Source organism: Sebastes umbrosus, chromosome 14, assembly GCF_015220745.1.
Source record: "Sebastes umbrosus isolate fSebUmb1 chromosome 14, fSebUmb1.pri, whole genome shotgun sequence".
NCBI classification, from domain to species: domain Eukaryota; kingdom Metazoa; phylum Chordata; class Actinopteri; order Perciformes; family Sebastidae; genus Sebastes; species Sebastes umbrosus.
Genome location: NC_051282.1, coordinates 1,475,161 through 1,547,249, shown reverse-complemented (window position 1 = coordinate 1,547,249; position 72,089 = coordinate 1,475,161). Strand labels below are relative to the sequence as shown.

The 72,089-nt window shown below is 42.6% G+C and overlaps 1 protein-coding gene and 1 long non-coding RNA gene across 3 annotated transcripts; one reads left to right on the top strand and one right to left on the bottom strand.

The window, feature by feature from the left end:
* Nucleotides 1-28,314: 28,314 nt before the first annotated feature.
* Nucleotides 28,315-56,089, bottom strand: gng13b (guanine nucleotide binding protein (G protein), gamma 13b). Of its 2 annotated transcripts, none has more exons than XM_037791270.1 (3): nt 55,591-56,089; nt 35,429-35,556; nt 28,315-31,855 (listed from the first exon to the last, which is right to left on the bottom strand). In XM_037791270.1, the coding sequence occupies exons 2-3, from the start codon at nt 35,524-35,526 to the stop codon at nt 31,750-31,752; spliced, it is 204 nt and encodes a 67-aa protein (XP_037647198.1). In that variant the 5' UTR covers nt 35,527-35,556; nt 55,591-56,089; the 3' UTR covers nt 28,315-31,749. The 2 variants fall into 2 exon arrangements, with proteins under 2 accessions (XP_037647198.1, XP_037647199.1); XM_037791271.1 differs by lacking the exon at nt 55,591-56,089 and adding an exon at nt 38,610-38,771.
* Nucleotides 43,536-65,359, top strand: LOC119501135. The gene is made up of 3 exons (XR_005209766.1): nt 43,536-43,616; nt 61,220-61,225; nt 65,348-65,359. It is a non-coding gene; the product is annotated as an uncharacterized LOC119501135 (long non-coding RNA).
* Nucleotides 65,360-72,089: the final 6,730 nt, after the last annotated feature.

Genomic DNA, 72,089 nt, shown 5'->3' with positions numbered 1-72,089 from the left:
CAGCTCATGTTAACCACAGACCTTATTTCAGGCATCTAACTAAAAACCCATTCAAAGAACCCATTGACTTCCAGACGAGAGAACCGGAAGTGCTAAAACTCATTTCTGGGTTTTAGAACTTCCTGTAGCACTCTATAGCGCATGTGTTGGGGACTATTTTAGATGTAGATTAATACACATTTTGTGTACTGGGGAGTATTTAGGACGTCAGAGCTGGGTATGTGCGATTGACTTATAATAAATTACAGTGCCCATGTTCATGTGCAGTGTGTTCCAATCCACGTACTTCCTGAAGTACACTTTAATGTAGTGCACTGTGTGCACTCTGTACTTGAGTAGTACGTGAATTTCAACGGGGTAGAGTCGTCTCAAATCAAATACTCTGCGGCGCACTTACCGGAAATGACGATCGCAACATTTCACCGCGGCTCGCTACCCGCCAAAATATCTTCTTCTTCTTCTGGGTTTTACGGCAGCTGGCATCCTTTGTGTTGCACTGCTGCCTCCTTCAGGTTTTACCCGTCCACTACCCGCCAAAATATCTGCCTGCTTTGTTGATCAAGAATACACAGAAAACGAAAGCAAAGTGGAAAATACGTTTCCAACGTCGTTGCCTACCATGTGTCCTCCTGTTGGCTGAAAATGCATCGGTATGTTTACGTACTGTCTTGTTTTATTCTGTTAACTACGTAGCCCATAGACATCTATAAGGTACGTTGTTCAGCACCGCAAAAGCTCCTGCATCATCTGCCGCCATTTTCACATGATTGAATAGTGGTCGTGGTCCCGCCCCCTCCGCTACGTAGCCAAGATGGCGACCTTTGAGTGTGAAAAGTCTGGGTTCTTTGAGTGCACTGCATTTTGCCATACTTCACAGTGTGAACGCACTTATGCACTCAAAATAGTAATTGGAAGTACGGAAGTACGCTGATTGGAACACTGCTCGTGTTTCTAATGTGTTTTTGAACAACAATGGAGGTCTGTGGCAATGGTACACAAGATAGATGCTAAAATGGGACAGGATTTATAACATGGCTACTGCAGCACCACAAAGCTGTCAAGGAAACCCTGCTGTATTGTGTCCATGGCTGTATATGGAGAGGGGATCAAGGAAGTGGTTCATTAAGACGTGTTCACTGAGCCATGTACCGTCTGACTTTAGAGCACTGGATTTGCTCTCATCTCTTCGCCTTACAAGGAAAAGTCCAACTCTTAACTGGTACAGTTCAGTCATCACTCATCTATCTCGCCTCTCTTTCTGCATGTCCCGTCCTGTCCGTCCACACGTCTCCCTCCACTTACCTCACTTTGTTGCAATCCCTCGTCTTCCTCTGCCCATTTGATGGCTCCGATTTATAAATTAAAAAGATATGGCTCTTTAATGTCTCTCTATGTCTTCCTCCCTCCTTCCTCCTCTCTGCCTCCCTGTGTCGGGAGATATGGGTCACTCTGGGGGCAAACTTCATTTCCGTAAATGAGGACAGAAAAAGAAACCCTGACACACTAGTTAGTTAACGGCACACTGCCCCTCTCACCCCGACACGCGCACACACACACACACACACATGCAGAGCAGGCTGAGACCTGTTTGTAGAGCTAATTAGCATTGACTCTCTCTGTGTGCGAGTATGTGTCCATGTGAGCGAGCGCATGTGTGTATACGTACACGAGTGTGTGTGCATAGCCAGGATAGGGTTGTGCTCCGTGGCCCAGTTTTGGCTGAATAAGGGAGAATACTGTAGGCCTGATGAAGAGACAGGGGTTAGAAAGGACAGATATAGATAGAAGTGAGAAAAGCAGAGGGAGGGAGAGATGATGGAGTTGTTAACAACTGAAGCAACCAAGTCCCCTGTGACTTTCCTCTGTGTGATCGTTCATATGTGTGTGTGTGTGTGTGTGTGTGTGTGTGTGTTTGCGCCCAGAGTCTGTGTTTTTCCTCTGTGGTGTCATTACCGGTTGTCCCACTCCTAGGGGAGTCCATGTTTACCCACCATGGTTTCTGAGCTGTCACTGCAGGAGTCGTGCATCCATCATCACCATGGCAACCAACAGACGCAATATGAGCCTGCCTCGATGTCACCTTCAAACGCAGCCTGTTCAGCATATTAGACATTAGTCATCCGACAGCTGAATGGAACTGAAATGTAGAATCCGAAAACCTGAGTCAAACTAAATTATTTGCCAGCATGAAACAGCTTGTTCCAAAAGAGTTCAGACAAGAAAAATGAATGTTCATATCAGTAAAGTTTTTAGGGCAAATGCATAACGAAAGCTGAAAGATTTAAAGGGACTGTTTGTAACTTCTTACACGTATAAATCATTGCGGGTCGGTGTCCCATGCGCGCTCGCGTGTGTCTACGCTGTTCAGACAAGACTCCAACACAAACTACAGTGAAGCACCAAAACCTCTTGGTTATATCTAGTGAAGCCCGTCTGTTAAACAGTGTTGGCCGCGGTCGGAGGACGCGGGGGAGACCGTAGCTTTGGTCTCCAGGGCCGGAGTCTCTGCTGTACTCTGCTCCTCTGCCTGCCTTCACTCACACACCGCGCGTGTTCTCGCTATTTTGCTCCGCTCTCACATGCATGCGTGCACACTACACACTGCAGAAGAGTTAGTTTAGCTTTGAGAATATCTAGTGAATGTACAGTGGACGTTTGTGCAGAAATAACTGCTGCAGCTCCTCCAGACTAACAGAGGTTTCCCGTGTCTTGTGAAGTGACAGGGCTCTTAAACCTGCTTTATAATATAAAAGACCTGAAAATCTCACTTTTTACAATATGGGACCTTTAAATAAATTTATATCTATGTATTCATCGATCACATTTTGTTCTACAAAGATAGTAAAGCAGTGTTTAAGACAGGCTTGATGATGCCTTACACATGAAAAAATGCTCCCAGTCACTTCCACACAGTGAGGCATACAGCTGATTAATTAAACACTGGTATCAGATCGATACTCGGTATCGGACGATACCCAAAGTCCAGGTATCGTTGTCGGGACTGAAAAAATGGAATCAGTGCATCCCTATTTAATTTCTTGATTGTTTTCAATCCACAAAGTCTCCTTTTCTATATTGGCAATGAAGAGTTTGATTAGAAACTTGGAACTCAAAAAATATTATCTGAAATTGAACAGGCTGCTCACAGAGACTAGAAATGAGTCAGGTCAGCCAAGTGGAACTATTGTGTAGCCAACTGAACCAACTGATAAATTAGTTGGCTAACATATAATAACCCATTTAGAATGAAGAGTTAAAGAGGCAGGATGGACTACGGTTGACTTGACAGGGAACTGGTAAATTTTATTTCACAAAAATAACACAATATGTCTCAAATTACGCAATGTTATAATGACTAAATGACCAGTTAGTGTCTGCTGGCTTGTGTAACTGGACATTTCTCACTCACTCTGGACTGCATGAATACTAATTCTGAGAATCTCCATGTATGCATATGTAAAAAAAGACTACAGCCATGCTACATAGCAGCTCTGTGAGGCTGTGCTTAATGCTAACATCAGCATGCTAACATGTTCACAATGAGGATGTTAACATGCTGATGTTTTGCAGGTATGTGTACCACCATCTCATTTTTTGCATTGTAACATTTGGTATTAGCACTTAACACAAAGTGCAGCTGAGGGGCATATCATTAGTTTTACAGGTATTTGGTCATAAAAAAAAGAACACATTTTGATCTAATGTTGATACTAAATGGACAACATATCCTTATACAACGCTACATATGATATTTTACAAAGCGTTATTCCTCATTTTTCGTGCATTCTCCTAATAATGTCCTGCAACACGTGTCATTTTCTGCACGTGACATGCATTCATACACTTCAACTTCCGTTTTCACAGGAAACAACTTGGATAGGTTTGGGCAACAAAACTACTCGGCTAGGTTTCGGAAAAGATTGTGGTTTGGGTTAAATTAACTACGGAGATGACGTTATTTGAGTACGGAAGTTACATAAATTACAATTACAAATTACAAGTTCTTCTTTTGTTTTTTACTTCTGTGATTACGAGTGTTCGACAGTATTGTTATACTACATGGTACAACGAACAGTGGTCTCTCGGGCAAAAGTCTGGTGTTTTTTTCATCCAACCTGACCTCGTCCCTATGTGGCATTTGTCACTCCTTATATATCCGCATTCACGATTAGGTGGATTAAATATGCATTGATTTTGCAGGATATATAGGAATTACAGTGCATTACTTTTCGTAGATATAGCTACGAACGGTGAATAAAAACAGCCTGAAATAGAAAGTCAGGGGATCACCAAAGTCATTTGTGAATGTTTGCATAAAATTTGTGCCTCGCATGCAGCGGTGTACCAGCTGCAGGAGCACAACAGATATTGGTTGACGGGAGTCTCCAGTTCACCGTCCGGGAGCGTTAACTTAGCAGCTACGATGCTGCGTGTAGTGTCGCGGACATGCAGCCACTTTCCCAGTAAAAGTCTCCACCGCACATTTAGTTTAGTTTAGCAGGTTGTCAGCTGTGTGTCTGCCCGGAGTAACTTTAGCCAGTGGCCATCAGACAGTGTGTGTATTTGTGCTACGTTAGCAGCTCTAGCATTGCCGGAGGCTTCGTGCTCGCCGCCGCACACGTAGTCTGAGTAACTTTAGTGAGTTTCCAACAGACCGTGTGTGTGTGTTGGCGGTGAGTGTGAGGTTGTTGGTGGCGTTCTAGATGTGAACGTAGATGTAGCAGTGTGTGTACAGTTTATTTGTCGGTGAATAAATGCTATGAAACTACAACTCCTCCACTCCGCTCAAGCGAGCCAGAGACCGGAGCCAACTTCCTGTATCCTGCAACTCTGGCTCCACCTCTTAAGGTGGGCTGTTAAGGTGGACCAGCTTTTCTCCTTAAAGAGACGAGCCGCTCCTCTGAGCCGCTCAGCTTTTGAGTTCATTATTAACATTTCTTTTAACCGTTTTAACTGATAGCGTTAATCGGTTAAAATGCTTAATGTCGGTTAAACGGTTAATTATGGACATCCCTAGTTGATATATTTCAGTCTAGACCAAAGTGGTGGACCAATCAATATTGGCATCCATGGAATCAGGCCTCATAAATCACTTGGGACCTTAGTATACACATAATCGGAAAGGTGCTAAATGTGAGATTGGGAGTATCTATGTTGCCTCCACACAGCTCTCAACATGGCAACAGCTAAGCCGGCAACATGTAGCTAACGGTGCTAACAGTGAAAACAAAAGCAACAATGCTGACAGAGCTAACAGTGTTAACCTGTGGAGGGGGGGACCAGAGGGTGGGTTCTATGCTTCTACAACAGCGCCATCGGTCAGGACAGCGTTATCAGCTGTAACCGCCGAATGAGCTCAGTGGGGCATGCTCACATGCACTAAAATGCACCAAAAGCAGACGCGGCTGGCTAAAAAAAAAAAAAGCACGCAGAAGCTTGGATTACAACACACACAGAGGAAAAGTGACTTCATTCTCTGCTCAGGTAGACATTATTCCACTATATCTTTGCATAGCAAATACCTGTCTGCTGCTATATTAATGCTCTGGATATCCTATAGAGCACCTTTCAGCTGATGCAACCAAGTACAGGACTGACCATTGTTGGTGGCGTTCTAGCTGTGAACGTAGGTGTAGCAGTGTGTGTACAGTTTATTTTTCGGTGAATAAATGCTACGAAACAACAACTCCGCTCCGCTCAAGCGAGCCAGAGACCGGAGCCAACTTCCTGTATCCTGCAACTCTGGCTCCGCCTCTTAAGGTGGGCTGTTAAGGTGGACCAGCTTTTCTCCTTAAAGAGACGAGCCGCTCCTCTGAGCCGCTCAGCTTTTGAGTTAATTATTAACATTTCTTTTAAACCGTTTTAACCGATAGTGTTAATCGGTTAAAACGCTTCATGTCGGTTAACAGTTAAACGGTTAATTATGGACATCCCTAAGCTGCACCATCACTAGTCATTAAGGATAACACAACAAACCCTCACAGTGGAAAGTCTACATGTAACTTTGTTCTGATCTCAGCCATTCAGCACACTGGGTCGTAAATAATATCCTGATTTTTGTCAGTTCCCTAGTAAGCAATGAGAGTGAGTCCTGCAAATGCCTTGAAAAAAGGAAATAGAAGCTGCTGTGAAAAGCCCACAGACTGCCTGCACATTAGCTCAACGTAGGATTTGTACACCATGTTAGCAGGTTGTCACTGTCAGTGAAAAGATGTCATACCAGAGAAAATGAGGCTCACCAGTGAAGACAAAAGTAGGAGAAAAGCCTCAGCTGACCTGGTATTTTTTTCTGGGTATAAAAGAAAGCCTGTCCAAATGCCATTGTAGCCATCTGGTGTAGCCTAGTTTTATAACTACCAGACAGTAGGCCTATTACATTTCCAAAACTACGTAATCCTTCTTGTTACACAAGATGCAGTGACTGCTCTGGACTTTCCTTACAGCAAAGTACAAACTACAAAGATGAACATACTTGAGCAAAGGCAGATAAGGAATGTCTGTGGAAATGTTTCAGAGTTATCCTGCAGCAGCATTTTTACCTGGGTCAACTGCATAAAAGAGCTCACATGATGGATGTTCCTCATAATGGAACATAGCATCTACTCACCATCATTTTCTGATTTCAGAAAGGCCACGATCTTGTGCACTAGACTGTAAATTTGTTACACAAAGTTTACTGATGTCAGACTTTCATGTCTAGTTTGTCTGTCTCTAAACACTGTGGCATTGTGTTTTAAACTGATAATCCTGTCGGCAAAAGGTCACAGGTTTGACCCCTGTCACACCTATTGTGTCAAATAATGCCGACCTTACGCCAAACGACTTCTCAAGCGATTTCACTGTCGCAGATATATTTCCAATGGCAGAATAAAATAAGAAGAGTTGCGGTAAGCTACCGTGATTTCAATCCGTTTACTGTAATGATGATATAATGATGATAAACAAAACAAGTAAAAATAATACCATAAAAAAATTATAAAATTATAAAACACTACATAAAAGCCAGACTAAATAGATGGGTTTTTAGTTTACGTTTAAAAATATCATTATTTTCAGTTCCTCTGGAGGTTGTTCCAGCGGCTGAAAGCAGCATCACCAGATGTTTTTGTTCTGCTTTGCGGAACAACTAAAAGAGAAGAAGCGGAGGATCTGAGGGGCCTTCCTGGGTCATGAACCAAAAGCATTTCTGCAAGGTAGTCTGGTGCAAGGCCATGTAGTGCCTTATTATAAACTAATAAAATAATTTTTAAATCAAAACGAAAACTAACAGGTAACCCGTGTAAAGACTAAAATAGGCATAATGTGTGCTCTCTTCAATGATGCGAGCATGGTCAACAACCAATAGGAGCGCTCTCTCCAGCACCAAACAGGAAGTAGCTAACATGGTAGAAAGTAAACATGGAGGAACTGGTGGAGTTGTGGAGTAAACAAGAGTGCCTCTTTGACATGTCCTCCCATTTGTACCACGATAGATGGAGAAGGAAAAAAAGTGGACAGAAATTGCTACAGCTCTTGAAATCCCCAGTGAGTATGCTATATGCTATAGATAGCTAGCGCCGATTTATATGACTTAAAGGTGCAATATTGTAAATAGTACGATTTTCACGTCTTTTATATTATAAAGCAGGTTTAAGTGCTTTATAATACTGTGAAAGTATCGAAACACTCAATATACAGAGTAACACACACAGCCCGTATTCAGAAATTGTGCGTTTGAAACAAACCGTTAAGATTTCTGTCTATTTGTGATGTCGCAAATATACAATATTTAGACCATTACACGGTTTTAAACATAAACATTCTAATCCCAAACTGTTGCCAGGCAACGCAATTCCGTTGCAATTCCGTTGAAATGCACTAAAACGGAGCATTTCAGACAGAGAGTAAATACAGGTATATTCATGCAGACAGTTTGAGGAAAATAAAGTTTTTTTTAACATTACAGCATGTAAACATATCCTAGTAGAAACACAAATACAAGTATATGAACCTGAAAGTGAGCATGATATGGGACCTTTAATGTCCCCATATACTCAGAAAATTCCTCTGGGTGCTCTCAGTGTATCTAGAACATCTCTCCCCATTCATTGTCTGTGGAGCAGTTCCACACTTCTTACCCTATGACATCAAAAATTTGAGTTTTAGCCCACTAATTTGGGGATTTGGTAGAGAGTTGTTCATGTTTATTAATATTTTTTGGACTGTCTTAGACCATAGGAATAACATTTCTGAATTTTGAAAATGGGCGTAGTTCCCCTTTAATGATAAATTATCAACAATCCATTATAATGACATATAACAGTCATTTATCCGCAAAACTACTAATTCGACTTTTGATACTTGGACTGTTGGAGGTTAAATAATGCAGCAAACGCCCCCCCCCCCCACCCCAACCCCCAAAGCATATTGTGGTTGCTCCTCCCCCTATGACCTGACCTCATATTTGATCTGGCTCGGTTATGTGAATTGAGCAGGCGAGTTGTTTGCTGGGTTATTATTGATCTTGCAGCGCTGAGCTTGGATTACTGCTGGGTCAATGGGTGTTTGCTGTTGATGCCGCTTGCAGTATGACAGTATTTCATTTGGCTAGATAGTATCTGCATATGGAGCTATACATCTTTCTAAGAGGCTGTTGGATTTTCAGGGTCTTTAAGCTGAACAGCCTGGTATTTCTCGCTCAGATTTTTAAGTAGGAAATAAACAACTCTGCATCCACCATTTCATCTTTGGTTTATATTTATATCAAATGACTTGACTTGATACATTGTAAAAAAAATGTCAATCAAAGGAACAGTGTGTAACATTTAAGGGGATCTATTGGCAGAAATGGAATACAATATTAATAAGTATGTCTTCTTTTGTGTATAATCACCTGAAAATAAGAATTGTAGTGTTTTCGTTACCTTAGAACAGTGGTTCCCAACCTATTTCCCTTGAAGCCCCCCTACTTGTATCAAAAGCTGATTCTCCAACAAAATCCTCAATTTTTTGTTAAATCAACTTTCTTTAATGAATATAACTCATTAGTTTCATCAACATAAATAAAGTGATGACGTCATGATGGATTTGCCAAGTGAAATCAGATACATAATCAGATTTTCTTTTTATAACAATTTAATTCATTTACTACAATAATGTAAGAGTCAAAATAGTTTTATAGTTTTTGTTATTGTGGTTAAATAAATCTAAACTATGGTGTTGTTTGCTGCTAGACCATCCCGTTAATACAGGTGCAGGCCTCCCTTAGTGTACGTCAAGCGGGAGAGCAAATAGGTTTTTGACCGCATTGGAAATGTTGTTTTTGAAAGGCTAAACGCCAACAAATATGGATTGAAGCAGAATATTTCATTAGATTTTGCCACTAGAAAAAAATTAATTGTCCAGTTAGTGTGTTATTATGATTTTAGTCATGCATGAGCAAATCTAATTTTGACAACCTCAGAGCAGACACATCCTGGCACACCCCCTGTGATCTTCAGCACTCCCCTAAGGGGGGGCCGGACCCCAGGTTGGGAACCAATGCCTTAGAACATATACGTTTATATCTGCGTACGGAGTGGGTCCTCCTCCGGCTACCATGTTTCTACAGTAGCCCAAAATGGACAAACCAAACTCTGGCTCTAGACAGGGCCATTCGTGTTTTCGCGTCGGCCACCCTTCTCCTACACGCTCGGCACACGGGAGAAGTTTAAGTTGGTTGTAATCTGCAACCTCACCGCTAGATGTCGCCAGATCCTACACACTGCACCTTTAAAATCAACTTTAATGCTAAACTACTAACACCATGCGGCACATCTATTGTAGCTCTGTAAAACTCTTGCAAACTGTATGTTTTCTACTTTAGATCTGCTATTTTTTCCCGTCCTTCAACATCAAAATCATCTTTTGTATACCAAAATGTTTTCACTTTGTGACAGCTGAAAGGAGGGCAAAAGTCAAATACTTCTCAGAGGCTGAGCAAATGCTCAGCAGTAACTCACTGCTGAATGCAGCGTGTGCCACTAAAAGCTGCCCAGAGCTGGCACGGACTTGTGAAAACATTTGAGTTTCTTGACAGCTCCATCTGGATATAGCCGAGTGTTATGTGAGTGTCTGAGCTGCAGCTCTGGTGGATTAACCCTTGCTGTGATAATGAGTGTCGATGGGAGCCTGAAGACGAGGGAATCCAAGGTTCCAATCGGCTCGGTAATCTGCAGGACCAGGCGGGGATACAGCATGAAGCACTCTGGGGTCATATCTTTTGAGAAACCTAAGGCAGAAAGAGACAGTAAAGATATTAGTTAAAGAGAGCGAAGGAGAGACAGACTGCCAAAAATAGCCTTCATGTAAGAGAGAAAAACAAACCGATTTCTATCTATCTCTCACTAGTTCTGTGAAGCACTGACACACACGAGGTGGCCTTCAAAGCTGTCTTTGTGTGATATGAAAACATAAAATTAAAGTGAGAAAAAAAGATAATTTAGTGGATCATTTTACTAGCATAACTACTGTTGCCATCACTCTGTCCAGCATGATACCCCATTACATCTTCCTTAGCTTCTAGCAAACTAACGTGGCAACCCAATCCCCTGAGGTGTATCAAAAGTACATTTCTACGTGCTATGATAATGTACTTAAAGGGACAGTTTGTAACTTCTTACACGTATAAATCACCCGGGTCGGTGTCCCATGCGCACTCGCGTGTGGCTACGCTGTTCAGACAAGACTCCAACACAAACTACACGGAAGCACCAAAACCTCTTGGTTGTATCTAGTGAAGCCTGTCTGTTAAACAGTGTTGGCCGCGGTCGGAGTCTCTGCTGTACTCTGCTCCTCTGCCTGCCTGCTTGCCTTCACTCACACACCGCGCTCGTTCTCGCTCGCTCTGCTCGCTCCACCTCTCACGTGCATGTGCGCACACTCCACACTGCAGAAAGAGTTAGTGTAGCTCTGAGAATATCTAGTGAATGTAGAGTGGACGTTTATGCAGAAATAACTGCTGCAGCTCCTCCAGACCAACAGAGGTTTCCTGTGTCTTGTGAAGTGACGGGGCTCCGCAGAGAGAAACGTTATCGTCTCCGACCAAAACTCCGGTGTCTCCCCTGTTCCCTCCGGCTGTGGTCGGGAGGCTGAGGCAGGAAAAGCCAACACTAGGATCAGCATTGATTCATGGAGAGACCTTCGTCTGGTCAGCTAACAAGCAGCTGAGTGATATTGTGCTTTTAGCTGACGTGTGTCGCCTCACTGTGTTGACCGATGCTCGTTCATGCGAGCAACTGGATGTTGACTTTCGTTGACTAAACGGCCACATGTGTGGCTGTTAACAAGCAATTTCTGATTCTTACAAACAGTCCCTTTAAAGTTCTTTGCACAGCAAGTCCATATTTTTTGTATGTGTTTATTTATCTGTCATCCGATAAAAAAAACATTACGTACAGAAACCTTGCACACTCAGTCCGATGCGTTTTCTCATTCTACTTGTTGCGGAAATTTGTATTACAAGACAAAACTGAAGAAATTATGTGGTTGCAATGGATACCGCTAGTCCCAGATGAATTAGCAAGAAGCTATTGTTTAGCTGCTTAGAGCACAATCACTGCTGTCTAATCTTTCATACATCCTTTGTTGTGGGATCATCCCCGATTCCAAACTGTTCTGTAATCACCAGCCACAATCTATCTTTAAATCCTGTATCTCTGTTTTCTTTTCTTTCTTTATTGTAAAGTGCTTTGTGCTGGGAGACGATTGTTTATGATGCCATTTGGATGATGACGTTTATACGGACGGTAGCTCTAAGTGGTCAAACAACCCTCTTTTGCTTTTTGACGGATGTGAAAAAAACGCAGAAAATGTTCCGAAAACTTTAATGACGGGTGAAAGTTTTGGAGTCGGTGCGTAAACGTGATTGACACAACATCAGGTCATATTTAGTTTTAAATTTCCATCAATCTTGGACAAAAAATATGTATTTGGTGTACAAAGGCCTTTAGGCTTTTCGCATGTCATTTATATGCCACGGGCTCAACGTTGTGGGACGGCTTTTCACTGTTTCAAACGTCATTTAACACCACGTCGTTACCGTGAAACGATCACGGTTATGTTTAGCCAACAAAACTACGGTAATGTCTGCATTATGGTTTAGGGAACAAAACCACTTAGTCAGGAAAAACATCACGGTTGGACTCACAGTAATTGGATAAACTACGTAAAAGTATAATACGTACGTAAACAACGTTAACATAAGTACGGGAAACATGTCACAAACAATAAAGAAACTTCAAAATAACTCAACAACACTTTGGGACACAAACAGCCGACGCAGTCTCACGGCAGATTGTGAAATAGTCACGAAATTTAATCTATTTCATTTGTGTACATAGACACAAATTTCTTTTTGTTTTCGTGACTCTCAGGACGACTTACAACAACAGATTTTTTGGGCGTCTTCCTACGAATGTCCAGCAACATGTGACTCACGTGTCAATTTCCGCCCCAGTATTTTCAAAACAAAACTACATAGGTTTATGAAAAGATCGCAGTTTGGGTTAAAATAACACCAGAAGTGCTGTTACTTAAAGCAGCAGTAGGCAGATTGGAGCAAATATGATTAAAAAAAGTTATTTTTATAAAACGGTCGCTATATCGTGTCAGTAGTACATGAAACAGGTAACCTGAAAAAAAAATCATGTTCCTCTGTGTCCTCCTGTGCTCCTAACGGCATCTGCAAGATTTCACAGACCGGAGGAAAACAAGCAGTAAGAGCTGATCTGAGGTCTGCTGTCCAGCTGCCGTCTATGAGAGCCGGCTGTCAATCACTCGCCAACTCCGATCAAACGGACAAACTAGGCAGCGCTGATCAAATATGAATTCAATTCAATTCAATTCAATTAGTTTTTTTAAAGCGTCAAATCATAACAGAAGTTTTCTCGAGACGCTATTTATATAGAGCAGGTCAAGACCGTACTCTATAGTTTAGAGAGCCAACAAGAGATCCCACCAAGAGCATTACATGAATCAATATTCTGTTACTGTAATGCCTATTTCTCTCCTCAAATGTTTTAAAAATAATCTTGTAGTGCATGGTTTAGCTGTAAAATGAGAAAGTTTGTGACGCCGCCGCCATTGTGAAATCTGGTGAAGGAACACCAAGTTCCGGTCACATGACCGGAGCACAGCCAATAGGAACGCCCTCTCAATGAACTGACCTGTGATTGGTCAAAGTCTCCCGTCACGGGCTAGATTTTCTAAATCCTGAAAACAGAGCCATGAGGAGGAGCAGTAGTCTAGTTTTCTCTCAGAACACTTGAATTACAATATGCTGAAAGGTTATTATGGAATTTTTGCCGAATGATGCCAAAAATATACTCCCTACTGAAGCTTTAAGTATGGAAGTTACGTGACAAAAACTACATAATTAGCTTTAGGAAAAGGTTGCCTTTTTGATTAAAATAACTCTGGCCAATAAATCATCTTTGACTTGTGATTTCACACGGGACATGAGCACCGGCCTCCTGGGCGAAAGTCCTGTTTTTTGACCCACCCAACCACCCCGATCTCATCCCCATGTGGCATATTTACGCAGATGAGTTTACATTGCAGTTAGTACAGACTACACGGCGTACACATGACACGCCAAATACCTCATCATTCATACGCCATTTGGTGCGACCGGGCTGAACTTGGAGATGTTCATACTGAAAATGTGAAGTGACTTCAAGGTCGATTAAGCATTTTTTGTTTCTTTTTACTTTATTTTTTTTAAAATAACAACACAACCATGCAATTTATTAACACTTTATGACTTGAGAGCTGTAGTTTGGTGTCTTTATTTTGTATCACAGTAAGTATTGTAACATCTGAAAGGACTTGAGAGCTGTAGTTTGGTGTCTTTACTTTGTATCACAGTAAGTATTGTAACATCTGAAAGGAATAAGAAGTATAAGAGTGAGAGAGAGAACCATTCACTAAGACACTTATGCATGTATGTGCTAATGTATGTGGGAATATGCCCTTTGTAAGTGCTGTAGTGTATGTGTTACTTTATTTATTTATCAAGGACAACACACTAAAATGTATTATTTGTTCAGGAAAATTAACAGAACATAACATTTTAACGTGTTCTTAAAGGGAAACTTAAACAATTGTCAACCAGCTTTGTGTCTTTGCAATGCGGGTGGTATGTGCAAATTAATGATGTTTGGCTTTCCTCTGTATATCTCCGTAGGCTATATTGAATGTTTCACTACTTTCACAATATCTATATAGCACTTAAACCTTCTTTATACTATAACATACATGACAATCTCACTTTTTACAATATGGGACCTTTAATAAATGTCAAAATGTATTTAAATATCACAATCATAGAATTAGAATAGGAGTAGAACGGACATTTATTCCCATTCAAATCAACGTTGCAGGATGGTCAGTACGGCGGCCATTTTTATGTATACTGTTGCCATAACGACCATTGTAGCAGGTTGACTTACGTATGAACTAAACTGACTTGCGGCAATTTGCAGACTCACTAAAGTGAGGTTTTGCAGTAACGACTAAACAGTGGAGTAGTAAGGTTACGAAGCACAGAGAGCCAGAGTAAATGAGTCAAATTGAACAACTTAATGTTTCACCCACACACTTCTGTCACACCAGATGAGTGGCAATTTTATTCGGCTTGTTTTCTGTAACCAGTGTGGTATTAAAGTATGGTGGAATTAGCTAGCTAGCTAGCGGACAGCTGGCTGGTTTAGTTCTTGGGCTGGTTTTGCCATGCTTTAGTGCTGCACTGACTACAGAAAATGAGCTGAACAGCGGGCTGGTGGCCAGCTACCGCCGGGTCTAAACGCTCCCTCCGCCACTTCAGAAAGGGACAAGCTACCTAGCTAACTAGCCAACCAGCTTTCTCCGGAAGCTGCATCCGTTCTCTTCCCGGCGAGCTGCGACCACACACTTTACGGCCTCACTGACGCGGGTTCTGTTGTCACCATAACAACGAACGACAATCACCAGTTTCTTTTGTAGTAGTCAAGTTACCACAGCAAACAGTTCAATGACCCTTCTACTCCTTTCTATGGTCATAAGACATTGTTCAACGGCCAAAATAGGTAGTATATTCATTAGGGCTGTCAAGGTTAACGCCATAATAATGAGTTAATGCACTTCTTTTTTTTTTATGCCACTAATTTCTTTAACACATTAACGCAACTTGCAAATTTGAGGTTAAAGTGGGCTCCGTTTTAAAGCTAGCGTGAAGATACTGATATAAGAGATAAATTAAAGCTGCAAGCAGCGATGAACGGGCCCTCGCCCCCGCGGGCACGTCTGGGGAACGCGCACGTCGGGGTACCCGCTGTCGTGCATTTCTGTGAAAGTCGGAAACTGCACGCAACAGTTAGAGTGAATTTTCTGCTTGGAGCATGTGGCGCTGGAAATGAACTGTGAGAACATGTGGGGCGTCCTTTAAAGCACTTCTATGAGGCTGGCTGGCAGCATACAACCATTTCCTGTTGTCAGTAGGTGGCGCTATGACTTTCACTCATAATACCACTTATATGTCTTCAGGCCTGGACTCTTATAAAACCTGTCAAATTTGGGGAAGATTGGACAATGTATAGTCAATTTACAATAATTTCCTGTTTCCTCTAGGGGGTGCTATGACTTTCACTCATAATTGCATATATATGTCTTCAGGCCGGGACTCTTATCCAGCTTGTGAAATTTGGGGCAGATCGGACTATGTAAAGTCAAGTTACAACAGCTTCCTGTGTCATGGCGAAACATCAAAATTCGCCGCGCCGCCACAAGAACGCCGTTACACGAAAACACAGGAGCTTCGCAATTTAGTATCATGAAGGTGTTGAGATTATGCTGCCTAACTTTGAGATGGATCGCTTGTATCCTCTAGGAGGAGTATCGCAAAGTTCCATACCTAAAAAGTGCCAAAATGGCGTCTTCGCACATGACGTATGACATCACCGTTCGAGCGATCAAAAATTCCTTCACAATTTAGCATCACAGTAGTTTGAGGGTTATACCACTCAAATTTGACGCGGATCCGATAAACTCTCTAGGAGGAGTTCGTAAAAGTATGCATAAAATACATGAAAAACGCACATATTCCAAGATGGCCGACTTCCGGGTGGGCGGAGCTAATGAAACCCGATGACGAATATGTTAGCAATAATGAGCAGGATGTACCTACCAAATTTTATGAATATAGGACCAACTTTGACCAAACTACGGCCTTCCACGCATTAGGGGGCGCTATAGAGCCCACTAAACACGCTGAACCCAAAAACTGTATGTTCACGTAAAGTTCACAGGTGTCCATCTTTTTGACAACTTTCATGAGTTTTCGAGTATACCAAGGGCGTCAAAGGCATGTTCAAATGCTAAAAGACATAAGGGGGCGCTAGAGAGCCAACATGCCACGCCCAAGCAAAATTTCACAACTCAATCAAAGTAATTACTAGTTTGGATGTGCGTGTAAAGTTTCATGAGTTTTTTGTGCATCCTAAAGTCCTCAAACATGTGTTCGTAAATTTAAAAAAAACGCAGGAAGTCCACGATGGCTGACTTCCTGCTGGCCGAAAAAATCTCGAAAATATTTAATCCAGGTATGAGGATGTGAGCAATGACATACTTGAATTTCGTGAAGATCGAAGAAACTTTCTCTGAAAAACTGCGTACGTTAGGGGGCGCTATGGAGCCCCCTGGAGACACCCGAGCCCAATCACTACAGAACATTGAATTTCCCACCAGTTCTGACGCATATTCCACTTTTGGTGAGTTTTTGGGATGGCTAAGGTCCCAAAAAGGCAATCTCCCAGCGGAAAAAGAATAATACTTAGAAAAACAATAGGTTTCCTTGCACTTCGTGCCAGGACACCGTTGGGGTCCTGGCACTTTCGTGCTCGGGCCCTAATAACGCTCCAAACTTGCGCTAAATTCTGATGAGGAAAAACTGTCATGGCCATTTCTAAAGGGGTCCCTTGACTTCTGACCTCCAGATATGTGAACGTAAATGGGTTGTATGGGTACCCACGAGTCTCCGCTTTAGAGACATGCCCACTTTATGATAATCACATGCAGTTTGGGGCAAGTCATGGTCAAGTCAGCACACTGACACACTGACAGCTGTTGTTGCCTGTTGGGCTGCAGTTTGCCATGTTATGATTGGAGCATATTGTTTTATGCTAAATGCAGTACCTGTGAGGGTTTCTGGACAATATCTGTCATTGTTTTGTGTCGTTAATAGATTCCAAATTATAAATATATACATACATTTGCATAAAGCAGCATATTTGCCCACTCCCATGTTGATAAGAGTATTAAATTAAAGCTGCAAGCAGCGATGAACGGGCCCTCGCCCCCGCGGGCACGTCTGGGGAACGCGCACGGTCAGGATACCCGCTGTCGTGCATTCCCGTGAAAGTCGGAAACTGCACGCAACAGTTAGAGTGAATTTTCTGCTTGGAGCATCTGGCGCTGGAAATGAACTGTGAGAATATGTGGGGCGTCCTTTAAAGCACTTCTATGAGGGTGGCTGGCAGTATACAACCATTTCCTGTTGTCAGTAGGTGGCGCTATGACTTTCACTCATAATACCACGTATATGTCCTTCAGGCCTGGACTCTTATAAAACATGTCAAATTTGGGGAAGATTGGACAATGTATAGTCAATTTACAACAACTTCCTGTTTCCTGTAGGGGGCGCTATGACTTTCACTCATAATTGCATATATATGTCTTCAGGCCTGGACTATTATCCAGCTTGTGAAATTTGGGGCAGATCGGACTATGTAAAGTCAAGTTACAACAGCCTCCTGTGTCATGGCGAAACATCAAAATTCGCCGCGCCGCCACAAGAACGCCGTTTCACGAAAACACAAAAGCTTCGCAATTTAGCATCGTGAAGGTGTTGAGATTCTGCTGCCCAACTTTGAGATGGATCGCTTGAATCCTCTAGGAGGAGTATCGCAAAGTTCCATACCTAAAAAGTGACAAAATGGCGTCTTCGCACATGACGTATGACATCACCGTGCGAAGCGATCAAAAATCCCTTCGCAATTTAGCATCACAGTAGTGGGTGGATTATACCACTCAAATTTGACGCGGATCCGATAAACGCTCTAGGAGGAGTTCGTAAAAGTATGCATAAAATACATGAAAAACGCACAAAATTCAATATGGCCGACTTCCCGGTGGGCGGAGCTAATGAAACCCGATGAGGAATATGTCCTGAAATAATGAGGTGGATGTGCCTACCAAATTTCATGAATATCGGATCAACTTTGTCCAAACTATGGCCTTCCACGCGTTAGGGGGCGCTATAGAGCCGGCTAAACACGCTAAGCCCAATCGCTGTAGATTCACGTAAAATTTACAGGTGTCCATCATTTTGCCAAGTTTCATGAGTTTTCGAGTATCCCAAGGGTGTCAAAGGCATGTTCAAAGGCTAAAAGACATAAGGGGGGCGCTAGAGAGCCAACATGCCACGCCCAAGCAAAATTTCACCACTAAATCAAGTAATTACTAGTTTGGATGTGCGTGTAAAGTTTCATGAGTTTTTGTGCAACCTAAAGTCCTCAAACATGTGTTCGTAAATTTTAAAATCACGCAGGAAGTCCAACATGGCTGACTTCCTGTTGGCCGAAAAAATCTCGAAAATATTTAATCCGGGTATGAGGATGTGAGCAATGGCATACTTGAATTTCGTGAAGATCGGAGTAACTTTTTCTTACAGCCTGCCATCATTAGGGGGCGCTATGGAGCCCTGCTGGAGACACCCGAGCCCAATCACTACAGAACTTTGCAATTTTCGCGACTTCTGGTGCATATTCCAATTTTCATGAGTTTTTGGGGATGGAAAAGGTCCCAAAAATGCGATCTCGCAGCAGAAAAATAATAATAATACTTAAAAACAATAGGTTTCCTTGCACTTCGTGCCAGGACACCGTTGGGGTCCTGGCACTTTCATGCTCGGGCCCTAATAACATGTTCGGACGACACCTTGTACTACTGTAGTTCTTTTGAAGCATACTGAAGCCTTAAAGGTCAGGTATATTCAGGCAGACAGTATGAGGAAAATAAAGTGTTTTTTGAACATTACAGCATGTAAACATGTTCTAGTAGAAACACAAAATACAAGTATGAACCTGAAAATGAGCACGATATGGGACCTTTAATGTTGACAATTCATCTTTTTGTTTGTGTCCTATCTGAATAGGTTTAAGGGTGGTTTTATATGTCCCACACCAGCTGGTAAAACAAACATGCGGCTTCTGCCCACAGCGCTTTTTCCCATTTAAACACAGAACAGTACATTCATGAGAGAGTGGGGGAGCGAGAGAGAAGGTCCCCGAAAGAGTGGATTAAAGCTCTTAGATTAGATGGCATCTGGTGACCTCAGCAGCACAGAGAGCAGTCGGCCTGGTGTATGTGGTGGGTGAGAGAGAGATTATCACCGCCAGCAGAATGTGCATTAGAGATTGGTCCTGTTTCTCTTTGTATACACTCTGTGTGTGTGTGTGTGTGTGTGTGTGTGTGTGTGTGGTGGTGGTATTGCGGGTAGATTGTTAATCCTAATCCACTCGTGAATGTACATGCTGAGGACCAACAGGCCATTAGTTCCTGTTTGGTGTTTGTGTACGTGCATCTGTGTGTAAGTATACGAACACATCCATGTGTGTGTGTGTTTAAGTGTATGCGTGAATGTGCACACGCACGCGGTGATGTACTGGTATGCAGTTTGTGTATTCCAGTGTGCACGAGAGTGTAATCTGAGAGTGAATAGGGGGTTAGAGGGCCATTAACCAGTGCATTAGCCCTGACTGCAGACAGACTGGGGAAGAGTGAGGAGACGGGTAGTGTGTGTGTGTGTGTGTGTGTGTGTGTGTGTGTGTGTGTGTGCGTGCGTGCGTGCGTGCGTGCGTGCGTGCGTGCGTGCGTGCGTGCGTGTGTGCGTGTGCGTGGAGAAGAGCTGATGGTTTGAGGATTGCAGGGGGAAAGGGACAATGGGGGTGAGGATTTAGCAGCGAGGGTGAGGGGGATTGAGTGCATTAGTGAGTGCATGTGTGTGTCAGTGTGTGTCGAAGGGATTGAGGGGAGCTGACCCATAAAAAGCAGACAGACACACCCCTGAGCAAGAGTCAGCTGTCACACCTCACAGCTGTCTCCTCTTCCTTTAATTCAAATATACCTATCAAACAATTTGATGTTGAATTAACACACCAGTGTTGAAAACGTGAATATGTGTGCCATAAATGAAGGTTGAGATGTCGTTCTCAGTCACCCGAAGGTATCGGCATCATTTAATGAACAAGGAACATTGGGGCGTTGTTTCACGCGACCCAAAACAAACCACATGCCACCATTTCAATTGCCATAAACAATTAGTTTAGGAAGGATTCTGCAGTGCCACTGTGTTGCTCCCCAAAGCTCCAAAGATCTTCCAACACAGTGTCCAAAGACATGAACCTGCATTTGTTTTTACTAGCTGAGATGTAAGAGATAACACACATTGTATGAAGCACTGTAAGTGAGAGAAGGAGGACGGGCCAAAGTATACACACACAAAATGACTCTTTGTTAAATGTACGGTTGGTAAAAATCTACTGTAACATTTTTGTTACATTAGTTGAAATTCTCATGATATCATGACAGCAATCAATAAATCAAATACTCTGACAGAAGAAAATCCAGTATCTGTGGCTCTTGCAGGACTGTAATAGAGTGCTAAAGGAATGAGTCCTAAAACTTGGAAATGAGTTAGCACTTTAGCACTTCCGGTTCCCTCGTCTGGAAGTCAATGGGTTTATTGAATGTTTTTTTAGTTAAATGCCTGAAATCAGGTCTGTGGTTAACACAAGCTGAAGAGATTTTAAGGTTTTGTTCTACAACATAAAATACATCAGTAAATACCCCACTCGTGAATTTTGAAGCCTTTATGTGTCTTAGAAAAAAGGCGGTTGCTAACAAATGGCTAAATGAGACTACTAAACGCCATCACGCCAACTCGTCTTACTTTATACTCTCGTTTATGATACTCATGCTCATGCTACCGTGGTGTAGTTTGTTTATAGCCTAACGTTAGCTTTTTACTTCTGGTCATTGTATTCATGCTTCAAAAATCATAAAAGTGGTGTTCATTTGTGAAGATTATCATAAACTTGTGTTTGCCACAGAGCTGATTTTCTGCAATAATCCAAAACCCAATGGAAAAATCCCATTGGCTTTTTGTCGAGGAAGCAGGGCGATGCTAACTTCCTGGTTGGCCCACAAAAATGTGCATCCCTGGAGCACTCTATTACCCCATCCGATCATTTCATTTGGCCCGAATGTCAGTGTTGCCAACTTGGCAATTTTCTCTCTAGATTTAGGGACTTTTAGAGCTAGTGCTGCTCGCTACTTTCATTGGAAAAGAGTTGGCAAAACTGGGCTTATCTTTGTCCGGATGATCGTGTAGTTGGCAATTTGGCTTGTACCTTAAAGTTATATACAGTACCTGCCCGTTTGTAAATTGGACATCAGCTTCCAAAGATTAACACATTTTGAACTGCTGACAGGTGTTCACCAACACCGAAACACATCAGTGACCGTAATAGGTGGCTAGGTCCTCCCAGTTTGTCACGATCGATATCATAAACTAACTTCAATTTTTTTTATATACAGTATATCGCCCCTTTGCCTCTGTCAGCTTGTCTTCATTTACTGTCTTCCGCACATACTTTAAACATTTCTGATAATGAACGATTGACAGATGACAGATGACTAGACTGGTGATATATAATGACAGTCTACCGTAGCTCCATACGCTACCCTCCAAAAATGGCGGCGCACCCCAGAATGCTCCGCAATTCCCTTTCCCTATGAGAAAGTAGCATAAGAAAAGCCCAAGTAGAGAAGAGTCATAAAGTCAGCAAACTGACTAGGTGATGGTACAGTAATACAACAAAACCTATCTAAAGTTAGCTAGCTAGGTGAGCTATTGGTCATACCAGACCAAGTAAGGCTGTAGCAGCAAAACCCCTGAGTAGGGATGTTCATTTTGAAAAATGTTCTGAACTGATAACCGACCTTCGTTAACCAATTATTAACCGTTAACCAACAAGATTTGTGCCTCACGCCAGCTGCAGTGTATGAGCACAACAGACAACTGAGTCTCCAGTTCACCGTCCGGGAGCGTTAACTTAGCAGCTAGGATGCTGCGTGTAGTGTCGCGGACATGCAGCCACTTTCCCAGTAAAAGTCTCCACCGCACATTTAGTTTAGTTTAGCAGGTTGTCAGCTGTGTGTCTGCCCAGATTAACGATAGCGATTGCCCGATAAACAGTGTGTGTATTTGTGCTACGTTAGCAGCTCTAGCATTGCTAGTCTGTCAGCGCGACGTAACTTTAACAATTGTCCGTGTGTGTGTGTGTTGGTGGTGAGTGTGAGGTTGTTGGTGGCGTTCTAGCTGTGAACGTAGGTGTAGCAGTGTGTGGACAGTTTATTTGTCGGTGAATAAATGCTATGAAACTACAACTCCTCCGCTCCGCTCAAGCGAGCCTGAGACCGGAGCCGACTTCCTGTATTCTGCAGCTCCGGCTCCGCCTCTTAAGGTGGGCTGGTAAGGTGGACCAGCTTTTCTCCTTAAAGAGACGAGCCGCTCCTCTGAGCCGCTCAGCTTTTTAATTAATTATAAATATTTATTTTAACCGATAGCGTTAATCGGTTAAAATGCTTAATGTCGGTTAACGGTTAAACGGTTAATTAATTAATAGTTAATCGAGCAAAGGTGTGTTTTATTGCTTATGAATTCAACTTTTTATTTGCCAGAGGAAGGATGTGTTATTTCTTCTTTCAAAAAGATACATAGGCCCAAGTGTTGGGTTATATACTGTAATACCCAGCAGCTCAGGCGATATATTTTTGGTTGTACACACTAGTTCATGTTGCTACATACATTTTCCTCACAGCACACTGTTGATTAATATTGGGAGAGAAGTGAGAGGGATAAGATGGAGAAAAAGGTAGCCAGAGCTGGAGAGGGAAAAGAGAAAGTGAGAGACCGAGAGACACTGACAGGGTGAAGAAAGTGAGAGCACCTCCTATATCTCCTATTTTCTATTATTCATGAGTTACAAGAAGCAGTGGAGGGGAAAGAGGAGAAGAGATTGTAGCTTTCCATCTTTCCCTTGAGTGTCTTCTAGGACCATCTGCCTCCTCCTGTCACCAACTCATGTCTTTCAGTCTCTTTTATTTTCCCTCCAGGTCTCTTGATCTATCACTCATTTCTCTATCTCTTTGACTTTTCTTGCAGATTTGAACTTTAAGGTCCCATATTCTAAGAAGTGTGATTTTCATGTTTTTTATATTATAAAGCAGGTTGAAGTTCTATATAAATACTATTAAACCATCGTTAACTAAACGCTCAATATACGGAGAAATACACACAGCCCGTATTCAGAAATTGTGCGTTTGAAACAAGCCGTTAGGATTTCTATCCATTTGTGATGTCACAAATATACAATATTTAGACCATTACACAGTTTTAAACATAAACATTCTAAATGTGTCTAAGTTTATTTCCTGTTGCAGTGTATGCGAATAACATCAGCTGACAGGAATTAAACATGGACCCAAGCTGTTGCCTAGCAACGCAATTCCGTTGAAATGCACTAAAACGGAGTGTTTCAGACAGAGGATAAATACAGGTATATTCAGACAGACAGTATGAGGAAAATAAAGTTTTTTTTGAACATCATGTACAGCATATAAACATATTCTAGTAGAAACACAAAATACAAGTATGAACCTGAAAATTAACACGATATGGAAACTTTAAGAGTTTTGCATATCCCAGAGCTACAGTAGGCCTGCTATAGGAGGCTGAAAAATGTAGTAATAAAAACCTACGGTCAGAGCCAAAGAGCTGTAGTTTCTCTGGCTAACATGATACTGAAGCATAATAAAAAGGCAAGTGGCAGGAAAACATGTTAAGAATTTGAAGGCTAGCATTTTACTTGATGAAAAAAAAAAGAATTTGTGATGATAGTTGATGAATAGTCATGAATTACACTAACATTGATATTTTATCAAAAGCTTTTGTCTGCCATTTGTTTGAGGATTTCTGAGTTTAGACAGGCACTGATGTAGGAGGAAGCTATGAAGAAGAAAATTACCAACTTTAAAGTTCCCATGAAATCAAAAGAGATGTTTAAGTTGTTTTATCACATATGTATTGCATTGGTCTACGCCAGTATCTGGCCCAACAATGACAAAAAAGTTGTTTAGTAGGTAGGGATGTCACAATACCAGAAATCTAGTAATCGATAACAATACCAGTAAATTTCCACAATTCTCGATACCCAATAAATGATGAGACTTTATTCCTCAGGTATAGCTCAATGACTGTAAGAAAACAGCAGAGGCTGTACACGCACACACACACTCTCTCTATATATATCCTCAGATTGCAAGCAGTAGTTTAAATTCACTGACATGGGGACAGACCATTAGACCATTAAATATTTATTTTAAAATGCTAATGTTACATTTTGATGACGGATGACACAGACTGGTTAGGACGATAGCCTCCTACTACGAGCCATGGTTACATTACGTTAGCCAAAACACTGTAGCCTTTAGCGTTTTGCCATTGCAAGCGTTGTATGGAACATACTTGGCTACAAAACAATGCCAGCTGTCTCAAACAAAAATAATGGTAACGTGTAGGCCAGGAGTCTCCATCCTTTTTCCCTCTGAGAGCTACTTTCGGAAAAAATAATGTACAGTAGTCAACGGTGAGAGACAAATATTTTTTTAATACCGTTTGAATTGCGCCAAGAATCACACGTGATGTTTGTCAGTTTAAAAGATAATTTTGAAGGTCAAGAAAGTCGCAGTGTGTCGTAGGTTTGTCGTAGTATCGTTTAGTTTTGTGTGAACCCACTCAGTGAACAACATCTCTCGTTTCGCACAATATACGTCAGTAGCTAGCTAGGTAACTACTATATCCTGTGCGCATATGTAACGTTATCTTACTTGATGTGTTTTATCCAGCGACTTCTGGTCTTTTTATCAGCCGGGAAGTGAAAGAACGAGCGAGCTCGTGAAGCAGAGCTCTTTCTTCCTGACAAACTTAACTGTAGTTTCTTGGGCTAAGGAACATCAGACTGAAGTCCAGCAAAAAGGAGAGTAGCAGAGCAAGATGCTAAAAATTTGAAGACTAGCACTTGCTAATACACAATTTTGTAATAGCTGGTTTGATACATGATAGCATGTTAGCTGGTCAGCTAGATAACCTGCTGACTTCGCAAGACCATGACCCTGAATGCTAATATGGCCATGAATATCACTAACATTGATCACTTAACAAAAGTTTCTAATTTGTTGAAGAGTGTGTATTTAGCCAGGTGCTGTTGTCTACAATGGAGACAACTACCAACTTTAACCTGCCACCTAGAAAGAAGCCTGCATTTGGTACATTTTGGGTGGAGTATAACTTTTACCCACCCAGTGAGTTCATTCCTACATCTAGAGCTGCTGCCTTTGAGGATATTGTAAAATGTATTGCTGCTGTATGTCTGCCAGTTCACACAAAAAGTTGAATACATGCCACGATAATGCGCAAGGCATTTAGCGTGCAATAAGTGTGCCTTTCTTGATTTCTGCGTGTCTTTTGTACGCAATGTATCCCGCACTGACTGCAACGCAAACGTATCTGCATATAAATGCTACGGTAAGAATTTGTGATGTAGTATAAAAAGCGAGAAAGACCACTTATGGTGGACGGGTGGAGATGTGGATGGGCCTAACAAACACTGGACATTTAACCAGGAGACCCCTATTTGAGACCATTGTCGACCGGTGTTTTGTTGTAAGTTACGTTAGTGACGTTTGTCATGTCATGTGTTTCATGTTGACGTTTGTGACGTGTTTTCGGTAGTTGTATCCGTATGTGTTTCACTTAGTTTACTTACTTTTTTAAGCCCAACCATGACGTTTTCCCTTACCCTAACTAAGTGGTTTTCTTGCCTAAATCTAACTGCGGACGTTTGCGTGGCGTACAAATGACACAATAGCACTAAAATGCGTACTCATGACACGCAGAATGTCCGTATAATGTCGTGGTATTTATACGCTTTCCCGTGAGACCGAGTTGGCTATGTCTGCCCGTCCCTTTTTCTTTCTTTGTCTCTCTCATTATACAATGCTAAATTGACTGAATGGCCATCTGGTTTCACGTTGCCAATTTCTGGCTTGGAGATGGGGTTATTATGTATTATTTCGCCATAACAAATCAGTTGGAAGTGGCATATCTCTCTTGCTGATGCCATTAATCAGGCCACTCTTACTGTAGATTTGCAGTTGATGTTGCACTTACAAAGGTACACACAAAAGACAAAGACAACTGAGTTGTCTAAAAATCTTCTACTTTATTCAATAAGATAAATGTTTTTGCAAAACATTCAATAAAAAATGATCTTTAATTTATTGCTCATTGTCATCTTTACACTAGGACTTGATCTGATGCATAATATTTTTTTTCCAAAGCACTCTCACAAGGAATATGTTGCTAGATATTTAGACAAGATTTTATGCTGTCATTATAATAGTAATAACTTACATATGTACGCACGTTCAGATTATATAAAAACAAACCAAACAAATAAAGTTACAGTTGCTGAACAGAAAACAGAGAAGGGACAGGCAGACTCAGGAATCCTCTCACGTACTTTTGGAGCTGCTGTGAGACTGCAGCGAACAGCATTTGTTGCTTTTCCAGTGGTGTTGTAAGAGCAAAAAAAGTTTGAAACCTTTGAGTGGTAAAATCATGTTGGAAGAGGGAATAAACTTAAGCCTAACACTGGAAAAGCTACAAACCTGAGGCTCAGAACTTCAGTTCTTTGTACCGTGAAAGTCGTTTTAAAAGTCCCCCCAACATGTATTTATCATGAAATTACAAGGCTATATTTTAACGCAAAGCTTTAGTATCATTCTGTCAACTAGTTAACACACATTGTACTTTCCAACACCTAAACTATTAAAATAAAATGAAATAAAATGAATAATACATAATGTCCAAAACAATGGAGGTGCATACTGTACATGCCAGTGAACCATGGAGCCTCTAAAATGGTTCCATTTGGAATTGTGATGTTGCTTATATGCTTCTTGTTGTAGGCTAAAGTGACACAATTTTACATTTACAATTTTGATTTTGTTCCCAAAAAGTATTTTAATAAATCTAAAACATGTCAATAGGCAGCCCTGTCTCCTAAAAATGCCGTTCTCATACAAAGAAACTGCATTGTGAATCGTGTTTAGAGGGAAACACATTTTGTCGCGGATTACGTTTGTTTTTGATGCACCACAAATACGTTTTTCGTGATAGTCCACGGAAGTCCGCCTAGGGAGGAGGTCGGGATGGTGGGTGGGTCAGACAAACAAAGGACTTTCACCCAGGAGACTGCCGTTTGTGTCCCGTCTGAAACTAAGAGTCAACATTCATTTATTTTAATTTACGTCCATAGCTTAATAACATAATAAACATTAATTTATTTCATTAGTCATTAACCATGTAGTTTTGTAGTGGTTTTGTTTTGCCAAACCATGATGTTTTTTGTTTTTTTTCTAAACCTAACCAAGTAGTTTTGTTTCTTAAACCTAACCGCATAGTTTTGTTCCCTAAACCCAACCGCGTAATTTTGTTTCCTAAACCTAACCAAGTAGTTTTATTTCCTAAACCTAACCAAATGGCTTTGTTTCCTAAACCTAACCGCATAGTTTTATTTCCTAAACATAACCAAGTAGTTTTGTTTCCTATACCTAACCACATAGTTTTGTTTCCTAAACCTAACCACGTAGTTTTGTTTCCTAAACCTAACCACAGTTTTATTTCCTAAACATAACCAAGTAGTTTTGTTTCCTATACCTAACCACATAGTTTTGTTTCCTAAACCTAACCACGTAGTTTTGTTTCCTAAACCTAACCATGTAGTTTTGTTACCTAAACCTAACCAAGTAGTTCTGTGACTTGAACCTAACCAAGTAGCTTTGTTGAGTTATTTGTTTTGTTTTGGTTCAATTTACAGCGTTAACCACGTGTTTCAAACTGTTTAAAACTGCAACTGTAATCCGGGTGAAAATATGTTACCCTCGTAACGTAACTGAGAATGCATTTTAGTTGTATGGAAACGTAATTCTGTAGGACACATGGTTACAGTATGATTGGATGGAATCTTGCTTGCCGGATATGTTTTTCAGAAAGTAAGAAGTGCAGGTCTAAGATAAATGCAAGCATGTTTAAAAAAAAAAAATTACTTCATTCAACAAACGTCATGGACCATATCATTGTTGAAATTAATTTAAGAAAAGGGGAAAATTAAACATTTTCTGTTACACGTTATAGGACCAAAGTCATCCAAGCACTGAGTAGCCATTGGGGAATCGGGTCATCTTGAAGAAAATGTTATATAATGAGACTCATTACAGTACTGAGATGATGTGAGGCTCTCCTGTCCCAAGTCATTTAGAGAATCCCACATCCTTGCCACTCCTCCCCTCATACACATTCTCAATAAGCAGCGTGTGTGTGTGTGTGTGTGTGTGTGTGTTTTGTTGATCTGCTCGGCTTCAGGCCTGCCTGTGTGTGTGACACAGCTGATTGTGTGTGCATGTATAGTATGTGTGTGTGTGTGTGTGTTTCACAATCCACAACGGGGCCTAATGTCCAAATTTATGCACTTTTTAGAAAAAAAAGAATACGCACACATAAACACACAATTACAGTCATGTGCACGCACACACAGGCCAGTTCTGAGGTCAGTGGTTATCATGCCGTATATTTACATTCTCGTTTTAAGGAAACTGTGTACAAGGCAGTAGTAGATGGTGATCTGGCAAGGTGTAGTCTTTTTTCTTCTTGTTGTTTTTTTTGGTCTTTCTGTTTTTTTCTTTTGAGTTGGGGTAGGAGGAAGAGGGGGTGCAGACATAGGACACAAAAACTAAGGTGAGAGAAAGGTCTCATCAATAAATAAATGAATAAATAAACCAAGTAATAAGTTAATAAGTTAAGTTAAAGGGCCTGTACATGTGTGGAGAGAGACGGTGTGCGTGCATGGTTCGTTTGATGTTGCATGTTGTCCTTAGGGGGCTGTAGCTAAGGCGGAGAAGGAGCAGTAGACTCAACCCACCCCCGCCCCCTAGAGACACCATAGCTTCATTCTGCTTCGACAACACAAACTGAGCTGCTATGAAACTTTCTGACCTAATGACAGTGAAGCAAAACAACACCGGTTGCAGATCTCGTCTTCAGAATGTAAATGTGAAAACCATGCGTTGCATGTTGTGTGAAATCAAAACGTACATATGAAAACTGTAAGTAGTCACACTGGGAGGATAGAAGTGAAACTGAAAACGCAATTTTCGCTGTCACTGTGAACTTTTCTTAACTTGTGCATGTTCGTTCTTTGTTTGTCTCTTTGACGGAAGGCTGTTCACCCTAGCAGATCGGAACTGCCACAAACACTTTTGTGTTCCGGTATGGGTGCTGTGCCATTGTTCCGATGGCCCATTGTTCCGAAACCCCAATAGCCCAAAAAATTTCCTGACAGCCCGTTATTCCGAACATGGCTAATTATTATGCAAAATGGCTTCATCGGACCTTCCCGGTCGAAGGCATGAAGCTGATTTGCAAAAACTCCCGCGAGACTCGCTGCCCGAAGACCTATCCTAACCGTACCAATTTGAGGTCAATTCCTAACCTTAACTGTTTCAGGTCAATCCCTAACCTTAACTATTCGAGATCAATGCTTAACCTTAACAATCTTGAGAGTTTCCTCAGTTTGCAGGCTCCCTTCTAGCCACTACCCTAATTTCACTCCTCATGCCTAAACCCAACCAACCCAACCAATGAAAGTTTCAAGGCAAATGAGACGGGAAGTTCCGTTAATGTCATTCTGCATAATAATTAGCTACGTTCTTCTGTTTGTTGCGCAGGGAGTGTGTATTTTCGGAGCAATGGGCCTTCGGAACAATGGGCAGTCCCCCCGACATGGTCAGATGACACTTCGTACAAACTAATTTGTCTGGCATAATTTGTTAATTAAGTTTGTGGTTAACATATTAAAGTTAAGTAATTGGTTAACAAAGAACATGTTTATAGTTTGAAAATGCAGCATAAGAACCTATAAAGATTTAAAATTGATAATAATGAAATTCATATTGTCACAATGGCTTTTACACACCTGCATCCGAGAAGCATTCGAGATGGACTGAAATCCAATTGCACAAACCACTAAATATTAATTATTCATATGTTTGTGTTAGCTTACTATGGATAACTATTAGCCAGCTAGCTGAGCTGTCATTATCGTAACTAAACTAATACTTCGCTCAAGGTATTCTTCTGCGTTTCTTGGCGTTATTGAACCACCTCATTACCATCACCCTCTATTCTAGAGTAAAGCCAACGCTGATTTACATGCAGCCCAAGAAAACCAAGCAATCCCGTTTGTGTAAATACAAGAGTATTAAATCACATCTGGATTTAATCTTACTTTACTTAAAGCTTCATATACAATACAGCCATGACTCTTAATGTCCCCTACATGTAGGTCCTACGGTTCTTAAGGCCTTTACACACCGGGGGCGTTTTTTTAAGTGATTAATTCGCATCAATATATTTTTGGGGACAAGGTTGATTTTTTTGAGTATTCGCATCGCGAATAAAGGCATCGACCAATCATGGTCTCGGAGGAACGGGTTGAGATGCACCTATATTTATGCAGCAACAACATGGAGGCTCCGTAGTTCGAATCAGGACGGCCAACTTTATTACTCAGCGCAGACCAGATCCACTCCTTCCGTTCTTACCTTTCACAATAAAAGCCCTACACATATAAGATTCGCAGGCAAGTATTACTCATATTCATGTCTCATCTCATTCGTCACACCCCCGGTGTGTTATGGCCTTGAGGTTAGTCAGATTTCTAACCCTAACCTTTGGGGAATTGTAAAACATTAAAACCATTGTCTGTAAGCCAACATTAGCAAATCCTTGGTGTATAAATATATTGTACTATAAATAAGCTTGATTTAATTATGAATCATTGTAGGTTCTTATGGTATGGTTTAGTTTTAACATGGCGTTAACAGCTTTAATGTAGTTATTTTGTCAACCACAAACTTGCGCAATTTATTAACTTTCAATCGATAAAGTACCAAAACTTTATTCTGGTTTTATGATCATTTTGTAAGAGCAAGTGGTTTGTATCTCAACGTGGAACAAAATCCCCCTAGCAGATCTGCAGTCAGTCTGGCAGTAAGAATGTGACTACAGTTTATTACAACATGGAAATGGAAAAAAAAAGAGTAGAGATTGTAAAAGAGCAGAGAAAGTGTGTGACTGGCAGCTGCATAAATAAGTCATCATATATCATACAGAGACATGTAATAATATTGATCATCGTCTTCATATATCGTAGTAATGATGCATTGCCGTGGCAGGAATAAACTTGCAGTGAATGTGTAGCGGTCAGGGAGAAACCCAAAGTTTGGAGTGTGTGAGTGTGTTTCTCTGTCAGTGTGTGTTTCTGTGCCCTTGTTGGAGTGTGTGTGTTGGGGGACATCAGCTGTTGTACATTCACGGTGAGAGGTTAGGAGGCGCTGTCCTGTCAGGGCCGTCACAGGCCCGGGACAGGAGGGTCAGGTTCAGGGGTCATCAGGTGTGTGTTGGCCAGCGTGGTTAAAGTTGAAAGGCCGTGGCAGGGTGGTTGGTTTCTTCTAGAGAAGGATGCACTTTCCTTTCTCCACCCATGGGTTGTTCTTCATCAGCTCTGGGTTCAGGAAGGGATCCTCTGGGACGCCGTCCTCTATCCACTTTACCAAACTTTGTGAAGAGAGAGAGAGAGAGAGAGAGAGAGAGAGAGAGAGAGAGAGAGAGAGAGAGAGAGAGAGAGAGAGAGAGATTTTTCAAATTCCTGAGGAAGTTTACTACCACAATCCATCCTCTCTTTTTCCATACAAGGCAAGAAGGAGAGGGGGAAGCTGAGCAACCAGAAGTAACTAATTACATTCAATTCTACAGCTGTAGCTTTTTGTGTACTTTAACTTTTTGGAGAAAGTTTGAATTTGTACAAAAGTCCTTTTCTTTAACTAAAGTAGTGTACTTTACAGCAGTTGAACTTGTTGAACGGACTAGGGTTTTGCGTTATGACGTTTAGTCGTCTCATTTAGACACTTGTTAGCAGCCACCTTTTTCAAGACATATAAAAGCTTAAAAATTCACGAGTGTGTTATTTATTTAATGTATTTTATGTCGTAGAACAAAATGTTAAAATCTCTTAATCTTATGTTAACCACAGACTTTATTTCAGGCATCTAACAAAATACCCATTCAAAAACATTCCAGATGAAGGAACCGGGACTTGCTAAAATGCTAACTCATTTCCGGGTTTTAGGACTCATTCCTATAGCACTCTATGCCTCTGCACCTCGGTCATGACTTGTAGCTCATGGTCTGAAAATGTCCATTTTCTTTTTCTCTCTGCATCCTGTGTTCTTGGCGAATGTACAGAGTAGTAAAATGTCTCCGTTCGTTTTTTATCATATTTAGTCAACCTCATCCTGGTTTTCTTTTGTCTTTCTTAGGTTTAGTTGACTAAAAGTCTGGGCATTTTAGTCTCATTCAGAGAAAATGGTGACTATTTTAGTATAGTTTTAGTCAATGAAAACTGTTGATTTAAGTCATTACGTCATATTGAACATTTTAGTCAATTTAATCTAGCCAAAGAATCACCTGCTTTCTTTTTCCCAAGCCCTGTTGTCGTCATTGTTAACTTTAACTTATATTTTAAACTACATTTTAGTCAATATTGCCTGTTGATATAGTCACAGTTAGTGTTTAATGATGTTGGTGACGTCTCATCTTGGTCATGGAAAAATAGGTCCTTGACGTACATATTTAGTAATAATTTTCGTTAAAAGTATAATATGCATGGATTTTCTAAAAAAACAATGTATATACCGATACAAAAATAATCCCTCTCAATCATCTCTTTTCCTCTTATTTTGCTGTGTTTGGGACGTTACTTGGCTTCAGCAATAACATTTTATTTCTCTGATTCACCTGTTTCCCACTAACACCATTCCCTAATTCAACTTTGAATGCCGTGTGTTTACAAACGGCAACCGACAACGATTACATATTATATAGGGATGCTAATTTAAAAAAATGTCCTTATCCTATAACCGACCTTCGTTAACTGATTATTAACCATTTACTGACAAGATTTGTGCCTCTTAAGCAGCGGTGCGTCAGCTGCAGTGTATGAGGACAACAGACAACGTAGTCCCGAGTTCACCCGTCCGGGAGCGTATACTGCATTCACTGTCTCCAGTTCAGCGTCCGGGAGCGTTAATTTAGCAGGCAGACACTTTTTTTGTTGGTGGCGTTCTAGCTGTGAACGTAGGTGTAGCAGACACAGTTTATTTGTTGGTGAATAAATGCTACGAGGCTACAACTCCTCCGCTCAAGCGAGCTATAGACGGGAGCCAACTTCCTGTATCTGTAACGCCGGCTCCGCCTCTTAAGGTGGGCTTAAGGTGGACGTTTTTTTTCAGCTTTTTAATTACTTATTAACATTTCTTTTAACCGTTTTAACCGATAGCGTTAATCGGTTAAAATGCTTAATGTCGGTTAACGTTAAATGGTTAATCATGGACATCCCTAATATTATAGCTTTCACAAAATTAACACTAATACTTTGCCACATGGATAATTGCAATTATATGCAAAAAAAGGGTAAATTGTACTCAGCTCCAAAACTTTATGGGCGTGTTTGCGCTGTAATATCATTTACGCAATATCTTTTGTGAATCGGACGGGGTAGCAGTTGCAAGTGATTCGCATTTCATGGTGCTATGAGCGGCTGCAATCCATTCTTGGTGAATTTGCCTGTGCTGAAATTGGCAAAGTTGTGTTTTATTGTTTCAGGCATTTAACTTTTCTTTTGTAAAAGAAAGAATATGTTAATTGTTCTCTCGAAGTTTACATAATCTCACTTTAAATTCAGTTAATTAGCCTATCCATAACAGTACTTAAAGTAAATAAAGATGTAAGTAAGGAAAACAATGTACTCTTTCCATCACTACTTCTCCTATTTTTTCAGTATTTTTTTTATATTCACAACAGTTTCAAAACACTGACCCTGAATACTTTTGTACTCTACATGAAAGACAGACAGTCCTCTCTAGCAGTGCTGTTGAAGCGTCAGAAGTGTTTCTTCTGATTGGCCCTTCATCTACTGGCACTGCAGTGAGAGCATGAGACAGACAAAGAGAGCGCTGAACACAACTTAATGACGGCTGCAGCTTTGCTTAATGATGCGATGTGCGCTGTGACAGTAGCCTTCAAGGCAGCATTAGTTAATGAAATCATATCACTGTTTTATTATTGTGCTGGAATGACTTATGCAGTCATATCCAAAGTCATTGTGTTCATTTAATCATCGTACTTATTACAATGAACAACAGCAGATATTTCTAGCCGTATGTGAGTAGCATTTATATTGGTGTATAATTGAATAACCCACTGAATACTTGAGTTACCGTGGAAACAGCAGTTGGTTATACAACCTCAACTCGAGGTCCACTTACTCACATGTTCACAGAGTAGTCAAATCTAAGATATGAAGGAAAGTCACCGTGACGTCAACCATTGGTTTGTGGACTACGGTTTTGAAGCCTCGACTTCGGCATTTTGGCCGTCGCCATCTTGGTTTCTGGCCATTATTTGCGACCGGAAGTGACACGAGAGGGAGGAGCTAAGTACAACCGAACGCTGAATAAGACATTTCTAGGCGACCATAAAGGTTATAATTAACTTTCATGTACTGAAAACACACTGTGAAAGGGTTAAAGCTGTAAGAGGAACACACGGACTACTCCCAGATCGGGACTGATCGGAACACTGTGGTAGCGACCTGTCAATCACAAGGTAGCCACGCCCTAAAGCATACCCTGCTTTATCGTTTATGCTGTCTTGAAGAAGACTTGAAACTATGTTTTCTATTTTTACAATGTGTAATAAATCAAGTGAGAAGTAGGGTCATTTTCTCATAGACTTCTATACAATCAGGCTTCTTTTTGCAACCAGAGGAGTCGCCTCCTGATGGCCGTTAGAAAGAATGCAAGTTTAAAGCATTTCCGCATTGGCTTCACTTTTTAGAACCGGAGTTCACCACCTGGTTGTACTTCAAATATTCAGTTACAACCTTGTGTAAGTGGATTAACAACTTTTACATTGTTGCATGCTGTGTCTAACTGTCACATGTTTCTCATTGTGCTCAATGCATTTAGCAAAATCAAAGCTATTTAATTTCAGAGCTACTTATCACAGTTGTCTTTTGGGGTTTGAACTCTGTGCAGGTGCTTGTAGAGCTATTGTGGACCAACTACTCACTCAGTCACTGTTTTGGAGGACTTCTCTCGTTTGAAGGCCAGCTGGTACTTGAGGCTCTCCACCTCCTTCTTCATCTGGGGCAGGTCCATCTCATCCATGGTTGCAGCTTGTATGAAGGGCTTTTCTACCTGTGCACAACGGGGAGGCCAGTTAAATTTATGCAGTACCTAACACTGTTAAATAGCAGTCAGACACACTCAATGCAACTATGCCCTGCAGCAAGAACACCAGAAAGTACATCTGATTTATAATGGCTGCTTAGCGATTCCACCTACAGGAGGGGAGAACAGAGGCTATTAAACGTAGTACAAACAAGTGCTGCCAAAACTGGCAGACCCACTTAACGCCACAGGATACAGGGTGCCTTCTTTTGTGTCCTTGGGGCTTCTTGTTTCCACTTTGGAAAAGTTTCTCAGCTTTAATGAATATGCCAAATTTAATTACGTTTGCAACCAACATAACAGCAGGTCAACAGCAAATCAATTTTATGCAAATTTTGGTTCATTTCTTCCATATTGCCACTTGCATTGACTGCAGGTTAGAGTAGAGTAGAGTAGTTGATATTCAACACCTGAAGGGAGGGAAAAGAGACATTGTTTTGCTTCTATGCCCAAAAAGTAGAAAAGGGACATCCTGTACTTGTGCTGTGTCCCATTTCTTCCCATTTGCCCTCAATCCCCCCCGTCCTATTGCGTGTGCTTCTGAAATGTAGTGGTGTCCCAACACAAAACTTCACTCTGTGAGATGAGTGCTTGGCCCTCCTCTCCACAACCCACCACACCGAGGGCGAGCTGAAGCAGAAGAACAAAAAAAGAACAGTAAAAGGCAGTCGGCCTAATGTAGCTTTAAGATGGCTTTAAGCTGGAGGGGATGCTCTATTACAGTGATTCCCAACCGGGGGGGGTACATGTCTGCAGTTGCCATATGACACCAGCACTTCTTGGATCTTCTGAAGATTACATTTTCCCGTCTACACGTCTTGAAAAACGGACCAAGGAGTCTAACGTGCATGCACAAGTCAGAGGGTGCAAGCAAAAAACCGTGGTGCAATGAAAGTGAGGGCCGGTGTGCGCTGGCTGAGGTGGGATCCCAGCCCAGCGGGGTCGGGCGCACCGTCGTAAAGTGGTATCGGTGCCGTTTTGCGATACGAGTACATGAGCACAGTATCAGACCCGATACCCGGTATTAGTATCGGTGCATCCATAATGTGAACCACTCACCCACCAGCATAATAAGATCAGTACTCCCTCAACACAACCTGTAGTGATTAATGCATCAGTAATAGATTAATGCACCAGTAATATTTATCACTTTAATGGGTCATATCCACTGTAAGTTAGTAGGAGGAGCTGCAATGAACAAAAGACAAAATCCATCCTATGGAGACAAAACTGTAGTGCGTTTTATCATGTTATAGCGTATTAGCTGTAATGGAAGTTGGAGATTGAGTATTATATGATGTCTGTCTGTATGTTGATGAGAGAAAAAAACACTAACATATTTATACGGCAGTAGTTGAGTGAGTTTTCCTTTTATTTTATGCTAAATGTGAGGTTTCTATACTTTCTATAGCCTACTGTATAAAATGTTACAGGATTGTGGAAACTAAAGTCCTAATGCACAGTTATATAATGTTACCAGTGCAGCCTTCTAGTACTCTTCAACCTTGGACGAGAGGGAGAAAGTCACATGTAACCAGGTCAAAGTCATTGCTAGCTACAGCTAACTGCAGGCAACTGCACTTCTGTAGAAATGGACTGTTGCAAACAGAGATGTTTCTCAACATCTTTTCAGGATCTTTTTAGAACACGATCGTTGCTGCATTAAATGAATACTTCCACATGTTTGGAAATACGCTTATTCACTTTCTTTCCAAGAGTGATAAAAGATCAATACCACCCTTAAGTACGGAACTAAAGTCGAGACACCGTTAGCCTAGCTAACTATAAAGACTAGAGAGAGGGCCAAACTGCTAGCATGGTTTTGTCCAAAGTGCAAAAATGCAACTCTAAAGCTCACTAGTTAACACGTTGTATCTCATTTGTTTACCCGACAGTGATGAAAAAAATTATTTATTGTGGTTCTATGGTGAGTTACTTGAGGTAACTATTGTTTAGCAAACAACAGCTTCCCAAGTCAGTTCATCACATTGAGGTGGCCAGGTTTGGTATCAAACCGGACGTAGCTAGCAACATGCGCTATAGCTGGTAATAGAGTGCTACAGGGATGACGTACTTTTTTAGTCCAATCAGGAAGTTAGCATCACCCTGGTTCCCCCGACAAAAGCCAATGGGATTGTTCCATTGGATTTGGAATTATTGCAGAAAATCAGCTCTGTGGCAAACACATGTTTATGATACATACACGTTTTGTTCAGCAAGATAATCTTTACAAATGAACACCACTTTTATGATTTTTAAAGCGCGACTGCAATCGCCAGAAGTAAAAAGATAGCGTTAGGCTATAAAGGAACTACACCACGGTCACATGAGTGCCAGTATACACCACGAGGCTGTAAAGGAGGACTAAAGAAGGACTAAACGATGACGTTGAAAGACACAAAGGCTTCACAATTCAAGAGTGGGGTATTTATTGATGTATTTTATGTCGTAGAACAAAAAGTTAACATCTCTTAAGCTTGTGTTAACCACACAACTTAATTCAGGCATTTAACTAAAAATCCATTCAATAAACCCATTGACTTCTAGACGAGGGAACCGTATGTGCTACGGTTTCAGGTTTTAGGACTCATTCCTGTAGCACTCTATATTACACTGAAGTAGCAGGTTGTCTGAACTGTTGTTGTACATAACTCCCTCTATTGTCATTTTTACGTTTCTGGTCATGTACACATTAAACATACAAGATCCATTGTGTAAATTAGTGAGCTTTAGAGATGTTGGTCGCTGTATTTTTTAACTCTGGACAGAGCCTGACTGCGTCTGTCGTTTTTCCAACATACTTTAGATGAAACCACGCCCCCTTCCGTATGACAAATGTTTTGACGCTTGCGTTCCCATGGAAACCTCTTTCACGCGGGTCCTGCGACATATGAGAGCTACAGTAGTTTGGAAAATAGCAATACAGGGCACTGAATTGGATTAATTTACTGTTTATCAGATAACAAATGACTTAAGAATTAGCTAGCTAGCGCACTCTGCGGCCCCTCTGTCTCACTCACCGCCGCTGGAAGACTAGCTCGCTGGCAGGAGTGTGGGCGGCAGCTCCGGAGATGGACCTTCAGTTAGCGGCTTTAGCAACTTGAATTCAGCCAGCGCAAACCCCAGTGCCGAGAGTAACAGCGGGCTGGAGATCAGCAAACTTTGCCGTTACACAGGTTAGCGGCTAATTTCCAAGCTACTGTAGCTGTCATATTGTGTGGGACCCACATGGCGGAGGTTTCCATGGGAACGCAGCCGTCGAGACTTTTGTCATACGGAAGTGGGCGTGGTTTCATCTAAAGTAGGTTGGAAAAATGATAGTCATTTCTGATCTGAGATCTGCAAAAACTTGCAAAAACTCTCACGAGACTCACTGCCCCACGACCTATCCTAAGCCTTACTACTCAAGTTCAATGCCTAACCCTTACTATTCAAGGTCAATGCCTAACCCTTACTATTCAAGGTCAATGCCTAACCTTTACTATTCAAGGTCAATGCCTAACCCTTACTATTCAAGGTCAATGCCTAACCTTAACTATTCGAGATCAATGCCTAACCTTAACTATTCGAGATCAATGCCCAACCTTAACTATTCGAGATCAATGCCTAACCTTAACAATATCGCAAGAGTTTGCTGGTACCCTTCTAGCCACTACCAACAACGATGGACGCAGCCAGGCTAGCACTTCTCCCCTTGTTTCCAGTCTTAATGCTAAGCTAGGTTAAACATGTACTGACTCTGCTACTTAACGCACAGATATGAGTGGTATTAACCTTCTCATCGCATTCTCTAAAATAAAGTAAATAGGCATTTTTCCCAAAATGTTTAAATATTTCTTGAAACACAGTATATTTAGGACTTTACATGAGCCACTGAGGCACACATACACATTTAGTTGTGAAGGATTATATTGAAAGGAAGGGCTTTTGTGAAATGTATTGTGGGCCATGACCAATTTGTACCTCTATCTTATTTGCTAGGGTCAGGAAAACACTTTATCATATATTTACATACAATAAATAATTGGCATATTTAACTCAGGATACTGCAGGCAGGATAGCCAAACATGTCAGTGGTCAACTCTGCAGCAATATTGTCTCCATTCTCTTCTGCTGCGTCTTTTTCTTTGTCTTTTCCTCCCTCCCTCTCTCTCTCTCCCCACCCACGCTCTGCATCCACTACACCCTCTCAACAATACTCCTCCCCTCTTCAATGTTCACTCGTGAATGTGTACCCTCGAGTGTGTGTGTGTGTGTGTGCGTGCCCGTGTGAGCCATTTGAGGATTCGAGTGAGCCGAGCGCTCGTCTAGCCTGCACTCAGAATCGATCTCACTGAGGTGCTTCAACACAGAAACAACAATGGTATTTTTAAGGGACATTAAATAGTACTTGATATTATCAATTGTCCTCTATGACAGTTTACTGAGTGAGGGGGCATTATGAAGCAGGAAATAGCGGCTCTGAATTCAACACCTACTTCACCAAATCAGGATGCTATTGAACTACATAAACCATAACAATACGATAGGCATTTGTTTTATTACCTCCGCCAAGGACGAAGGGCCTAGGAAGGAGGTTCTGTTTTCACCGCCGTTGGTTTGTTGGTTGGTTTGTTTGTTGGATTGTTGGTTTGTTGGTTTGTTTGTTTGTTGGTTTGTTTGTTGGATTGTTGGTTTGTTGGTTTGTTTGTTGGATTGTTGGTTGGTTTGTTTGGTTGTTGGTTTGTTTGTCTGTTGGTTTGTTGGTTGGTTTGTTGGATTGTTGGTTTGTTGGTTTGTTTGTTGGATTGTTGGTTGGTTTGTTTGGTTGTTGGTTTGTTTGTTTGTTGGTTTGTTGGTTTGTTGGTTGTTTTGTTGGTTGGTTTGTTGGTTTGTCCGTTTGGAGGATTACTCCAAAAGTCTGCAATGGATATGAATGACATTTTTTGGAGGGGTGGGGTGTGGCACAATGAACAATCCATTAGATTTTAGTGGCTTCGGGAATTGTTGTGGTGCATACTTGTATTTTGGGTTTCTACTAGAACATGTTAACACGCTGTCTGAAACACTTGAGCTCCTGCTTCCAGGCAGGTATTATGCAAATGTATTACTTGGTGACATCACCACGTTACGGAAGAAAAGGTGTGACTTCAGCCAATCAAATCCAGCAAGAGGCAAGCTTTACTACTTTACCACTTCCTTCCTATTTTGATGCCGGTAGATGTGGAACAGTGGGACAATGGCAAATGCAGACGAAAGGTTGACATTAGCTGTATTTAATTACTAGGGATGCACTGATACCGATACCAGTATCGGGTCCGATACTGTGGTCATGTACTCGTACTCGTACTCTCAAAACGGCTCCGATACAACGGCACCGATACCACTTTGCGGTGGTGCGCCCGACCCCAATGGGCCGGGATCCCACCTCAGCCGTCGCGCACCGGCCCTCACTTTCATTGCGCCACGGGGTTTTGCTTGCACAACGCGGTCGGGATGCACTGAGGACAGTCCACCCCGGTCGACAGTCGCACCGGGAGCAGGGGGCCGCCCCCAGCGGGGAGAGAGGGCGCAGAGAGCCCTTTCACCACGGTGCGGCGAGGTCCGGGCGGGGAGCGCTGTAAAGCTGCGACCGCGAGCCACCTTCGTTCCGAGCCTTTCCAAGCCGACCTACGAGGCGGTCGCGGTGCACTGCCTCGTATGCGGGATTCCCCAGCCTGCCGTGTGTCGCTCACACCTCTTGGCACAGAGAAGTACTCGTATCGGTACTCTGCATCGGCGAGTACTCAATTGTAAGTACTTGTACTCGATCTGAAAAAAGGTATCGGTGCATCCCTATTAATTACAATGAACTATATAATTCAACAGCACAGCAACGGCAAGAGTCATGGTCTGCTTGAATAAATTTTTTCCCCCCGTAATCACATTTAATTGCCCAGTTGCGCACGCAGCCCCACTCCACGGGCGTACCACGCTGTTAGCCCCACATGCTTTGCCAAGGCCACAACTGTAGCGATGCATCTCTTGTGATCACGATCTTTGGCATGCTGTACATGTAAATGGCTGGCTGATTTAAACAACATAGCTGTTTTTTATTTGAACTTCTTGGTCCCATATGGCAATAATTACTACTTCATAAAAAGTGATTCAAGAGGAGAGCCGAGAAAAGGATGTGGCTCCAAAAAAGGCGAAAGCAAGACAGGCAGTGAGAGAGACGTAGAGACATTTATAATGAGTTAGTGAGGTGTGTGTATATGTGTGTCCTTTTGCGAGTTTGAGGAAAACACCAGGTGCAATATTCCATGACAAAGTGTGTGTGTCTCACCAATATTAGACAGACAGAGAGAGGCCGAGTGATGGCCGGTTCCTGGCTGAGATCAGGTTTCAGCAGCATCCTCCAGAGACGGCAGGGGGATTGAATGCTTTCCTCTTTCTTACTCTATCACTCACCATCTCCTTCATCCCTGTTTTCCCCTCTCTCCCTCTTTCCAACTTTCAATTCTATTAGTCTGCTCTATCCATCTGTTTCCCAGCCTCTAGCTACCTCCTTTCCTGTCTCATTTTCTCGCTTCTTTTCAGTTTGTCGTTTACATTTTTCCTCTACTAATTTGTCTCATTCTCGCCATTTTTTTTTTCACTCTTTCTCTGCCTCAGCCTCTATCTCTCAGACAGAGGGATGCACCAAGCTTTGGGGTAAACTGGACTTAGGATGTAAAGGTGGTGTGTGATGGCACACTGTGTACAGCTAAAAAAATCACTGCATAACTGACAGAAAAGGCTCAGAAAACAAACTGTTGGAATGTTAATTTCATATTATGCTAGTGCTGCTTTAGCCTCAGTCTTTTAGCACATATGCATGCTAGGGATCGACCGATTATCGGCATATTCAGCATTTTGCCGATTATCGGTATCGTTATTTGTTTTTCTTTGGCTCTGATGCAGCATCCTCTCTCTGTCAGCGCGTTCCTATTGGCTGTGCTCCGGTCATGTGACCAGAACTTGGCGTTCCTTCACCAGATTTCACAATGGTGGCGGCGTCACAAACTTTCTCATTTTACAGCTAAACCGTGCACTACAAGATGATTCTGAGAACATCTGAGGAGAGAAATAGGCATTACAGTAACATGATATTGATTCATGTTTGATCAGCGCTGCCTAGTTTGACCGTTTGGTCGGAGTTAAAGAGTGACTGACAGCCGGCTCTCATAGACAGCAGATGGACAGCAGACCTCAGATCAGCTCTGACTGCTTGTTTTCCTTCGGGCTGTTAAATCTTGCAGATGCCGTTAGGAGCACCGGAGGACACCGGAGGACACAGAGGAACATGATTTCAGGTTACCTGTTTCATGTACTACTGTCATGATACATCAACCGTTTTATAAAAATAACTTTTTTTAATCATATTTGCTCCAATCTCGCCTACTTGAGCATTAATTGTAACATTTTTGGTCGCCTAAAAATATCTTATTCAGCGTTCGGTTGCACTTAGCTCCACCCTCTCGTGTCACTTCTGGTTGCAAAAAAAGAAGATGAAGACAGCCAAAATGCCAAAATTGATGCTTCAAAACAGCAGTCCACAAACTAATGGGTGACGTAACGTTGAATACGTCTACTTCTTATATATAGGCTATAGTCTCATACTCAACAATTCTTGCTAATGTAGTATACACCTGGATATTTCTCACAAAATACACATACATAACTAAGCGGCGTTTTTGAACAATGTTGTCCACCTTTTTCTCCTCTCACTCATCTGTATACCTGCCTGTATCCATTATATTCTCCCCATTCTCTTCTCTCTCTATCATTTACCTATTCCATTGTCCTGTCTCCCTCTCCTTCTCAAATTACTCTGCCTCTTATTTGCTCAATACCCACTCATGCACATCTGTGTTTATCTTCTGCATCTCGGCTACAGCTAATAAACACCTGAGCAAACTATAAGCCTTTCAGCCCGGATACACTAGGAACGTCACAAGCACGTGGCGGCCGCGTGATTCACGCATCGGGTATTCACACCAGCTGCATTTCAGCTGCATTTCAGCTGCGTATCTGCTGCTGCAGCTGCTTCTGTCAGCCCTTTCTTCCTACATAGAGTTTGCCTTTTAATGGCCATTTCATTTCATTATAAATATCATTTATATTTATTTTAGACAGAGAAAGGTTAAGAAACATGTGGTAATTTATAAATAATAGTAATAATCCACAATTAAATCTCCGTACTATATTCATTCATGGAGCTCTCCAAGTCACTGCATGTTCTAGAACACTGTCCGACACATATTTCAGAATAAAAGCCTCGTGTTAACAAATGAAGGAATTCTGTCTACAGAAAAAAACGCTTGAAGTGTTGATTTAAAAATAAGTCTTTACTTTTTGTCATCTCCGTAACATATTCTACAGATAGACATCGAAATTATAGTAATCTTGCTGGTATGATGTTAATATACAGTCAATAGATCACCTTCATTGTCTGTTGCTGCTGTGAGACGCGCGCGGCACGCGGCAAAAATACATCTATTTTTATATCTAGAGACATCTATTTTCTAGCTGAGACACGTGTCTTACGCGGGCAGTGTGGCTGCTCTAACCTGTTAACACGGACGCCGAAATAAAAAACAACAGGTAACGCAGCCGCCACGCGCTCCTGGCGTTCCTGGTGTGTCCGGGCCGTTACACTGTGAGGTTTAAATCAAAAATATTAGTGGAGGCAGGTTCCCCCCTATGCTGTGCTGCATTCTCACTGTCTTCCTTTCATTGCTCTCTGATATCTGTTTTCTGTCTGTCTCCTGCTGTCTTCCACAAATGCCTCCTCACTAAGTGCTCCCTGTCCAGTTTCACAAACTTCAAACAGTTAATCCATTGCTCCACACATTGTCAATCTCTCTTCCTTTGTTGCCCAGCCAGGAGTTATTTACTGATAAACCCCCTCCAAAAATACATTCCACCTAAACCAGCAGTAAAGGTGCTCATGTAGTTTATTAAAACACGATATATATCGTTGACAAATTGATTGTGATCCCTAGTTAACTACTATGAACCAGTCTCGTGAACCGTCTGCTCACTGTCACATAGACGACATCGGCTTCCTCAAAGACTGAAGAGGATAAACATGTCGTAAGTGTTTTTTTTCCACTAGTAGCTATTCCACCATCTGCCATCAGCAGAAACTCTAAAAGCTCTGCTTCTTGTTCACACAGGATGTGGTGAGGATGTGTATATTGGCTGTAGCCTGCTGGACATGTGAATATTTTACAGACATACACAATGGAAATACACTACAAGTGGTTTTAATAATAATGGGCATTGTAGCAGAGCTACTGGGTGTCTGCATGTGCAGTGCCACTTGAACCCTTAACACATCGGGGTCGTTTTTTGTTTTTTGTAATTAATTTACACGTCAATATATTCTTCCTAACTGTTGCTTTTGTCATGAGTACTTTCACAAAAAACGCAAATATTACGCCGTGAAAATGAAAAAAAAAATGTGAATGGGGTAGGTTTTCTGAGCTTTCGCACTGCGAATAAAGGCATCAACCAATAATGTTGTCCGGAACGGGTTGAGTTGCACCTATATTTATGAAATAACAACACGGAGGCTCTGTAACCCGTACCAGGACGGCAAACTTTATTACGCCGTTCAACCATAACAAAGGCAGCACAGACCAGATCCACTCCTTACCTTCTTTCCTTTCCCAGTAGAAGCCCTCGACATATAGCATTTGCAGGCGAGTATTTCACATTTTCGAGTGCTCCAGGGATGACGTATTTTTGTAGGCCAACCAGGAAGTTAGCATCGCCCTGGATCCCCTCAACAAAAAAAACAATGGGATTTTTCCATTGGGTTTGGGATTATTGCAGAAAATAAACTCTGTGGCAAACAAGAGTTATGATACTTATACGTTTTGTTCAGCAAGATAATCTTCACGAATGAACACCACTTTTATGATTTTTGAAGTGTAAATGCAATCACCAGAAGTAACAAGCTAACGTTAAGCTATAGACGAACTACACCACGGTCGCATGAGAGCCAGTATACACAACGAGGCTGTAAAGGCGGACGAGTCGGCGTGATGATGTTTAGTCTCATTTAGCCACTTGTTAGCAACCGCCTTTTTTAAGACACATAAAGGCTTCAAAATTCATGAGTGGGATATTTACTGACATATTTTATATCATAGAACAACATTTTAAAATCTCTTCAGCTTGTGTTAACCACAGACCTCAGTTCAGGCATCTAACTAAAAACCCATTCAAAAAATTGACTTCCAGACGAGGGAACTGGAAGTGCTAAAATGTCAATTCTGGGTTTTAGGACTCATTCCTGTAGCACTCTATTCGTCACGCCTCCGGTGTGTAAAGGCCATAAGCCCCGAGACTAGAGTCACGCTAGCGGCTCTGTGAGGCTGTACTTCACAGTGTGGTTCTTTGAGCTACATGCTAACATGTTCACAATGACGATGCTAAAATGCTAATGTTTAGCAGGTATCATTTTTTTTGTTTTTAGCAAATGTTAGCATGCTAGCATTTGCTAAAAACAAAAAAAAAATCAGCACTTAACAGCTAGTACACCTGAGGCTGTCGGGAATGTTATAAAGTTGGCAGGTTTTTGTTACCGTGCACGGCAGCTGGATCCTCACAATGTTGCGAGATCACGTGAGAATCACAGGTTGACATATCATGAAATCAGGCTTTAATTAACGTTAACGTGTTTGTGTCCGGCAAGCCAGAGCACGGACAAATCAGCATCCTGTGAGGAGCTACCGGCAGCTACGGGCGTGGCTTAGGTGCGTTAGACATGGATGTATTAAGAGAACTGGATGCAGCGTTGGAGGCGGGGCCTGGGTCATTCCTGTAAGAGTTGCTCATTGGCGCATGAAGCCTAAATGGCTCGACTTCCTTCTGGAAAAGTACCCGGATCTTGGCGGAGTAGCGTCCGAGATGATTGGCTGAATAGCGTCCGCTCGGTCACATGACTCGGTCACGGGGTCATAACGTCACGCCGTCGTCGCGGCTTGCACTCCAGCCTCGGTCTGGGTCTCACTCACATGAACGGAGGAAGGGAAATAACTCTGGATTCAGCTATCAGTGCGTTTTACAACTTTAAAAACTGATTTTTTTTTTTTTAAATAAGGGCTATTAGAGTGTTCGTACTGGAAAGTTGATTCACCTCAAAAGAAATTATCCGCTGAGTTACAGACGTCTCTTTCCCAATGTAAGTCTATGGGAAAAAGTATTTTTGTGCCCAATGCATCACGTGACGACAGAAGTTGCAGTAACGCCGTTTGTCCTCTACGAAAGTCGAAATCGACGACCGGCACACTTCCTGGGGGCTTGGTGTCAGACCATAGTGTGAGACGACACGGAGCGACTGTTTGTTCTAAACAACAATGGCGGCTCCTGAAAAGGTTATTCTGCAGTAGCGTCAGTTCTATCTGAACTGGAGAGTATTTCTAAAAATAGAAAGAAGAGCAAAGAACGGCACTGAATGCGATGCTTTCACTCTTCTCCCAACTGGCTTCGGCACAAGTTTGATTGACGGATGGTTTGTCCAATCACTTGCCAAGTACTTTTTGAAAGTCCCTGCCCTTTTCCAAAACAGTTTCGAATGACGGCTTCTCAGATGGTTCTCTGTAACAAACCATCTGGAAGGTCAGGTTAGGTATTTGGTCATAAACCAAAGTTTTGGACACATTAAAATTTTGACCTGATGCTGGCGCTATATGGAAAAAAAAGTAGGATGCCTGACCAAAGTCAGTAGGATGCATTTTCAGGGGACCATGCGATCCATCTAATAGTTGTTGAGGTGTCTCAGTCTGGACCAAAGTTGGTGGACTGTCTAAATGATAAACTGACTGTCGACATTGCCATCCCTAGAGTCAGGCTGTTAATATAATGGCATAGAAAGATTGAATGTTCTTCATCTGCTGCACTGGATCACGGTGTACTGTGTGATGTATTTTCCTCAACAGAGCTGCTGAGTCATTGTAGAAATAAACTTCTAGTCAATTTACACATAATGTGTGTACCATCTGAACCAGGCTTTGTCTGTGTTTGCACTGGAACTACAGTGCTCTGTGCTTTGCATGAAATCTGACTTAAGAAACACAGTGCAATGCAGTCTTCATGGCAGTGGTCTCATTTTTGCAGTATTTGCTTAAAGGGACTGTTTGTAAGAATCAGAAATTGCTTGTTAACAGCGACACCTGTGGCGGTTAAGTCAACGAAAGTCAGCGTCGGGCTCGCGCTTGTGCTCGCTCTACATAGAAACGAACGACCATCGGTCAAAACAGTGAGGCGACACACGTCAGCTAAAAGCACAATATCACTCTATATTTCAGCTGCTTGGCAGTAATGTTAGCTGACCAGACGAAGGTCTCTCCATGAATCACTGCTGATCCTAGTGTTGGCTTTTCCTGCCTCCGCCTCCCGACCGCAGCCGGAGGGAACACGGGAGACACCGGAGTTTTGGTCGGAGACGATAACGTTTCTCTCTGCGGAGCCCCGTCACTTCACAAGACACGGAAAACCTCTGTTAGTCTGGAGGAGCTGCAGCAATTATTTCTGCACAAACGCCCACTGTACATTCACTAGATATTCCCAGAGCTAAACTAACTCTTCTGCAGTGTGTAGTGTGCGTGCATGCACGTGAGAGTGGAGAGGAATAGCGAGAACGAGCGCGGTGTGTGAGAGAAGGCAGGCAGAGGAGCAGAGTACAGCAGAGACTTCGGTCCTGGAGACCAAAGCTGCGTCACCCCCCATCCTCCGGTCGCGGCCAACACTGTTTAACAGACGGGCTTCACTAGATACAACCAAGAGGTTTTGGTGCTTCCGTGTAGTTTGTGTTGGAGTCTTGTCTGAACAGCGTAGCCACACGCGAGCACGCATGGGACACCGACCCGCAATGGTTCATGACATCCTTATACATCCTTATTGTCAGTGTATTAACGTTACATACAGTAACCGTGCCGGCATGCTCCCAGTTTGGAAAAACAGGCAGGAGTACCGGCACGGAAGCTAAGCAATGTACTGCTGTGTGGATGCTACATAACTTCGGATCCGAAAGTCACACAACAACACAAACTCTCCGATGGAAGCAGTGGTAGATCAGCAACTCCCGTGTTCTGTGAGGTAAAGCTACTGTTTTTGTTAATGGAGTCTGGTGGCTTTGAAGACAGCGATAAAATAGCTTCCGTTCCCAGCCAGAAAGGGCTATCTGATGGCGAGGTAAAACTGTGAAAATATTCTAAATATAGCGTACACTCTAACTGATATATATATATTTTTTTTAGATGGCTAAAATAAATTGTTCAGTTGCTCCCATCCACAGCCGCTTTACCTCGCCATCAGACAGCCCTTTCCAACCGGGAACTGAAGCCATTTTATCGCTGTCTTCAAAGCCACCAGACTACATTCACAAAAACAGTAGATTTACCTCGCAGAACGGGGGAGTATACATACAACCCCACTTAAAAAAAATCCGAACTAACCCTTTCAGTTGTTTCCAAACTTAGCACAGCTAACGTTGACTCAGATAGTGCTAACGTTCACATTATTCATAACCTTATTGATTAGCATACTGTGGTAACCTACGTCACTGCTTTTAGCTAACGGCTGAGTGGACATTTCCATTTGAAAAAAAATGGAAAAGAACGCAGATGGACCCGCCCTTAAATATGACAATAATTTAATGTAAACCTGATTTAGGCTCAACTTTCAAGTATTTCAGTATCAGTGTAATAAATGTTGGATCAGATCAACAGTGTGTGGTGTTTGGTTGAAGTTTGGGTGTGTATGCAGTAGGGATGCTTCATTTTGAAAAATGTTCTTAACTGATAACCGACCCTCGTTAACCGATTATTCACCGTTAACCGACAAGATTTGTGCCTCGCATGCAGCGGTGCACCAGCTGCAGGAGCACAACAGATATTGGTTGACGGGAGTCCCCAGTTCACCGTCCGGGAGCGTTAACTTAGCAGCTAGGATGCTGCATGTAGTGTCGCAGACATGCAGCCACTTTCCCAGTAAAAGTCTCCACCGCACATTTAGTTTAGTTTAGCAGGTTGTCAGCTGTGTGTCTGCCCGGCATAACATTAGCGAGTGTCCAACAGTGTGTGTATTTGTGCTACGTTAGCAGCTCTAGCATTGTCGGAGGCTTCGTGCTCGCCGCCGCACACGTAGTCTGAGTAACTTTAGCGAGTTTCCAACAGACCGTGTGTGTGTGTTGGCGGTGAGTGTGAGGTTGTTGGTGGCGTTCTAGCTGTGAACGTAGGTATAGCAGTGTGTGTACAGTTTATTTGTCGGTGAATAAATGCTAGGAAACTACAACTCCTCCGCTCCGACCAAGCGAACCAGAGACCGGAGCCGACTTCCTGTATCCTGCAACTCTGGCTCCGCCTCTTAAGGTGGGCTGTTAAGGTGGACAACCTTTTCTCCTTAAAGAGACGAGCCGCACTGCTTTTGAATTAATTATTAACATTTCTTTTAACCGTTTTAACCGATAGCGTTAATCTGTTAAAATGCTTCATGTCGGTTAACGGTTAAACGGTTAATTATGGACATCTCTAGTATCAGTGTAATAAATGTTGGTTCAGATCAGTAGTGTGTGGTGTTTGGTTGAAGTTTGGGTGTGTATGCAGTGGTTACTGCAGCTGATGTGGAGCTGTAAGTCAAAACTGGGACACTTTGTCATTAAGGGAGGTCGGGTTGCCTTAAGATTATGCTCAGGTATTATGGCAGATGAAGAACCAGTTAATTACATTTGCTTTATTAAAAACTATTTTTTGAGATCTTCTAATCAAACTTTTTCTTCTTCTCTGCTTGAAGGCAATTTAGGCCGAATCTAGCACGTTTTGTCACAGGTAATTAATAACTCGTCGGGCTTTGGAAATTTGTTGTTCATTCGGTGTGTATTTGTGTGTGTGTATGCTGACATGTTTTGGTGTGTTGGGGACTGTGGTTGTTTTAGAAGGGATGTATGTAGGTTACCTGGTAATTTGGGTCAAAAGCATTCAGAGATTAACCTCTACCCCCTTGTCTCCTCCGCTGTCTTCCCAGCCTCACACAGTAATATACTATATGTGTGCGTGTCAGTGGAGCAGGTGGCGCTTTGTGGCGAGCTGCTACCAATGCTTAATGTGTTGAATCGCTCTGTCTGACTTGATGATCTATGATGATGACGGAGACTGCAGCTTGAAGGAGAAACCAAAGGTAAAAAGGGATGTTTAAAAAGTGAATGAGGTAAAGACAGGAAGAAGAGGATAAAACGGAGAGGGAGAGATGCGAGGCAAAGAGACAGATGAAGGGAAACAGAGTGAGAGTGCCACTATAGCTACCGCATTGTAAATAGAGACTAAAAATAGAAAGGAACAGGCAGCGCTGCTCTGACCAGCTGAGAGTGGAGGCTAAGAAAGAAGGAAGAGGCTCCTTGCTGTTAAACTGAGGAGGAGACGCTGCTGAGGGAAATAAAAGGCAGACGCTGATAGACGGTAGTTGAGCTTTTACAACCAGCCGAGCTGTTGGGCACTTCAATGAGCCCCGAGGCGACTGGGACCGGTCCAGCTGATATCACACCAGCATGGCCCGACCCACACGGGGAAATGTCCAGTCGATTGTATCTGATCAATATAGGCCTGAACTGGACTGGATTGAATAAAGTTTTTTTGTGTGTGTCAGGGTCCGCTGTTATGTATCTGCCCCAATGTTCCTTGTCGTAAGGAGCCCAATCGGACACCCTGTTTACACTCGGTTTTAAAAGGGCCCATATCGTACTCATTTTCAGGTTCATACTTGTATTTTGTGTTTCTAATAGAACATGTTTACATGCTGTAATATTCAAAAACCCTTTATTTTCCTCATGCTTTCTGCCTGAATATACCTGTATTTACCCTCTGTCTGAAACGCTCCGTTTTAGTGCATTTCAACCGAATTGCAACGGAATTGCGTTGCTAGGCAACAGTTTGGGTCCATGTTTACTTCCTGTCAGCTGATGTTATTTACATCGACTGCAACAGGAAATAAACTAGGACACATTTAGATTGTTTACGTTTAAAACCGTGTAATGGTCTAAATATTGTATATTTGTGACATCACAAATGGACAGAAATCCTAACGGCTTGTTTCAAACGCACAATTTCTGAATATGGGCTGTGTGTGTTTCTCCGTATATTGAGCGTTTTTATGGTTAAACAGTATTTTTATAGCACTTAAACCTGCTTTATAATATAAAAGACATGAAAATCTCACTTTTTACCATATGGGAACTTTAAAATGTGTCTCGGACGATCAGATCACAAGTCGACGGCGCTAAATACAAGGGGAAACGACTACCAAGATGCTTTGAGATCCGATCACTTAAACCACTTGGCAAGGTGTTCTGGGATGCATTTAACCACATATATTTTGTAGTGTAAACGCTAATGTGTACTGATGTGTCCCTGACAAGGACGTAACCTTTTGTTCCTCCGTTTTCTCATCTTCAGTTGGTTCTCAATTTGCGCAAACTATCTTTGTCCACGACATCTGAAAAATGTCATAAAGTCCATAGGGATATATTATGAGTCTTGGGCGATTGGGTTTGCCTGGAACACAACAAGGAATAGACCCAGGCTGTTTTTAGTTAGTATGTGTTGTTATCATCAATTTAGACGACGTAATTGTGCATCACGATATCTCTATATATATGATTTCTTTGCGATACGATTTCATTGACAAATGATAAATTATCATATTGAATTATCGCTCAGCCGTAGAAGCATGTGGAAACGCATTCTAATGCCAGGTGTGAACTGACGTACTGTCCGATTGCGATCGGATCACCTACTGTAATGCCAGGTGTGAACTGGGTCAGAGTTCTCTAATCTGGTTGTGTTTGTCCATAAGTGTGTCTGTGTGTCTGTGTGATTGTGTGTGTGTGTGTGTGTGTGTGTGTGTGTGTGGCCCCAACAGGGTGAAAAGGAGCCTCAGAGCCAGGAGCAGGACCAGAGTGAGGGGTGGCACAGCCCCCCCCCTTCCTGAAGTGGCCTACCATGAACAGGACCGGGGGCCCCTGGACTAGAGCCTTGGTGTGAAGTGACTGACTGTTAACATGACTTGTTGGAAAGTCAATCAAAGGACTACAATGAGATGCAAAATGATCACAGAGAGATGCAAAACGACTACACAAATGCAATCAACCACAAAGACTAAAAGCAAAAGACATGCAGAATGACTACAGAGATGCAAAACGACTACAAAGACACACAAAAGTCTACAAAGAGACATAGATTGACTACAAGGACGAGCAAAACGACTACAGAGAGACAGAAAATGACTACAAAGAGAGATGCAAAACAACCACAAAGACACGCAAAACCACTACAAAGAGACGCAAAATTATCACAAAGAGACGCAAAACCATTACAAAGAGACGCAAAATGATCACAAAAACACTCAAAACGGCAAAATAAACCCAAAGGACCACAAAGACTGATGTAGCGAAAAGCAAAAAAGGGGAAAGTGAAAGACCTGCAGAACGACTACAAAGAGACGACAAATGGCCACAAAGATGCATAATGACTACAAAGATGAAAACAACCACAAAGAGACACAAAAAGGCTACAAAGAGACACAAAAAGACAATAAGGACACATGAAACAACTACAAAGAGGACCACTACAAAAAGAACCACAAAGAGACGCAAAACGACTACACAAACCCAAAGGAGCACAAAGAGACGCAAAACGACTACAAAGATACACAAAATTACTACAAGGAGAGATGCAAAACAACCACAAAGATGCAAAACGATTACAAAAACTCGCAAAATAACCACAGAGACATAAAAAGAAAAAAAAAACACAAAGACGACTACTACGATAAAACGAGACAGCCATTTTGCGTTTTGTGTCCCTTTCAGTCTAGATGTCCTACTCATATGACGGAGGGGTGGGGGGGCTTTTGCATGTCTATGTCCAGGAGCCCGTTACCTCATAATCTGTATATGCTATATGATATTATTTCATATTAGAATGTTTAAATTTGTTTCTTTGGCATTCATTCATTACACTGAATGAGCCAGGGCTTTAAATGTGAGTCTGAACACATTTTACAAATCAGACTGCCCTACAGTCTAATGGGAAGTTTGTAAATCCGCCCCTGCTCAGAGCCAGGAGTACAAGACCAACATCTTCCATCCTTAAAACAGGGTCAGGTGAGGCCAGAGGAAGAGAGGGAAGAAGAGACACAGAGAGACAGATGAGGAGGAAGTGCAGAGGAGAAATGGAAGTTTTATGTAATTTTCGTGGGTTCCTTATGGCCCAGTATTGAGGCGTGTGGTGCGTTGGGAGGCTGGAGGCTGGAGGCGGACAGCAAAAAGTGAAGTACACTTAAAAATAAACAAATGATCACATACTTGCATGTATAGCCTAAATGATTAGTTTTACTTCTGATAAATTACATTCAAAGAAATTCATTTTCAAGCCAATTTGATGCCCCATCTTGTATTTTATACATTAATGCAACCTGCGATTTTTATGTTGTAGCGTGCTCAGTTTTAAAGCTAGTGGCATCATATGGAACTTAAAAACCTGATGAACCCATCGGTACCAACCATGTCATACTAGCTTGTAGTGAAGGAGGCTAAATAACGCTCCAAACCTGCGCAAAATTTGGCAAGGAAAAACTGTCACGGCCATTTTCAAAGGGGTCCCTTGACCTCTGACCTCCAGATCAGTGAATGAAAATAGGTTCTATGGGTACCCACGAGTCTCTCCTTTACAGACATGCCCACTTTATGATAATCACATGCAGTTTGGGGCAAGTCATAGTCAAGTCAGCACACTGACACACTGACAGCTGTTGTTGCCTGTTGGGCTGCAGTTTGCCATGTTATGATTTGAGCATATTATTTTATGCTAAATGCAGTACCTGTGAGGGTTTCTGGACAATATCTGTCATTGTTTTGTGTTATTAATTGACTTCCAATAATGAATATATTAGGGATGTCCATAATTAACCGTTTAACCGTTAACCAACATGGAGCATTTTGACAGATTAACGCTATCGGTTAAAACGGTTAAAAGAAATGTTAATAATGAACTCAAAAGCTGAGCGGCTCAGAGGAGCGGCTCGTCACTTTAAGGAGAAAAGCTGGTCCACCTTAAGAGGCGGAGCCAGAGTTGCAGTTTAGGAGGTTGGCACCGGTCTCTCCAGCTCGCTTGGTCGGAGCGGAGGAGTTGTAGTTTCGTAGCATTTATTCAGCGACAAATAAACTGTACACACACTGCTACACCTACGTTCACAGCTAGAACGCCACCAACAACCTCACACTCACCACCAACACACACACAGTCTGTTGGAAACTCGCTAAAGTTACACAGACTACGTGTGCGGCGGCGAGCACGAAGCCTCCGACAATGCTAGAGCTGCTAACGTAGCACAAATACACACACTGTTTGTTGGCCACTCGCTAAAGTTACGCCGGGCAGACACACAGCTGACAACCTGCTAAACTAAACTAAATGTGCGGTGGAGACTTTTACTGGGAAAGTGGCTGCATGTCCGCGACACTACACGCAGCATCGTAGCTGCTAAGTTAACGCTCCCGGACGGTGAACTGGAGACTCCCGTCAACCAATATCTGTTGTGCTCCTGCAGCTGGTAGAGACACAAATCTTATCGGTTAACGGTTAATAATCGGTTAACGGGGGTCGTTATTGGTTAAGAACATTTTTCAAAATGAGCATCCCTAGCATATCTATAAACATTTGCATGAGCATATTTGCCCACTCCCATGTTGATAAGATATTGATATTAAACACTTGTCCCTTTAAGGTACATTTTGAACAGATAAAAAATGTGTGATTAATTTGTGAGTAATGGCATTAACTATGGACCATGAAGCATGTGGTAATGGATGGACAGCCCTGGTGTTCTGCAGGATGCTTGTTGCTGCAGGAAGTCATCAGGATGTTCAGTGTGTTGGAACAACAGGCCCGCTGCTAACTGTGTAATATGGCTCAAAGAGGCAGTCGCATCTCTTACCTCACTGATGCTCTCTGATGCTCTCCGGTGGAGGCTGTTGCTCTTCCCGAGTCTGACCGGTGCAGTTAAACCGGGGGGTGGGGATATAAAAGACGGCTGGACCGGCACACGGAGAGAGATAGATGTGAAAGATGTGATAGATGTGATGTCCCAGCAGCTCTTCAACAAATACCAGCACACTTAATGTCCGTGCACTTTGTTGTTATCTCAGGGAGGCGGCGCGCACTCTCAGTATCCACTGGAAGAGACCCGGGTAAAATCCGCAGTCTCCGGTAAGTAAGACACACGATGACGACCGGTCTGGAGTCTCTCTGTAGCCGGTAGTTAGCCCGGTAGTTAGCCCGGTAGGTAGCCCGGTAGGTAGCCCGGTATAGTCCGATGCGGGTCTGCAGCTGGAGCTGCCGGAGTATACGAGGAGAGGGGGGGATATGAAGTTAGAACGAGCTGGTCCGGTGCGCGCTCTGCCGTTCACTGCCCGCTGCTCTGCTGGGAGCCTCCTATATGAGCGCCCGTGCGTGTGTGTGCGCGCACTAGAGAAAGAGAGAGAGAGAGCGCGCGAGAGAGAGAGCGAGTTCCCTGAGGATGCGTTTAGAGAGTTGACCAGAGGGGGGGGGGGGGGGGGGGGGGGGTGTGGTAAGCAGGTACTGGAACTGTCAGTGTGTGTGTGTGTGTGCGTGTGGACCCTATTTGCCCCCATTGCCAGACTCTGGATTTGTGCCCTAATATGGCCACTTCCAGCTTTATCTGCTAAAGGCAGATTTAGAGTCTCACTGCTGAGGGGGGTTTGTTTTATTTTACATAGGAGGAATATATAGTGCATGTGAGAGAAGAAGTGTGCTTGTTTGACTTTACAGGTTGTGTCTACAGTTAAACAGCTGATTCCGTGTCTAAATTGTTGTGTTCTAGTAACCAGTCTGTCTGTCCGTCTGTATAACCTTTGAATTACATGATTTAAAGCAGCAGTAGGCAGATTGGAGCAAATATGATTAAAAAAAGTTATTTTTATAAAACGGTTGCTATATCGTGACAGTAGTACATGAAACAGGTAACCTGAAAAAAATCATGTGCATCTGTGTCCTCCTGTGCTCCTAACGGCATCTGCAAGATTTCACAGACCGGAGGAAAACAAGCAGTAAGAGCTGATCTGAGGTCTGCTGTCCATCTGCTGTCTATGAGAGCCGGCTGTCAATCACTCGTGAACTCTGACCAAACAGTCAAACTAGGCAGCGCTGATCAAATATGAATCAATATTCTGTTACGTTAAAGCTTCAGTAGGCAGTATATTTTTGGCATCATTGGGCAAAAATTCCATAATAACCTTTCAGCATATTGTAATTCAAGTGTTCTGAGAGATAACTAGACTTCTGCTCCTCCTCATGGTTCTGTTTTCAGGATTTAGAAAATCTAGCCTCGACGGGAGACTTTGACCAATCACAGGTCATTTCAGAGAGAGAGCGTTCCTATTGGCTGTGCTCCGGTCATGTGACCGGAACTTGGCGTTCCTTCACCAGATTTTACAATGGCAGCGGCGTCACAAACTTTCTCATTTTACAGCTAAACCGTGCACTACAAGATGATTCTGAAAACATCTGAGGAGATAAATAGGCATTAACGTAACAGAATATTGATTCATATTTGATCAGCGCTGCCTAGTTGACCGTTTGGTCAGAGTTCGCGAGTGATTGACAGCCGGTTATCATAGACAGCAGCTGGACAGCAGACCTCAGATCAGCTCTTACTGCTTGTTTTCCTTCAGTCTGTGAAATCTTGCAGATGCCGTTAGGAACACAGGAGGACACAGAGGAACATGATTTTTTTCAGGTTACCTGTTTCATGTACTACTGTCACGATATAGCGACTGTTTTATAAAAATATTTTTTTTTAATCATATTTGCTCCAATCTGCCTACTTGAGCATTAATGCCTATTAATGCCAAGAGGCATATGTTACATCTCACCCCCACTAAATGCAAGCATTACATAAAAATATTACATATCTGTATATTATTTTTTTTCTTGCATTACGGGAAAATTCCTATTAAACAAATACAAAAATAACTTTGTTTCATACATGAAACCTCAAGGAGACCCAGAATTAGTAAAAAGGTGTGAGTGACTCACTCATACAGATGTATTACTTGTCAAGATACTCTTAAACAAATAGAAGAGTAAGAGAAACTGGCCAGGTAACTCTACTCCACATTGATATAATGTGCCCGTATATACATTTCTATATCCTCAAATGCACCTTTAATAATGTAAAAACACACCTAGTAAAACATACAGTATATTCAAACATTGAATTTGATTCAAAACCCTTTTTTCAGGGATTACACATTTCTACTTTGACCTCATATTTTCATTGAAATAAGTACTCAATACTCATGTTGAGGCCACTCCACTTGGTTCGACTTGGGCCTCAGAGCGTACAGGGTTTGGGCATGTTTGAGGGTCAACAGGTTCTGTTGTTATGGGTTTAAGAGCAGGAGAATAATTTTCTCTCTCAGCTTGGCTGCGCTCAAAAGAGTTTGAGTTATTGGAGTCTCTGTTATCTCTCTCCGCACTCGGAATATTCTCATCTTCTTCCTCCACTTCAACTCCTCCATCTGGGTTTGGAACTGCTCTCGGTGTATCCATAGATGCCATGTCACCATTTTGCAAGATCCATTCCCTTATGCAAGACTCTACATCTCCTGGTTGCAGAATATTACTTGATGGTACTTGGCCATCAGAAGATCTACCAGAGGACACAACATCCTCCACATCCTCTTGTTCCATATCCAGAGGCAGAAAGTTGGCAAGCATGATGAGATTTCTGTGAACCACTTTCTCCTCATCAACGCCGATTTTCTTTATGCGGTACACAGGGAGCTTGAGATCCTTCAATATGACCTCATAGGGGTCAGATTCCCATCGGTCAGCCAGTTTCTTTTTCCCTCGTTCAGTCACTAACTGCTGTTTTTGAGGTGATTGCTGTCTCGTTGCGTGTTGTTAGGCAGCTTCCATTGACTCCCTCAGGTCTTGCTTCAGCTTGGTGACATAGGCATTATAGTCGACCACTCTCTCATCTCTCGAAGCAGACTCAAACATGACATCCACTGGCATGTGGGGAATCCTTCCGAACATGAGATAGAAGGGGGCATAACCTGTTGTCTCATGGCTTGTACAATTGTATGAGAATGTCAGGAAACTTCCGTTTCCAGCAGGATGATAGGCTGTGGTGCGGGATTTGTGAATGTGGGCTATGTCAAGAAGGTCGCGAATGAGCTGAAACTCAAAGTTGGACCCAAGGTCTGAATGGATCCTCTCTGGGAAACCATACACACAAAAGAAATCATTCCACAACCGCTTGACCACCTGTTTTGCTGTTTGGTTCGCACAGGGGAATGCATGAGCAAGACGCGTGAAATGATCTGTAACCACAAGGACATCTACAGAGCTGTTGTTCAAGGTCTCAGCACTCCAAAAGTCTATGCACACCAACTCAAGTGGAGCATGAGTTTGGATAGACTCAAGAGGGGCTCTGGCTTCAGGTTCTGGAGATTTGTTCATGACGCACCCTTTACACTTTGCCACATACTCCTTCACTTCCTGCTCTTGGCCAATCCAGTAGAACCGTTGACGTGCCAACTGAAGGGTGCGATTCTGGCCTTGATGCCCTGCATCATCATGGATGCCCTTGAGCACTACTGGTCTCAGTTCTGTTGGGACAACAAGCTGGTGGACCTTATGGCCTGAGGATAGGTCTTTGGTTACTCTGTACAGAAGACTGTTTACCGACTTCAGCTTTTCCCATTGTCTCAGCAGTCTTAGGACCTGAGCATTCTCATGGCTCCTCTCACGCCTGGACGGGCACCGCTTTCGCTGAACATAATACATGGCTCTGGATATGGTGGTGTCTTCTTCCTGCTTCTGTTGGAGTTCTGCATGCGAGAGGGCTGGGAGTGTTCTCTGAGAATGCAGGGAGCAGATTGCCAACTGCCTCTATAGTAGCCACTCAGCCATGTGAACAGGGCTCCCATACACTATGAGCAGAAAGGAGGGCTGCAACAGTGTTGGTGGTGATATTACCAGATTTTTCCTTTGATGTCTCATGCTCTGAGGACAGGACCAGAGTGTTCACAGTCAGGTGAAATGCATCCTGGACATCATCCGGCTGAGCCTCCTTTGCCTCGTTGACAAGAGACTGGTAGGGCTCATGGATAATTCGCCTGGTGACACTGCCCTTACTGAAAGGGATTCTGCTAAGGCGATCAGGGATGACATTCTTCACGCCTGGGACATATTTGATATCAAAGTCAAAAGAGGCCAATTTGGACACCCACCGCTGCTTACTAGCATCCAGCTTAGGCTTGGTGAGGATGCAGGTGAGTGGGTTATTATCAGTCCACACTATGAATGGTTTTCCTTTCAACCAATGAATTTGTGGCTAACAGCCCACTTCAAAACCAGGAACTCAAGGCGGTGTGCAGGATATCTGGACTGAACTTGGTTCAAGGACAGCCATGCACCCAGACCATATCTGGAAGCATCTACTGACAAAATGAAGGGCTTGTTGAAATCTGGGTGAGCCAACACTACAGTGTCCAAGAGAGCCTGTTTCAGAGACTGGAAGGCTTCTTGGCATTCTGTAGTCCAGTCAGCAGGAGACAGCTTGTGCCATTTTGGGCGCTGGGAACGAGGCTTGGACTTGGGCTCAGATGTCAGTTTGTATAGTGGTCTCGCTAGGGTGGAGAAGCCTTCAATGAAGTGGTTGTAGTAGTTCAACGTGCCCAGCACTGATCTCAGTTTCCGAGGAGAGGGAGTATATCCATCCTCCATCATGAGGTCTTTCTCCGTTAGGTTAGCTATGACCTCAACCTTTTCTGAGTCTGTAGACACACCATTCCCAGTGGTTATATGGCCCAGGAACTTGAGTTTCCATCTCAAAAGGTGACATTTCTTTAGAGCAAGTTTGAGCCTATGGTTCTGCAGGCGACTGAACACCATATTGAGTCTCTCAAGGGCTAGCTCCTCAGTTGGTGCAAAGACAAGGAGGTCATCAAGGTAGCAAAGGAGACTAGTGTAGTTTTGGTCACCAAAGATGGATGTCATGAGTCTCATGAAGGAACCTGGACTGTTGCAGAGCCCCTGTGGCAATCTGTTATACTCATAGAGGCCAACAGGGGTTGTGCATGCGGTGAACCTTTTCTCATCTTCTTTTGTGACTTCCTGTTGGGTCTCCTGAGGAATGTCACCTGCACAAGTTGACAGATCAAGGTCTTCCAGGGCGATACAGGGGGACACATCTGCCAACTTTGAGTTACGCTGTAAGGTAAGTGTCTCATCCAAGGGGTTCAGGACCTTGACTGGGACCCGGACATCACCCCAAAGAGGTACCACAACTCTGCCAACTATCGCATTTCGGTTGAGGGTTCTTGATGTTGGAGGCTCCACGATGACTGCACTGCCAATGGAGAAGTCGGACCGCATGGGGATTTTTCCCCATAGTATGTGCTCTGTGCGAGGCTGCAGTGTTACAGACTTCTTTAGCTTCACTGTGCCTATCTTGTCAGGAATATGGGGGCCTCTCCAATGCTCAAGATTTGCCATCAGCCCCAGAAACTTGGCACTTTCTCCCACATTTCCAGTGTCAGGTTCATTCAGAAGTTTCCAGTAAGCCTTGTCATTTTGCATGCAGTGCAGAAGGTGTTTTACGACATTAGTACCTATGATGAAATAATCAACTTGGCAAGGTATCACAAGTACAGAAACCACCATCTGAATGCTATACACAGTCATTTTCAAGTCATGGATGCACTTAGGTTTCACTTTAACCCCTCCACAGCCCACAACAATTGCATCTGTGTCTCTAGTATTGGAGATGTCTGACCCACCACACTCAAGGATGATGCGCTCTGTCTCCTCATTTATAGTGCAGGCCATGGAGCCGCTGTCTAAAAGTCCACAAAACTGTCTGCCTGCTGTCTCAACTGTTGTATAAGAAAAGAATGTTACTGTCCATTAAATGCTGTGTTCTCTGAAATATCACTTTGTCATCTACTTCTTGTTCACAAAAGTAACTATACACTGACTGAAGATCATCTGCATTTGAACTGCTGGGGGCAAAATCAGTGCCCACACTCTCCCCCTCTGAATGTGGACTGGCTAGTTTTCCGCCTCAGTAGGGCTGGCATGTGCAGGAGTGGGAGAGGCACTGATAGTGTGCTGGCGTCTGGGGCAATCTTTGATGCTGTGGTCTCTCGAATAGCATGAGAAGCACAGGCGGTCACAAACACAGTATGTTTTTGTGCTGTGACCTCTGCTGTCACAGACATGACACATGTTGCGGGGCCTGGGGTACTGCAGTGGAGAGTTTAAGGGAGGACTGGGTCTGTTGCTCTGAGCCTGTTGATCATGGAGGAGCTTGGAGAGCATGTCTATCAAGTGAGACAGTGATGTGGCATCAGGTTTACTAGATAGAGGGACTGGCTGTGAGACAAGAGGGTGGGTGGCAGAGTTGGGGGACTCATGTCACATGACTTGACTCGAGTCAGACTCGAGTCGCACATTTGAGGACTTGAGACTTGCTTGACTAACATTGATAAAAGACTCGACTTGACTTTGACTTCGTATTCATGACTTGAAGACGCCGCACCTGCTAGCTAAAACACACGTGGCTGTGTATTACTGTATTACTGTATTACTGCTCCACATATTAGTGACTGTATTCTAACATGCTGTTCCATGTCTGTAGTAGTGAGTGTATTGTTTCCTCCTGCAACGGTAGCTGAGATTATGCAGTGAGTTTAAAGGTGGGCTATGCAAGATTTGTTATTTGATATTTGCAGGCGGTGGGCAGTGCCCCTGCAGACACACACTCCTAGTGAGTCATAGGTGATGATTAAAGGAGATAGTATGTATAAGTCTATATAATTTGGAGGGAGAATACTGCCTTTAGAGTGGTGCATAGTTTATATATAAAGTATGTATGTACTATATAATTCCTTTGCAATGTTGTCTGAACCATGTTGTATTTGATTGGCAGAACCTCGCATATAAACCAACAAGCCCATGTTCTGTACTGCTGCTCAACCTAATTAAACTCTTTAAAAGGACTGTTTGTAACTTCTTACACGTATAAATCTACCAGGCCGGAGTTTCTGCTCGTCTGCCTGCTTGCTTTCACTCAAACACCGCGCGCATTCTCGCTGTCTCGCTCCACCTCTAAACTTGCATGCGTGCACACTACACACTGCAGGAGACTTCGTAGCTCTGAGAATATCTAGTGAATGTTCAGTGGACGTTTGTGCAGAAATAACTGCTGCAGCTCCTCCAGACCAACAGAGGTTTCCCATGTCTTGTGAAGTGACGGGGCTCCGCAACGAGTTACGTTATCATCTCCGACCGGGTGCTGGAGGGAGACACCAGCACCTGGTCGGAGATGATAACGTTTCTCTTCCTGCTTCAGCCCTGGAGGCTGAAACAGCAGGGCTGAAGCAGGTAAAACCAACACTAGGATCAGCAGTGTTTCATGGAGAGACCTTCGTCTGGTCAGCTAACATTACTGCCAAGCAGCTGAAATATAGAGTGATATTGTGGTTTTAGCTGACGTGTGTCGCCTCACTGTTTTGAGCAATGCTCGTTCATGTCTATTTAGAGCGAGCACAAAATTCTAAATATGAAATTAACACAAATATGTACACCTAACGATTATCAAATAAAGTTAAAATTACTAGAAAAATTAATAGTAACAATAGTAACAATTTATTAAAACTGAAATTGTGTATCTAATGTAACATGCAATATATGCAGTAATATGCACAATTCATCAGCCCAGCAGCACACAGTTCATTCATTCTCATCTGTTCTACTGAAAGGGAACATACTTCATTCAACAACAACACATATGGCATAATGGATGCTAGGTGTAGTCTGTTGGATTTAACATGTCAATAGAGAACTTAATGGAAAGACAAATTTAACCTTAAACTAGAAGGCTACATTTTCTGAAGACAATGTGCTTTCTGTTGAAAATCCACGGTTGAAACATTTGTTAAAATACTGAAACGGTTGAAATTGTAGTTGAAGTGGCAGGCGGAATACAAACACTGATGGTAGCTGAATTTGCAGTTGTGTAGGCACTGAGTGAGGCTGAAGTGACAATTTAAGTGTAATCACTGAGTGAAGTTGTGGTATCAGTTGAAGTGAATGTGCTGACAATAGCTAAAGATTACAGAGAACTGAAAGGAGTTGAAATGTCAGTCGAGGCGTAGGTGATGGATTGAGCTGCAAGTGTCCGTTGAGGTGGAAGTCCGGAAAAACATTTGTCGTCATTCCAAGTGTACAAACTGAAAACAAAAGAGACGTGTCAGTTGAAGTGTTGGCTGAAGTGTAAACACTGAAAATACTGAAGAGACGATGTCAGTTGAAATGTCAGTTGAACTGTGAGCAGTTAAAGATTCATTCAAACAACAGCAGTTTGTTTGTATAGACAGAAGAAAAACTGCTGGATAGCATGAACAATATAGCCAACATGGATAAATAAAAGAAAGGGTGCCACCTACAGAAACTCAAACATGTAACCCTAAAGAAAAATATACATTTTGGCACTGCTTTTGATGAGGTAAAATGCAGATTATGTGTATGTAGATGTCACCATAAACAACATATTCTCATACAACGGTTCAATGATATCTTACGAAAAGTTATTCCTCATTTTTTGTGCATTTTCCTACAAATGTCCAGCAACACGTGACGAATGTCCGGTAACATGTGTCGATTTCCGCTCGTTTCATGCATACAGTCTTTTGAAAAATAAACTTACGTCTTCACAGGAAACAACTTGGTTAGGTTTAGTCAACAAAACTACTTAGTTAGGACTAGGGCCCCGGCTGCGGGCGGAGAGAGCAGAGGAGACATGCTGCAGAGCCCCGCTGCATCAGCCTGCACTTAGGCAGGAAAAGCCAACACTAGGATCAGATCTAAACCATGTTCATGGAGAGACCTTAGTCTGGTCAGCTAACATTACTGCCAAGCAGCTGAAATATAGAGTGATATTGTGGTTTTAGCTGACTTGTGTCGCCTCACTGTTTTGAGCGATGCTCGTTCATGTCCATGTAGAGCGAGCAAGCACGAGCCCGACGCTGACTTTTGTTGATTTCACGGCCACAGGTGTCGCTGTTAAGAAGCATTTCTGAAAGTTACAAATAGTCCCTTTAAAGGGCAGGTCCATTATTATTCTTTTTTTTTTAGGTTTTTATATCATTCAGTAACTTTCCAGTGGTGTTCCTTGTGTATTAAAATCCGAACCTGACGTAGGTTTCTGCATGATGACACTACTACATATACATTATATATAAATCCTTATGGTCTGTGATGCAGTGAGATTAGATGGCGGTCGGCATGTTCCCAGTTTGGAGAAGCAGACAGGTGTACCGGCACGGAAACTAAGCGACGTGCTGCTCTTTGGACACCACGTTAGTTTAGATCTGAACGTCACACATAACACAAACTAACTAACTGATCAACGCAGCGGTGGACCAGCAACTCCAGTGTTCTGTAACATTATTGTTTTTGTGAATGCAGTCTGGTGGCTTTGAAGACAGTGATATAAAGGCTTCAGTCCCCGTAAAAAATGGCTTTCTGATGGCACAGTTAAGTGTCTGTGGACGGGAGCAGCAGAAAAACTAATTATAGCCACTTAGAAACAATCAATATCAGTTTAAGGGTACGCCATATTTAGAATATTTTCAACGTTTTACCTCACCATCAGACAGCTCTTTCTTTCTGACGAGGACTGACATCGCTGTCTTCAAAGCCACCAGACTACATTCACAAAAACAGTACTTTTACCTCACAGAACGAGGGAGTATACAGTCAACCCCACTTCAAAAAATCTGAGCCAATCCTTTCATTTATTTCCAAACTTAGTGCAGCCAACTTTGACTCAGCTAGTGCTAGCGTTCACATTATTCATAACCATATTGATTAGCTTACTGTGGTAACCTACGTCACTGCTTTTAGCTAACAGCTGAGTGGGCGTTTCCATATGAAAAAAAAGCAAAAATACACAGATGGACACCACCGTTTAAGATTTACATTATGACGTGTTTTAAGGGAAATAAATGTATTCACATTCTTGTTAGATAAGAACTTTAAAGGGACTGTTTGTAACTTCTTACACGTATAAATCATTGCGGGTCGGTGTCCCATGCTCGCTCGCGTGTGGTTACGCTGTTCAGACAAGACTCCAACACATCACGCTCGTTCTCGCGCTTTCGCTTCACTCTCACGTGCATGCGCGCACACTACACACTGCAAAAGAGTCGTATATGTGTAATGTGAATGTACAGTGGTAGTTTATGCAGAAATAACTGCTGCAGCTCCTCCAGACCAACAGAGGTTTCCCGTGTCTTGTGAAGTGACGGGGCTCCGCAGAGAGAAACGTTATCGTCTCCGACCAAAACTCCGGTGTCTCCTCTGTTCCCTCCGGCCGCGGTCGGGAGGCTGAGGCAGGAAAAGCCAACACTAGGATCAGCATTGATTCATGGAGAGACCTTCGTCTGGTCAGCTAACATTACTGCCAAGCAGCTGAAATATAGAGTGATATTGTGGTTTTAGCTGACGTGTGTCGCCTCACTGTTTTGAGCGATGCTCGTTCATGTCTATGTAGAGCGAGCACAAGCGCCAGCAACAGGACGCTGACTTTCGTTGACTTAACGGCCACAGGTGTCGCTGTTAACAAGACATTTCTGATTCTTACAAACAGTCCCTTTAATACCACTCTCATGCCTGTACAGTTGATATGCAGCTCTAGAGCAGCCGGTTAGCATAGCTTAGCATAATGACAACAGGTGAAAGCAGAAAGCCTGGTAACCGTGCCATCACCGTCACCATTGCACCACGCTCACATTCACACCCAGCGATGTTGGAAGTCTTCCCAAGACACGGATCTGGTTTCAGCATATCAATTTCTTACCCCAGTAAAGAGTCCCCCACCCCCACTCTCCCTATTATGGTGTCCATTGTGGTAAAGCTGACTATTAGAATGCCCGAGCGGTCCAAGAGGCAAATGAGGAGAAGTCCACGACAGGATGGCGTTTCAGCATGAAAACATTTGACTTTCCTTTCACAGCACCGTGCACACATGTTGGCCTCCACCTTAGCAACGCACAATCGACTGAGATTCACCAGCCTTATATAGCCAGTTCAATTGGCACATACCATTCCTGATATTAAATACAACCCACAAATATACAAAAATATACAAATCTATTTACATAAAACCATTACCCAAAATATAAATACTCTTAATAAATATATACACACCTAAATATCTTCACTAAATACCAACAAATATTTCACATGAATAACTACATTTAAAACAGCTTCCCTCTACCCACTTCCCACTGGTTTTTCCCTCCCAGAACTATTTATTGGTGCGCGAGCTCCCAGGGAACTCTTTTACCCGAACACCCTGGGAGATGGAAACAGGCAGAGGTAGTACATGCATGATATCGAAATGACCATTTTAGGGATGTCCATAATTAACCGTTTAACTGTTTACCGACATTAAGCATTTTAATCGATTAACGCTATCGGTTAAAGCGGTTAAAAGAAATGTTAATAATGAACTCAAAAGCTGAGCGGCTCTGAAGAGCGTCTCGTCTCTTTAAGGAGAAAAGCTGGTCCACCTTAACAGCCCACCCTAAGAGGCGGAGCCGGAGTTGCAGGATACAGGAAGTCGGCTCCGGTATCCGGCTCGCTTGAGCGGAGCGGAGGAGTTGTAGTTTGGTAGCAGTTATTCACCGACAAATAAACTGTACACACACTGCTACACCTACGTTCACAGCTAGAACGCCACCAACAACCTCACACTCACCACCAACACACACACACGGTCTGTTGGACACTAGCTAAAGTTACTCAGACTACGTGTGCGGCGGCGAGCACGAAGCCTCCAGCAATGCTAGAGCTGCTAACGTAGCACAAATACACACACTGTTTGTTGGCCACTCGCTAAAGTTACACCGGGCAGACACACAGCTGACAACCTACTAAACTAAACTAAATGTGCGGTGGAGACTTTTACTGGGAAAGTGGCTGCATGTCCGCGACACTACACGCAGCATCGTAGCTGCTAAGTTAACGCTCCCGGACGGTGAACTGGAGACTCCCGTCAACCAATATCTGTTGTGCTCCTGCAGCTGGTACACCGCTGCATGCGAGGCACAAATCTTGTCGTTTAACGGTTAATAATCGGTTAACGAGGGTCGGTTAGCGGTTAAGAAATTTTTCAAAATGAGCATCCCTAGACTGTTTTAATGTTAATACCAGCTTTCTGTCTAATCAATCTACTATTTCCTTACCCCATATTACATTCCTCCACTACTGGGGGTTGTACATCAATGTGCATTTTAATGCGTATTTTGATCCTTTACAGGAGAACAACGAGGAAGAATCGCCCCGTGTCCCCGCTGTAAAACGCCCCGTACGCCACACTCACACCACTGAAATACATCGACAATGAATTAATCAATCAATAAGTACATCTGTTGAAATACCTTCTGCGTGTGTATTTAACCCTGTTACCAATCTGTGTAAATAAGTGTGTTCAATAACCATTTCTGCATTGTAATTATAATTATAGTTATATTTACTATGATTAACATTCAGTAACGGCGAGCCGTCATTACACTGACCCTGACCTTACAGCAGTAAAAATACCAAATGACATCATTATTAATACTTGTGATAAACCCACCACACACAGTTTAAAAACACATTAAAACAGAACAGACAGTTGTTTTTTCTGAGCATGAATACAGTGAAGTTATGTTGAGGGGTGTAAATCCAGGAAGGCAGCTGCAAAAACAGGACGGAGAGAGATGAAGAGAGGAGGAATATAGATGGGAACCCCCAGCCCCCCCCTCCCAGCCCCCCCCGTCACTGTAAGAGATATGACACTTTACAGGCTCCATTAAGAGCTGTGACCGTCTCACAGAGTAGAGATACCAGGATGCTGGCTAGATGAAATTAGTCCCCTTCACCTCTTAGGGTCATGGTCCGCCACTCTTTAAAGTCCCCTGAAAAAAAAAAAATCCATTTCCATTCAACGGCAGAAGATTTTGTGTACCCGCCGTCGCTGTGCTGCTGGAGCCAGAGTGCACACTGGGAGCAGAGGCGGTCAACCACTTACACAGAAGGTGTGAAATGACCGGCAAATTGGCTGTCTCACTGTCCTAGAAAAACCTGGAGGAGTTTTCTTTTTTCCTTGACACTATTGATTCCCAAGAGCAGGAGGCAGGAGGTCAGCTGGAGAGCTATGGTGCTCAGCTCCCGACTTACTGATGCTACATTCATGCCGTGTCAACAGAATGGGAAGAGCAGCCAGATGTGCTGTTGGTAAGACTTGGGAGCGTTCATTATTACATACATACTGATGAATTAATATCCCTTCATTCTTCTAAAGACCTAGAGGATTAAAGAGATGAAGAAAGTATCTGGACATTACAATCTTTGCAAAATCACAATTTCAATAACTCAAATCTTTTCAGTATGACATTTTTTATTGGTCTAGTCTATACTCCTGTGTTGACATCAAGCTAATATTGAGGTTCCTTCTGTCTGTATGTTGAAATTTTGTTGAAAAAAGACACTGAACCCCCCCAACACATTCTCACTCCCAACTTGCCACTACCGCCGCTTGGTCAGCGCCCCTCGGCAGGGTCTGAAATTAACTTTTTTCACTTCCTGCCACTGTGGCAGGTAAGTATTTTTTTTGCCTGCCACTCAGAAATGTTATCTGCCACTTTTGAAATCCCTGCGCTAAATGAAGCAATAACATTTTAGATCTGATGTCATTCAATGTTTGATATTTTTTACATGAAAAACATTATATACATGGTAAATTGCATTTTTGAATTACACCGTAGCTTCCGGGGGAGCCCTGTTTCTGGGGGTGGGAGGGTACGGTAGCCTACACAGTACTCTACTGTACTTTGTTATTGCCATCTATAGTGGTTATTTGCATAAAAAAACAATTCAACAGATTATGATTATTTATTTATTTATCTATTTTATATTGCTGTGAAAAAAACAGCATTTGGTCGAACAAGATTTTGCATAGGGCCCCCAAAAAGTTAGGACCGGCCGTGCTAGCAGGAACCGGCCCTGCTAGCTGGAACCGGCCATGCTAGCTGGGACCGGCCCTGCTAGCTGGAACCGGTAGCTAGCTGCTCCTGAAGTTGGAGGAGCTGCTGGAGATGCTCCTGTGATGGGGAGAGACGCAGCATGTTGGTACGGACAAAATTCCTTCATTGCAGCCTTGTTACCCAAAGGGGACGAAGAGAGGAGTAAGTAGGTAAATGAGTGGTTAACATTAGTAACATGATTTGAGCTGTTGCAGAGATTTGACTCCTCATTAACGTAACGTTATCGTCAACTCGCTCACTATAAATACAAACGTCTGCTGCCGGCTCGTTAGCGTTAACTGTAACGTTACCGTTAACATCGCACAGTCTAATGTTAGCTAACTGTAAAGTTATCGTTAACGTTGAACAGTCTAACGTTAGCTAACTGGTAACGTTATCTTTAACATCAAACAGTCTAACGTTAGCTAACTGTAATGTTATTGTTAACATCAAACAGTCTAACGTTAGCTAACTGGTAATGTTATCGTTAACATCAAACAGTATAACATTAGCAAACTGGTAACGTGATCATTAACATCGAACAGTCTAACGTTAGCTAACTGTAACGTTATCGTTAACATCGAACAGTCTAACGTTAGCTTAACTTACTGGAAACGTTAATACTAGAAAGTTTACCTCTTTGATTTGGGAATAATTCCCGTTGACGCTGCAGCTGTCTTGAGATCAGAGGCCGGCGGTATATGCTATGTGTGTGTGTGTGTGTGTGCACAGGCGGGACGGATCGGGCGCATACAGTGTGTATGCGTGTGTGTGTACATGTTGTCTCAGAGGTTTAATAATAACGGTGCGCTACACAAAACGTGCAGTCATTTTCATTACCGTTTATTCTAATGTAACAGGTACTTTTCTTTCAACTCTTGTCCCAAAATTTCATCCTCCCCAATCATATTTTTTTCATCCCCGGGACAACGGGACGTCCTTAGTGTTTTCCCTGCCTGCCAAAGTGGCGGGTGGCCTGATGATTTTATCTGCCACTGCCAACAATTTACCCGCATTTGGCGGGTGGCAGGTGCTAATTTCAGACCCTGCCCCTCGGCATCAGAGACCGACACAAGGGGTACCCCTCTTGCGTTACTTTTGGACGGACCAGGAACGGCGTGTCAATATACGCCTGTTACATGCATAGTGTCCTTTCAAAATAAACTTACGTTTTCACACGAAGTTAGGTTTAGGCAACAAAACCACTTAGGTAGGGCCAGGAAATGGTCGTGGTCGACGTTAACTTCACTGACTAGAGACTCACGTGACTCACGGGACTGACAATACCGACGAGTCACATGACTAAAGACTGACGTTGCAACATGAGTCAACGTTACTTTTAGTTTCACACGGGACATGAACTCCGGTCTCCTGGTTGAAAGTCTTGTGTTTGATTAGACTTGACCACGACTGCATGTGATTATAATAAAGTGGGCATTTCTGTAAAGGGGAGACTCGTGGGTACCTGTCGAATACATTTTTTTTTCACATATCTTGAGGTCAGAGGTCAAGAGACCCCTTTGAATATGGTCATGCCTGTTTTGCCTCGCCAAAATTTAGTGTAAGCACTCTAAGAAAAAAATCCGTTGAAAAACAGATAACGTCCTGGCAGAAAATTACCAGAACATTTTCTGTTAAGTTTATGGACATTTTCGTCAACCCTAAAACATAAATTTCTGTTGATTTACAGGATGTCCTCCATGCCATTCACGGATTCTTCTGTTAATTCTAAAACGGAAAATTCCGTAAATTTACAGGATGTCCTCTATACCGAGCCAAATAGCAGACCCAACCTTTACATTCTGGAGGGACAACAGACGCTAACGCTAGCATTTGTACGTTACCTATCGGCCTTTGTGGACCACCTGAGGCTAAAACTGGGGCTAACTCTACCTGACGTCCACTGAAGTCTAAAATATAAACATTGGTTAAACATAAATTACGATATCAAACTCGCGTTAGTCTCGGTCAACAGTCGACAACAGCTGAACTAAACAACAAAGCAGCTTTCCAACTAAAGCGATATTGAGCTAACGTTAAGTCCTGAACATAAATCACTCTGGTTAGACATCAACTGTTGATTTTTTTACTGCGGAGGTGTAAGAAAGGTTTCTCCAAATCTAAACTTTGCCATGTGTGATGGTCTCTGCCTCTTCCAACTTTCGCGCTAGCGGAGGTTCTTGTTCCAACAATGCAATGTGTATTTAAAAATACGGGAAAAACTCCTGTGAAAAATTGATACAGAAAATTCCTTCATATTAACAGGTTACATTGGCCCGTACTTTTAGGGACTTTTCTTAGAGTGAGTTTGGAGCGTTATTTAGGC

Excerpts from the sequence above, each read along its gene's own strand:
- gng13b (XM_037791270.1), bottom strand. The coding sequence starts at position 35,526 with ATGGATGAGATGGACCTGCCCCAGATGAAGAAGGAGGTGGAGAGCCTC. Across the intron at positions 31,856-35,428 it reads TCCTCCAAAACAGTGACTGA|TTTGGTAAAGTGGATAGAGG; the intron begins GTGAGTAGTTGG and ends CTCTTCACAAAG.